This window comes from Lissotriton vulgaris, chromosome 4_1 (assembly GCF_964263255.1).
Source record: "Lissotriton vulgaris chromosome 4_1, aLisVul1.2, whole genome shotgun sequence".
Lineage (NCBI taxonomy): Eukaryota > Metazoa > Chordata > Amphibia > Caudata > Salamandridae > Lissotriton > Lissotriton vulgaris.
The window spans coordinates 1,277,508,323-1,277,580,411 of record NC_141691.1 but is presented as its reverse complement, the minus strand read 5'-3'; positions in this window follow the sequence as shown (position 1 = coordinate 1,277,580,411).

The window sequence follows — 72,089 nt, the reverse complement described above, 5'->3', positions numbered from 1 at the left end:
ATTTATCCTGATCAATAATTTTTTTCAGGGCCCCGCGATAAGGTACAGTTGCGGTGTGGTGCAAAAGCACACCCAATATCTAAATTTGCTAAATAAAACCACCTGGTCTACCCTCTCAAGGTCTAGATTGAATCTAAATAGTAGGCGAGGGGTGCTGGTTGGTAGAAACAGAGACCTAATGCAATTATTTTCACCATGGATCACTAATGTAGCATCTACTTCACCCCTCAATTCAGTTCCTATAAGGCCCCCTGCAATGCTGATGCCCTAAACATTTGCAACACCAGTGAGACACATCTACATGATCTTGCCTTATATTTTCTTGTCATTACCCCTGCTCAATGTTGTAAGAAAGGTCTACTTTTCTCAATCTGAAGGGTCCAGGCTAAGTTATCAGAAAGCCTTACACCAAGGTAGTCTAAATATATTGAACTCTTTCTATTCGAATTCCGTGTACCGACATCTTACCCCTGAAGGAGAGGTGGGGGCTTCATCAACATGAATTGTGACTTACCTGAATTAATATCAAGACCTCTATTCAAGCAGAAGGGGGAAAAAAGATCTAGCAGAACCTGGAGACCCATAGGGGTGCAGGAGATTAGCTAGGTGTCGTCTGTGATCATTACACCAGGATGATAATGCCAGCAGATTTCAAGAGCACCATGCTTACACTTTCTCACCAAGTCCAACACACCATTAATATAAGGGGTGAATAATGATGGGCAAGGGCAAAACCTTGACTTACCCCACAATTGTTTGGGATCCTGTTGGTAAGTTACTCCACACTGCCTATCTCACTTGCACATATGTTTCTGTATGCAAGACTATCAATGGTCTCTTTGGGAATCCCATTACATCCCAGCATCTTCCAAAGATGTTCCCTTGGCACTAGATGAAAGGAAGCCCTCATATCCGTACAACCTACACATAAGTGGTCCCTTTTTAGTTCATCATACTTCCAGCATATAGTCCTGAAGCTGAACACTTGATCTAGAGTACTGACTTTTTCTTTAAAGTACGCTTGGAAGTCTGTGAGCACATGATCATAATTTAGCCACTCCTGTAATCTATGTAGGACTTGTCTGCTAAACAAAACAAATTAGGGGGAGTTGTCAATGCGACTTATTGGTCTATGATTAGATGGTAAATTGCTTCCACCTTTTATGTGCAGCAGTACAATTATTGCACCCTTCCAGGATGGTGGAATCGCCTCCCCTTTTGCAATAGCATTGTTTAGCATGTTCAACAAGGGAACCCAGTTAGAGAACTGAGAGACATACAAATCACTGGTGATACAACCTGGCCCTGCAGCTTTTTCCTTCTTCCTTTGGAACAGAGCAAGCTTGGTCACTTCAAAGGTTATAAATTGGTGGTTTAATTGTAGTTTTATTTTCACCAAGAACCAAAGGACTATTCCCATCATCTTACACCATTTGAGCTAAGTCCTCCCTTGGTTCATAAACTGCTTTAAAATGTGCCTCCCAATCCTCTGGCTGAACATATGGATCTGGCTGTACCATTATCTCCCTGCTCCCATTGGACAATACTTTACAACACCCCTTTGTGTCCCATTTCTGTAGAACCTCTGCGATATCATAATACTGCGCTTCCTCTCCCCCTTTCTTACTGTGAGTATAATCCTCTGTTGAATGTAGGTTTCAGATTCCTATCAGACCTTCAACACCTATTGACAGCCTTTAACCCATAGGACAAAATGATATCAAAGATTTATTTTTTACACGTTCGGTCATCATCCTAAGGGCTCAGTAATTAGAGCAGGAACTCCCCATACTACATCCTCTTTCCAAGTGAGGGGTGAAAGAAGTTTCTGGGAAACATTCATTTCTCTAGTAAGCTGATATCTGGACAATGGTACTGAGAGCGTTGATTTTGGAAGTAATAGTACAAAAACAAGAATGGTTGGCTTTGGTAAGGAAAGGTTATATTTTGCAGTGTACAGCATGCACATGCATTTTGCAATTTGGTATTGTTAGTGTGAGTTGCAATATGCATATTGCACCTCCATGTCAGCTGCAAGGATAAAGAGTAATTTAAGGGCACTGGTCCTTCTTGTGACTCCAAATAGAATGCCAAATGGTTTGCAATCCTTCTTGCAGCTGCAAATCAGTGAAATGCTAGTGGCAGCCACCCTTAAATTTGAAGCTGGCCATTTATTCTGCTGTGTCTGTGCATATTTTCGGTACTGTAGCAAGCAGACAATGCTACAATGACCCACTGCTTGCCAAATCAGAATCACCTAACTAATCCAAGGTAAATATTCAACATTTCCAAGGGGAGATTTCCACCTATGTGTAGACTTACGTGTCTCTACCCCCTCAAATGAGGTGGCGGACCTCTTACAACAGAATTTGGTGAGCATAAATGCACTACTAGAAACCAGCTTCATTTGGTAGAGATCTCTGCCACAAGGCGGAAACATACCTTTGGGATAACACAGGCAAAAATATCACTAAACTGCACATTAATGTATCAAATTAAATGTTTGTAATTAATATTTGGTGAATGTGGTTAAAAGTTAGATGTTCAATTAATTAAAAAACTTTTTAAAATGTTTTTAGAGCTTGGAAATTTAATTTATATTTAAATTGTTTATTATTGTTTATTTAAAGAATAATAATTGTATCCTTTTCTTACATAAAAGTTTATAAGTATAGATAATTAAATTTTTTTAACTAATGTATGTCAAATTAATTTCATTTATTCAACATAAATTCTGTTGGGGTGTTAGTTTTGTGCCTTATTGTTTTATGTGGAAGTGAATTGCAGCAGAAGTGGTTGACCATGCGTGGTGCTTCACTTACTTTAAGGCTGTGCTGGAGTACATTTGAGCCTAGGTTGATATCTTTAAATCTATAGTAACTTTAGATGTGTATTGCAAATTTCAGTGTGTGATTTGTATTGAAATGCCTCTCCCAACCCCTTCTTAATGTTCCCTAAACACACTCTCACTTAATGCTAATTATTCCCCATTTTCTCACCACTCCCCCTGATCCATTTTATATTTACTACTAAAATGTATACACACTTGAATGGAGATCTCCAACACCATAAAGGAGATCTTTGCCCAGAAAAGGTAGGAGAGGCTGAGGAATAGCCTTCGGCAGTTGGTTTGTGAATTGCATTTTGTAGTTTATAAGTAGGGCTCACGAATTTATGGTGTTTAGTTTTATTTAAATTTCAATCCATATTTATTCATAATTAATGTTAGGCCATTTTATTGGTATTTACCACATTTATTTTATGCTCTGAGAATAAAAGGAGTCGTAAAATTGTATACTTCCACATTTATTTAACTGATATAGATGCACTCATACTTTGATGCCTGTCACAATTTAGAAAGAATTGAGCAGCCAAAAGTTACAAAACATTACACCGATAGGTAAATATTAGCATTATATACAAATATATGTTAAAATATGACTGTATTCAAGGGAGTTTGATCCTGTTTTCAACTCCCCATGATGTCTATCTGAATAGCAGTTGGTCTGGAATTCATGAAGGACAACAAGGAGAGTCACTTACAAGAAGCACCATTTTCTGTATTTTTTCACTTTTAAAAATAAATACATACAGGAAATAGATTGCTTTCAATCTGTATTTATCTGTAAAATGCATTAAAAACGGAAAACTGTAAGCCTTATTTATAAGTAATACTACTGATGTAGTGCTTTATATTCTACAAATACACTTCGAGAATCAGACCTCATATATCTATTACAAAGTGATACTTTATGTATCATTTTGACCTCTTCCCTTTATGGAACAGGTATCGAAATTCTCACATATTGTGAAAATGAATGCTAAGATGTTGCATTGATGTGCATTAGAGGCAATTATTCACAGCTTCTTCCTCTGTTCTTCCTCTGTTAATATTTATGAGGTGTGTTCCCACACTCCCTTTGCCCTGCTCCTGATTATTTCAATAAGCACAGGGCATAGACTATTCTTCGTGTAACATTGAACTTGGCACAATGGGGTCCATTATCTTACTTTTCAAATAAATACTGTGGCATTAAAGTCTTCACGAAGATCTGCCAACGGGTTAATGTTTTAACCTTGAAAAATATATGGTTTCTACATTACACCAGGCTGGGTTGTTATAATTGCAATGGGGATCAGTTCTCTCGTGCACCTTTCACAATTTGTGAATTAGTCGCAGATTGGGCATTGTTATGCTTTTGATGGAACAGGTTCTGATGACAACCTTTTACTGAGCCAGTTTCTGCAAAAGATTTAAGTTGAATTATGCTTACCAAATTGACAAAATCAACTTACTAACTACCTTTATTGTCATGTTTCTCACAATGTATTTTCATCTGAATTACACTGCTGTTATCCACTCTTCCTTCTTTTTTACTTGTTTCCATTCCAGATCTCTTAGTCTCCCACCATTAATTTGCTCATATTTTTCTTAACTGTTCCTCAATAAAGGTGTCTCCAATCTTGAGGTGGCCCCTTCAAATCTGCCTTTCTTTTTGTAACTTCTATTTGCTGTTTGTTTTTTCTTCTTTCTCTTCGTACTCCTTTTTTGGACCATGTTACCATGATCATAGGAACCCCCCAAACAAATTCTTACCCCTCCTCCCTAAGGCCTCTCCTCCATTGTGTTATTCTCTCATTTGCCCATTGTTCTTTCAAATATGTTGTTATTTATCTCTTTCCAACCTCATCATCTTTCTCTCTTTCCCCTGATTGACAAATTCTTCCCTCTACTTCTCGTGTGTTTTTCCTCTACTTTCCATGCTCTTTGCTCCCGCCTACCTTTTCTCATGCAGTTTACTGTCAGTGTAGAAATATATAAAACAAACACATTTTACAGTAAACCTTTTGCATGCGTCCCACAGACTTTCACCTATGGCATCTGAAAATATGAAACAGCAGCCTTTCTGCTTCTTTGAAATTCATTCATATTGCATCACCAATTTACTCAGATGGCTGAGAACAAGCAGGAACCCTGAGAGTTCATGCCTGACTGGTGCTTCTACTAAACATTGTACCTTACTCACCACAGTAAATCAGCTTTTGTCAACAACTGCTATCACTCTGGGTAAGTGCCTCCAATTCGAAGACACTCATTGGTTACCATCCTCCTAAAAACCTTCATTGAATCCTGCTGACCCAAACAACTGACAGCACATTTCTAGCTTCCCATGTATATTTAAAAAAATCACCTCCCATCTCAAATAACACGTAGAATCCAACCGCATTCTAGATGCCAATCAGTTTGGCTTCCACCCAAAACATGTGACAAAAATTGTCCTCTAGAAGGTTCGTAAGGAGTTCCTTCAAATGACAGATAAGAATTACTCTACATCCCGATTCCCTTTTTTTTTTAATAAACAATTAAAACAATAAAGGATAGGGACAAGGGAAATGCAGGGCAAAAAATAAAATTAATTAATATAGAACAATTGAAAGTAACATGCAGTAACATGCAGATTATATGAATTACTTAACATTGTAAGCATAACAATAAATGAAGATAACTGCTTCGCTGCGGCGGACATTCCGCCGCCGTGCAGTAAAAAATGACGCGAGCGCAGTTTGGCCGGCCGGCGGCCATCCTCCGCACACACCCACCGGGACGTCGACCAGCCGCCGGCCGTCTGACGCATGGAAAAGGTTAAAAAATATGGTAATAAACATTGGGTAATAGAGAACCAACTAATCATCCAAAAGTGGAGAAGCAAAGGGAGAAATTTAAGCTGGTTTCTGTACATCATCTGATACATTTTTAGAAGTGGCAATTGAAGAGGCAGTTTGAGATAAATAAGTTGTTATGGCATTGAAGATCCCTTTTGATTGCTAGAAATATGGGAGAGACATAGGCCCCCATTAGTATTGTGGGTGGATCGCCATTGCCGGTCCGGCGGTGGCCAGCGCCAGCCCGGCGGTGGCGATCCACCCACCAGTTACCCCGGTTTCACTCTTGTCACATTATGATGGTGAGGGGCTCCGTGGCGGACGGAAAGACCGTCCGCCGCTTTTCTGCCGGTCGGATTCCCAACCGGGCGGTAAAGGCCCTTAATATGGTGGTGGTGCCTTGCAGGCACAGCCATCCATATTAGTATGTGGCATTTACAATGCCTTTCCATGTCGGAGACTCCACCATGGAAAGGCATGTGGATTTTGCTACAGGGGGCCGTTGTGGGCCCCCAGGGGGGTGGGGGACTGCACTTGGGGGGTACCTATGGTAACCCACAAAACTGGCCTGGACAAGTTGGCAGGCACCATGCGGTGCCTGTCATGTTGTGCATGCTAATTCACACCATGCATTATTGACATTGCAGTGGGTGTTGCTTACAGCACTGCCCGCCGCAATGTTAATATTTGTGGAATGCAACCACCAGGGTGGCAGTCGCATCCCAATTGCCATGGCGGGACAAATTCCGCCCGTCATCATAATGGACCCTATAGTTAGTATCAACTCTGTGATGAAAACAAACAGCATTCCACCAGGATCTGAAAGTGACTTTATCGGCTTGTTTCCAATTTGAAGTTATTAAATGGAATGTAAAAGCTAACAGTAAGTCTAAAAGTTTAAAACTTGGTGGTGATTGAGATCAATGAGGAGATAGAGTACCTAAACATATATTTGTGAAAGAAAAGGGAATCTGAACCTTCAAAATTATCTCAATTTGGGACCAGACTGGTTGCCAAAATTGATGGATTGAAGGACACTCAAACAATATATGCTTCAACTCTGCTGTAGGGCAAGCACAGGACCAGCAAATAGGGGATATTTCTGATGAGAAGGATGTTAGGGACACTGGGGAAAATAGTAGTCGATGAGAAATTAAAAAAAGGGTTTGTGTGGTATGAGCAGCACAAGAGGTTTTGTGGAGTTTAGACCATATATATTATCTTTTGTAGTAATTGGCCATTCTTGTGATATATCCTTTTCCCATGCCAGTTCAGTCTTTAATTTTTGGTTGTCTGGGAAAAAATTAATGATTTGTAAATAGTGGCTGCTGAGGGTAAGTTTCTGTAAGTTACAGGAAGATCAGGAGTACTTGGTAAATTATGGAGAAACTGGACAAGAGAAGGATAAAGAACATTATATGGGGGTCTATAGGATGATGATAGAGAAAATTTAGATTGGAGATCAGAGAAAGTAAGGGGTTGGTAATCAGATATGAGTTGGGATATCTAACTTAATCCTCTAGCATGCCAAGTTTTCCAGTATATAGGATGATTATGAATCCATAATGATTTATTATGCCAAATATGATGTTGATGGGGGAACTAGCAGAAGGATATGATGAAGATAGTAGAGGAATCAAACGTTTACGAGAATGAAAGATGACAGGGGACTGCAATAAAGCAGAGTTGGCATTGAATAATAAGATCTCTTGAGAATCAAAAGCCACAATAAGAGAATATTCCATCTTTAACCAGAGAGGAGGAAATAAAGTAAGATCCGTAGATATCCACTAGCAGCTTGTTTTACTAAAAAAGCAGAGTGTTAAGTATTATAGTCAGGGAATCTAAGTCCTCCCCATAGGCCAATCATTATTTAAAGACGACAGGGCTATACGCAATGATTTACCTTTCCATAGGAATTTTATAAAAGTGGAATACATTTTCTTAAAATAATATTGAGGAATGTGGATAGGAATCATGGAAATAATATATAATGTGAGAGGGGAAAGCGTCATTTTAATTGAGTCTAACCAATCCCACCAAGATAGTAAAAGGGGATTCCAACGACTAATAGTATCATTACATTTTTTAATAATATACTCAAAGTTGAATTTAATGTTTCAGATATTAAAGGTGCGAACCACAAGCCCTTCTGACTAAAGAACGGTGATGGATTAAACCCAGATCTTTTGACTGGGTTTGAGTGTTTGATTGATTCAGATGCTCCGTCCATCACCACCCCCTTTTGTACCGCCTTTGGCCACCATAAGTGTGGCAGGGTATGCTCAGATGTGAGTCCCTTGCTCACTTTGCCACTGGATTCAAGCAAGCCGGGCTGAAGACGGCTGGAATGCCAGAAACCGGTCCTCGGAAGCGTGTTTCCGGTCCAGGGAAGACATGGCTTGGGAGTTCGGGCTGGACTGTTCCCATGAGGCACAGGGTCAGACTGATTTGCATATAGCCATGTCTGAACTGGGGTGGCAGAGTGGGCTAAAGAACGGTGATGGATTAAACCCAGATCTTTTGACTGGGTGTGAGTGTTTGATTGGTTCACATGCTCCATCCATCACCACCCCCTTTTGTGCCGCTTTTGGCCGCCATAAGTGTGGCAGGGTATGCTCAGACGTGAGTCCCTTGCTCACTTTGCTACTGGATTCAAGCAAGCCGGGCTGAAGATGGCTGGAATGCCAGAAACAGGTCCTCGGAAGCTTGTTTCCGGTCCAGGGAAGACATGGCTTGGCAGATCGGGCTGGACTGTTCCCATGAGGCACAGGGTCAGACTGATTTCCATATAGCCATGTCTGAACTGGGGTGGCAGAGTGGGCTAAAGAACGGTGATGGATTAAACCCAGATCTTTTGACTGGGTGTGAGTGTTTGATTGATTCAGATGCTCCGTCCATCACCACCCCCTTTTGTACCGCTTTTGGCCGCCATAAGTGTGGCAGGGTATGCTCAGACGTGAGTTCCTTGCTCACTTTGCCACTGGATTCAAGCAAGCCGGGCTGAAGACAGCTGGAATGCCAGAAACCAGTCCTCGGAAGCTTGTTTTCGGTCCAGGGAAGACATGGCTTGGCAGTTCGGGCTGGACTGTTCCCATGAGGCACAGGGTCAGACTGATTTGAATATAGCCATGTCTGGGCTGGAGTGGCAGAGTGGGCTAAAGAACGGTGATGGATTAAACCCAGATCTTTTGACTGGGTGTGAGGGTTTGATTGATTCAGATGCTCCGTCCATCACCACCCCCTTTTGTACCGCTTTTGGCCGCCATATGTGTGGCAGCGTATGCTCAGACGTGAGTCCCTTGCTCACTTTGCCACTGGATTCAAGCAAGCCGGGCTGAAGACGGCTGGAATGCCAGAAGCCGGTCCTCGGAAGCTTGTTTCCAGTCCAGGGAAGACATGGCTTTGCATTTCGGGCTGGACTGTTCCCATGAGGCACAGAGTCAGACTGATTTGCATATAGCCATGTCTGAACTATGGTGGCAGAGTGGGCTAAAGAACGGTGATGGATTAAACTCAGATCTTTTGACTGGGTGTGAGTGTTTGATTGATTCAGATGCTCCGTCCATCACCACCCCCATTTGTACCGCTTTTGACCACCATATGTGTGGCAGGGTATGCTCAGACATGAGTTCCTTGCTCACTTTGCCACTGGATTCAAGCAAGCCGGGCTGAAGACGACTGGAATGCCAGAAACCGGTCCTCGGAAGCTTGTTTCCGGTCCAGGAAAGACAAGGCTTGGCAGTTCGGGCTGGACGGTTCCCATGAGGCACAGGGTCAGACTGATTTGCATATAGCCATGTCTGAACTGGGGTGGCAAAGTGGGCTAAAGAACGGTGATGGATTAAACCCAGATAATTTGACTGGGTGTGAGTGTTTGATTGATTCAGATGCTCCGTCCATCACCACCCCCTTTTGTACCGCTTTTGGCCACCATAAGTGTGGCAGGGTATGCTCAGACGTGAGTCCCTTGCTCACTTTGCCACTGGATTCAAGCAAGCCGGGCTGAAGATGGCTGGAATGCCAGAAACCAGTCCTCGGAAGCTTGTTTCCAGTCCAGGGAAGACATGGCTTGGCAGTTGGGCTGGACTGTTCCCATTAGGCACAGGGTCAGACTGATCTGCATATAGCCATATCTGAACTGGGGTGGCAGAGTGGGCTAAAGAACGGTGATGGATTAAACCCACATCTTTTGACTGGGTGTGAGTGTTTGATTGATTCAGATGCTCCGTCCATCACCACCCCCTTTTGTACCGCATTTGGCCACCATAAGTGTGGCAGGGTATGCTCAGATGTGAGTCCCTTGCTCACTTTGCCACTGGATTTAAGCAAGCCGGGCTGAAGACGGCTGGAATGCCAGAAACCGGTCTTTGGAAGCTTGTTTCCGGTCCAGGGAAGACATGGCTTGGCAGATCGGGTTGGACTGTTCCCATTAGGCACAGGGTCAGACTGATCTGCATATAGCCATATCTGAACTGGGGTGGCAGAGTGGGCTAAAGAACGGTGATGGATTAAACCCAGATTTTTTGACTGGGTGTGAGTGTTTGATTGATTCAGATGCTCCGTCCATCACCACCTCCTTTTGTACCGCATTCTGCAGTTTGAGGCACAGTGTATTCTCATCTACTGCCTGCAATGTCTCTGTTTTTACCAGAAACTCTCATCACCAGCGACACTTTGTATTCTGGGAAAAGTCCATCAACACAAAAAGAGAACTTCTCAGTTTGCTTCAATATTCAGTGCCTGGTTGATAGAAAAGAGGTGTTTCAGACATCGTACAGATGGAAAAGAAAATTTGTATGAACATTTTTTTTACAAATCCTGTACAACAGTGTTTTTCATGCTTTGTTTTAAAAAAATTGAAAGTTTAAATGGGAAAGTGCAAATTTAGCGCGATTTGCACGCTCACTATAGAAGTCATTTACCAGTGTACACATCACATCGATTTGCACGCTTTTTTAAAAAAAAAGAGAGAGAATTTAAACCGAAAAGTGCAAATTATAGAGATTTTCACGCTTTTCTAAAGAGAGATATATAATTCAAATAGAAAAGTGCAAATTACAGCTATTTGCACACTTATTTTTTTCTTTCCCATTTTTTAAAATGATTTTTTTTCTCTTAACATCTAACCAAAATGCAGAGTGTTCAAGCACCAGCACCATTCTTACAAGAGCCAGGAGACCCACCTTTAGAGTGGAATTTATGGTTAAGATCTTTTAAAGCATATCTTAGAGCAATTGATGCACAAAAATTCAGACCAGAAAACCGCAAAAGGTTGATGTACTATCATTTGGGTGTAGAAGGACAGAATATTTATGATCATTTACCAGAACATGTCCCTGCAGAGAATGAAGAACTTGATGAATTTGAAACACCGATTGCGCAATTGGATAAATATTTTTCAAAAATTAAATACATGGTTGTACATAGGTACAACTTCTTTACAGGAACACAACAATCAAATGAAAGTATAGATACTTATGTAACCGTGCTAAATATGTTAGCTTCCAAGTGTGAATTTGATGATTTTACTGCAGAATTCATATGTGATCAATTGGTATTTAGATGCCACTCCAAGAAAATTCAAGAAAGGTTATTTTCATGTAAAAATTCTATGTTAGACAAAGCTATAGATTTAGCTAAAAGAATTAAAGTATCTTCTTTTCACACAAAATTGCGTGAAGAATCTTTAGCCACATCCATGATATCTGGTGCAGTAATTAATAAACCAACAACAAAAAATGTTCAAAGTAATGTTAAACCAAAAGCGTTCAATAGATCTAATTTTCCTTCTCAACAACTTGCTAAAGTGTTTTGTTTTAGGTGTGGTTCACCTTCACATGTTTCTTTGTTCAGATATTGTCCAGCATTGAGCCAACAATGTAAGAAGTGTGGGAAAATAGGTAATTTTTTGAAAATGTGTAGATCAGGCAAACCCACAAATGTTTGTTGTGTTATAAATGACTTGTGTAGTAACTTGATGAAGAAAATGTTGAAGAAAGTAGGTAACTTCTTCTAGGTGTAAGATGTGTTAACTCTAATGATGAAGATTTAGTAGTTGATCCAAATCTCAATGTTTCTATAGAAGGCCATACCATTCAACTTCTAGTTGATACTGGTGCACGTATAACCATCATTTCTCATGATATTTTCATGAAGTACTGGCATAGCAAAGTTCTACTTCCACCATACATTCTTACAGTAGCATTGGAAGGAAGTAGAGTAGATCTCATTGGTTTCTTCTGGGCTGACATTACAATTCTAAATGAATCATTAATGGAAAAGTATATGTTGCCAAAAGAGGAATTAATATATTAGGTCTATTTCATCAAGCTGAATTTGGCATTACAATCAGACCAGGTCTAGATTAACCTATTTCATTTGAGGTTCTGTCAGCGATAGCAAAAATGTATGGGATAGTAAATTCACTAAAGTGTTTCAAGATGAGCTAGGAAAAATCTCAGATTTTGTTTATCACATCAAAGTAAAAAATGATGTCCCGCCTGTTGAACATAAAATCTGAAGCATTCCATTGAGTCTAAGAGAAGACCTATCCGAAATGCTTAATGATATGTGCTCACAAGGCATTATTGAAAAAAAAGAAGGAACTTTGTGGTTATCTCCCATAGTTTTAGCAAAGAAGAAGAACAGACAACTACGCATGTGTGTTGACATGAGGAGTGTAAATTAAGCCATTTGGGTAGACAATTTTCCCCTTCCCATAATTGAAGACCTCATAACAAAAGTAGGTCAAGCCAGTTTGTTTAGCATATTAGATTTAAGAGCAGCTTATCACCAAGTCGAACTCGATCGGAGCTCTCGTCATTTGACAGCATTTGTAACTCCTGATCGAGTTTTTCAATTTTGTCGAATGCCTTTTGACATTGCCTCTACTGCGGCAGTTTTTCAAAGGCTCATGACAGACATGTTCATTGGTAAGGAACATGTTGTAATATTTCAAGATGACATCTTAATATTTGCTTCTACTGAAGATGAGCATGATCTTGCTATCAATGATCTTTTAGAGATCTTAGAAAAAAGGGGTTCTACACTACGAAAAGACAAATGTATATTCAAAACGAGAAAGATTGAATATCTTGGGCATGTATTTTCTGAGCAAGGTATAAAACCTAGACCTAGTCTAGTAAAAAGTATTGTAGATGCTCCTGCCCAACAAAATAAAGAACAATTGTTATCATTCTTAGGTCAATGTGAATTTTATGCAAAATTCATGCACAATTTTGTCACAATAACTGAGTTTTCTAACGTCTTGCTAAAAAAAGGTCAAAAATGGGTCTGGTCAGACTTGTGTCAAAGTACTTTTCACAAAGTAAAAAAATATATCTCTTCAGCACCAGCTTTACAATCATTTGTAAAGGGCAGAAATACCTTTATATCAGTGGATGCTTCTAAATATGGTTTAGGAGCAGTTTTGACTCAAATTAACATCACACATGAAACAACAGTAGGCTTTGCTTCTAGAACATTACATTCACCTGAACGCAAATACTCTGTTATAGAGAAATAACTTTTAGCATGTGTATAGAGTGTAGAGAAATTTAGAGCTTACTTATGAAGAAGACCTTTCACTTTGAGGACTGATCACCATCATTAAGTGGAAATTTTGTCAGGGAAGAAATTAAAACGCACCTCTGCCCATATAGCTAGACTCTCTGCAAGACTACTAGAATTTTCAATCTCTGTAGAATACATTCCAGGTGGGAAAAAATCCAGGGCAGATTGTCTGTATAGGCTTCCAATTGAAGATTGTAATGAGTATGATAGGGCGTCAGAAGTTGAAGAATGTTTTATTGCATATATTGGAGACTTCAGCATTTGTAAGGAAGAGAAAGAATGGGTACAAGAATTAAATAATGATATTATGTCAAAAGACGTTGTACAAATTGTACTTCAGGTTGGCCTAAAGAAAAAAGTTTATCTGACTTGTTTTATGCATTCTGGAAAGGATATCATTAATTATCATCAGAGAGAGGTAAACTAATGCGTGGTTATAAATTAATTCCTCCCACTTGTTTTCACAAACGCATAATTGAATTAGCACATTCTGGCCATTTATATTCTACTTCCATTAAAAGAAAAATTGGAGAAACTTTTTGGTGGCCAAAAATAGATCATGAAATAGACACTTATGTACATGGCTGTGTAAAGTGCAAGGTTATTGACAAGGTGTTGAAAACTGAAAGCATGGTTGAATCTCCTACTAATTGTCCAGGAACTGCATGGCAGCGTGTTGGAGTAGATTTTTTAGGGCCTTACCATATCCTTCCTAATCACATGAAATACTTTATTGTCATGATTGACTACTTGTCTAGATAGGTGGAGGTTAGGGGTGTTATGGAACCTACTACAAAAAATGTTATCAATTTATTTCAGTGTTTGCAAGGGAAGGTATTCCAGGTGAAATCTTAACAGACCATTTATATTTTTTACAAAAATGTAACATCAAACATGTTAAAACACCCTTATATAGCCTCCAAAGTAATAGAAAAGTAGAACGTTTTAACAGAATTCTAGTTGAATGTATTCAATCTACGTTAAGATGTAACATGAATGTTGAAAAAGCTTTGAAAGGGTTGATTTGGAGTTACACATCAACTCCTCATAGTATAACAACTAAAATGTCATTCGAACTTATGCGTGGCAGAAAAGCAACCACCGACTTATGTCCTTTTTGGATGATCAAACCTACTAACAGAGATATACATGTAAATGATTCATGGAGCATTGCAAAATCTAATTCTGATTTTTCTAGTGCCAAAAGAGTAAATATTGATATCAAGAAAACCAACAGATTGAAAATAGGTGACTGGGTGTGTGTCAAAAATCCCTGTCTTGTGGGGAAAGGCTTTTCAAAACTTTTCGTCTAGCACCTGATCCCAGTGTTTCTAATGATATCAAGGAACAAAATTCATGTAGTCAACCTGTTAAACAACCTGGTGAAGGAACTTCACATGGAACTTTGAGGAGGCGTGTTCATTCACACCAAGCAAGTGGCAAGACTTTATTTGTGATTACGTTTTTTTTCTTCTCCTTCTTCTTTTCGCCTTTGAGGGGAAGGATAGAGTATTGTGTTTGTAGTCCATATTGATAAACTATTCAATAGTGTAATGTATTCTAGTTATATGCTCTTTGTTTTATAATTCTTTTACTATATTGAGTTTGTTCATCATTTGGAAAAGGGGAGAAGATGTTGTGATATGGATGTGGAATATTGCTATGTCATGGAACCTCAATATCATTGAGATTCCAGGAGGGGCAGTTATCTCTGGGCCCCTGTTCGTACAGACATGCTGTTAAGCTTGTACTGCAAATAAATTATACTATTCACTGAAGACGTGTCAGATTTCACTTCAAGAATAGAGAAAAATACATAGAATGTGTAAGTGCTAGATCATTACAAAAAAATAAGTAAGACAAAAGTCAATGTATAACCAATACAGGAAAACATCTACACATGGCATAGCACAAATAATAATCATGCAGGTTTTGAAGTGTCCATGACAACAGCTCTATGTTGATGGAGGAATTTTTGTAATGCCGCTGGATCCTCAAAAGTTCTAGACTTTTCTTTGTGTGTGACTTTGAATATGCAAGGACGTAGGAAAACAAATCTGGCATTGATAGCGCGTAATTGGGTACGTAGATCAAGAATTTTTTTCCGATGGTCTGCCATAATTTTAGACACGGAACAAAAGGGGGTGGTGATGGACGGAGCATCTGAATCAATCAAACACTCACACCCAGTCAATAGATCTGGGTTTAATCCATCACCGTTCTTTAGCCCACTCTGCCACCCCAGTTCAGACATGGCTATATGCAAATCAGTCCGACCCTGTGCCTCATGGGAACAGTCCAGCCCGAACTGCCAAGCCATGTCTTCCCTGGACCGGAAACAAGCTTCCGAGGACCGGTTTCTGGCATTCCAGCCTTCCTCAGCTCGGCTTGCTTGAATCCAGTGGCAATGTGAGCAAGGGGCTCAAGTCTGAGCATACCCTGCCACACTTATGGCGGCCAAAGGTGGTACAAAAGGGGGTGGTGATGGACGGAGCATCTGAATCAATCAAACAGTCACACCCAGTCAAAAGATATGGGTTTAATCCATCACCGTTCTTTAGCCCACTCTGCCACCCCAGTTCAGACATGGCTATATGCAAATCAGTCTGACCCTGTGCCTCAGGGAAACAGTCCAGCCCGAACTGCCACGCCATGTCTTCCGTGGACCAGAAACAAGCTTCAGAAGACCAGTTTCAGGCATTCCAGCCGTCTTCAGCCCGGCATGCTTGAACCCAGTGGCAAAGTGAGCAAGGGACTCCCGTCTGAGCATACCCAGCCACACTTATGGCGGCCAAAGGCGGTACAAAAGGGGGTGGTGTAGGACGGAGCATCTGAATCAATCAAACAGTCACACCCAGTCAAAAGATCTGTGTTTAATCCATCACCGTTCTTTAGCCCACTCTGCCACCCCAGTTCAGACATGGCTATATGCAAATCAGTCTGACCCTGTGCCTCATGGGAACAGTCCAGCCCGAACTGCTAAGCCATGTCTTCCCTGGACCGGAAACAAGCTTCCGAGGACCGGTTTCTGGCATTCCAGCCGTCTTCAGCCCGGCTTGCTTGAATCCAGTGGCAAAGTGAGCAAGGGACTCACGTCTGAGCATACCCTGCCACAATTAAGGCGGCCAAAGGCGGTACAAAAGGGTGTGGTGATGGACGGAGCATCTGAATCAATCAAACACTCACACCCAGAGAAAAGATCTGGGTTTAATCCATCACCGTTCTTTAGCCCACTCTGCCACTTCAGTTCAGACATGACTATATGCAAATCAGTCTGACCCTGTGCCTCATGGGAACAGTCCAGCCCGAACTGCCAAGCCATGTCTTCCCTGTACCGGAAACAAGCTTCCGAGGACCGGTTTTAGGCATTCCAGCCGTCTTCAGCCCGGCTTGCTTGAATCCAGTTGCAAAGTGAGCAAGGGACTCACGTCTGAGCATACCTGGCCACAATTATGGCGGCCAAAGGCGGTACATAAGGGTGTGGAGATGGACGGAGCATCTGAATCAATCAAACACTCACACCGAGTCAAAAGATCTGGGTTTAATCCATCACCGTTCTGTAGCCCACTCTGCCACCCCAGTTCAGACATGCCTATATGCAAATCAGTCTTACCCTGTGCCTCATGGGAACAGTCCAGCCCGAAATGCCAAGCCATGTCTTCCCTGGACCGGAAACAAGCTTCCAAGGACCAGTTTCTGGCATTCCAGACGTCTTCAGCCCGGCTTGCTTGAATCCAGTGGCAAAGTGAGAAAGGGACTCACATCTGAGCATACCCTGCCACACTTATGGCGGCCAAAGGCGGTACAAAAGGGTGTGGTGATGGACGGAGCATCTGAATCAATCAAACACTCACACCCAGTGAAAAGATCTGGGTTTAATCCATCACCGTTCTTTAGCCCACTCTGCCACCCCAGTTCAGACATGACTATATGCAAATCAGTCTGACCCTGTGCCTCATGGGAACAGTCCAGCCCGAACTGCCAAGCCATGTCTTCCCTGTACCGGAAACAAGCTTCCGAGGACCGGTTTCAGGCATTCCTGCCGTCTTCAGCCCGGCTTGCTTGAATCTAGTCGCAAAGTGAGCAAGGGACTCACGTCTGAGCATACCCTGCCACACTTATGGTGGCCAAAGGCGGTACAAAAGGGGGTGGTGTAGGACGGAGCATCTGAATCAATCAAACACTCACACCCAGTCAAAAGATCTGGGTTTAATCCATCACCATTCTGTAGCCCACTCTGCCACCCCAGTTCAGACATGCCTATATGCAAATCAGTCTGACCCTGTGCCTCATGGGAACAGTCCAGCCCGAATTGCCAAGCCATGTCTTCCCTGGACCGGAAACAAGCATCCAAGGACCGGTTTCTGGCATTCCAGCAGTCTTCAGCCCGGCTTGCTTAAATCCAGTGGCAAAGTGAGCAAGGGACTCACGTCTGAGCATACCCTGCCACACTTATGGCGGCCAAAGGCGGTACAAAAAGGGGTGGTGATGGACGGAGCATCTGAATCAATCAAACACTCACACCCAGTCAAAAGATCTGGGTTTAATCCATCACCGTTCTTTAGCCCACTCTGCCACCCTAGTTCAGACATGGCTATATGGAAATCAGTCTGACCCTGTGCCTCATGGGAACAGTCCAGCCCGAAATGCCAAGCCATGTCTTCCCTGGACCAGAAACAAGCTTCCAAGGACCAGTTTCTGGCATTCCAGACGTCTTCAGCCCAAGTGAGCAAGGGACTCACATCTGAGCATACCCTGCCACAATTATGGCGGCCAAAGGCGGTACAAAAGGGAGGACCTGGCTTGGCAGTTCGGGCTAGACTGTTCCCATGGGGCACAGGGTCAAGACTGATTTGCATATGGCTGGGTTCAAACTGGAATGGCATGGTGAGCAAAAAAATGATGGATTTAGGCCCAGATCTCTGTACTGGGTTGAATGTATGACATTGTTCTGCATTCTGTCCATCACCTGTTGTTTTTCGCATTTGTCCCCCCGAGTGGGACGGGTATGCTCAGACGTGAGTCCCGTGCTCTCCATGCCACTGGAATCAAGCTATCCAGGCTGATGAGGGCTGAAAGCCCGAAACCGGTCCTTGGATGCTTGTTTCCAGTCCAGGGAGGACCTGGTTTGGCAGTTCGGGCTGGACTGTTCCCATGGGGCACAGGGTCAAGACTGATTTGCATATGACTGGGTTCAAACTGGAATGGCATGGTGAAAAAAAAACGATGGATTTAGGCCCAGATCTCTGTTCTGGGTTGAATGTATGACATTGTTCTGCATTCTGTCTATCACCTGTTGTTTTTTGCATTTGTCACCCCGAGTGAGACGGGTATGCTCAGACGTGAGCCCCATGCTCTCCATGCCACTGGAATCAAGCTATCCAGGCTGATGAGGGCTGAAAGCCTGAAACCGGTCCTTGAATGCTTGTTTCCAGTTGAGGGGAAGATGGCGGCCGTTCACTAGCGGTCGAAGCAGCTGAGCAGTGAGGACGCATTGTAGAGAGCTCCTGAAACGGAAGAGCTGGCTGAGATGTCGAAAGTTTAATCCTGCAAAGAAACGGCAGTAAACGCAAAAGCAAATTCAAGAAATGGTAGTATCACAATCGGTACTTTCAATCCTTTCCGCCCGTGGATCTGCTAATCGTTTGTTACGGGAGTTAGCCGGTGTGTGGATCTACCTTTCGCCCAGGTGGAGGCGGTGAGCCGCGCTTGGAGGGCGGGTCTGTCTCCGACATGCTAACCACGATCAGCGGAGCCTTAACGGTGCCTTGCACTTTAACGCAGAAAGGAAACAAAGTAACTCGCCGGAGACCAGCCGCCCCGTGTGGCGAAAATTTTCTGATATGGCCCCGAAAGCAAATGCCGCAAGCAAGGCTGCCCAGGGACGAAGGAAGGCACGCAAGGAGACACCGACTAAAGATTTATCTGAATTGGAGATAACGCGCACACCGCCAGTAGAAGAGCGCGATCTGAGGAAGCAACAGCAACAGACTGGCACTCGGACCCGAGCCGCGCCTAATCCAATAGCCAAAATGTTTGCAAAATCCGGTAAGGAGAAGGGGGTCGGGGGGGTGATATCAGTCATTAATACTCCTGGGAACGGAAATGACTTAAATTTATTAACTGCTGGAACTTTTAGAGGGTGTGACCCCAATATAGAAGATACAGAAATATTAGTAAATACAGTTGAACTCGACAAAATGAGAGAAAATGTAAAAACACCAGCAAAAGAATCTGCTGCAATGAAGGATCCACAAGAGGTGGAAAAAGATGAAGAGCAAGACAAAGGCATTCAAGCAGAGAATCAAAACAAAAAGAATAATGAAGACTTGCCCAATAGCAATATAGAGACTGAAGATGATGCCGGTGAAGGCAAAGAAAGTAAAGAAAATGCTTCAAGTGAAGCTTTTTTTTTAGCATCAGATGGACAGGAGTGGTCTGAGGAAGAAGACGAGATATGCTCTTCATATTTAGACTCAGAGAGTGATCCTGAGATAGATCAACCGGCTACTACCATGAAAGCACCTGGAGTAATGAACAATGATTTACAGACCGCACGCCGGGAATTAAATTGGGAACTACCCTCTGACAACCCTCAGAATGATAATTCGGATAATGAACACACACAAATATCATTACTTGAATCAATGCATCAAGAAATCATAGCCCACCGGGAAGAGACCCGTAGAGATAATCAAAAAGCACATTCTGCAATGAAAAAGATGCAAGGTGTAGTGCAGAAACTGCCAAAGGCATGCTCTAACACCAATGATAGAGTAGCAAATTGGAAGACCGTATAGAAGTGGCAGAATCCGAAGTGGCAGTGGCTATTTCCAATACAAAACTACAAAATGCACAATTAGTGGATATTCAATGGAAGCTCAAGGAGATGGAAAATCGACAACGTAGGAATAACCTACGAGTTCTGGGAATTCCGGAAGGAGCCGAAGGGTCAGATATAAGCGCTTATATGATTAAGATTTTTGGACAGGCATTCCCAGAATTAAACGACTGGAACTGGCCAAATGAAATTCAAAGAGTCCATCGTACACCGCAAAAATTAAGGAGAGGCGAGAAGGAAGGAGAATTCCCAAGAGCCATCCTGATTTACTTTGGGAACTTTGTATTAAGACAAGCCATATTTGACAAAGCTAGACCTAACGCTAAACGAACAGTGAAAGGAATCTCATTTTTTGTGAGACCAGACTTTTGCCACTCTACAGTGGAGAGACGCTGGCGGCTGAGAGGCATGATCAAACAATTCCAGGAACTAAACATGCAGGCATACTTAGTTAATCCAGCTCAATTAAAAGTCATTCATAATGGGAAGACTTTGTTTTTCTCTTCGGAGATTAAAGCAAAAGAATTCCTAGAGTCCACCGGAGCTACTAATTAGTAATGTTTTGAGGTTTAGTATCACTTGTCCTCATAGCTCACACTGCATTCCATCCTACACTCAGCTAGGACTGAGTGCCTCGCTTAGCCGGGAGGAGGGGGGGTCACATGAAGGGAGGGAGGATGGGGGAAGGTGCACTGGGTTGGTGGAGGGGGGGATTGGGGGGACGAGGGAAAAAACAGAAAATGGAAAGTGGTGTAGGATAAGACAAAATGTTTGGTTGCTATTAAGCAAAAAAGTTTGGAGCATAACTCATGATATTTTGGATCAAATGCATAAAGGAAAGCAAAAATGTTGGTTGTTGTTATTTAAAATAAGGACGGTTCGACGTGTTGGAACTTTAAATTTAGCAAATGGCAAACATTAAGATTTGTACTATAAACATGGGGGGCATGAATGATTGGAAAAAAAGACAGAGATTGGCCTATTTAGTAAAACATGAGAATATCAACATCTTTTTTAATGGCTTTGAACTAGTTGCCTGCTCAACCCAGACCTCTACAATTCGAGGAGCAGCAATCATGATTCGAACATCACTGGGGAAGGCAAAAAAAGTACTGGCTGATACAAACGGCAGATGGGTAATAGCAGAACTGGAACTGGGTGTTACACTCTGTGTAATTTATGGATCAAATCAAGATGACCCTGAAATATTTGACTTTTTTGAGACAGAGTTAGTTGGTTGGCCCACCCCATTAATAGTAACTGGCGACTTTAATATCTCGGCAGACTGGGGCACCCCAAAATCATATACAGGACGGAAACCTAAGGTTTATCGATCTGTTGATGCCTTTATGAATTCCCATGGGTTACAGGATATATGGTTAGCTAAACATCCACAAATTCCGGGGTATACATATTTCTCCAATCCAGCTCAGAAACATACAAAATTAGACTATGCCCTTATCTCCTCCTCAGAGATGTCAAAAGTTAATATCCTGAAACTCCCGAAGGTAATCTCGGACCATAATCTGTTAATAATAACATTTGAGGTGAACGGCTTGCAGAGAAAAAGAAATCCCTGGTCTTTTGAAAAAAAATTATTAATGGATAAAAGATTTACTGATCACCTCAAAAAATGGACAACAGAGTTCTTTGATATCAATAGATATAGCGCCCCACGGAACACAGTGTGGGATACAATTAAGGCTGCGCTAAGGGGGGAAACTATAAGTTATTCTGCAAGACTTAAGAAAATTGATCGAGAGCAAGTGGATAATTTAATGACGAAATTAGGGAGAGTAGAGGAGCAACATATGAGAGATATTTTATTAGGAAAAGATTGTGCAGAGAGCTTAACAGTTTTAACGGTAGTGAAAGCTGACCTACAGAAAGAAATAACACAGAAGGCAATCAGGGAATTCCAATCAACACGAGTCAAGAGATATGAGACAGGGGAGCAGGCAGGTAGGGCCTTAGCCCTGCGGTTAAGGCAAGCTAAAGCAAAATCTACTATCACTCATATTGAAGAAGAAGGCATAGATTATACGGAAGAAAAGGATATACGCAGGGTCTTTGAAAACTTTTATCAAAGGCTGTATGAATATGAAAAACCTGGAAGTATTGAAGGAGAAAAAATATGCGATAGAGGCTCTAAATTAGACAGAATTTGTAAAGAGGATCTAGATAGGGACATCACAATGAACGAGATCCTTACCGCACTTCGAGGATTAGCCTCAGGGAAGGCCTCGGGATCAGATGGCATACCCTTGGAAGTATTTAAAAAAATAGAGGATGAGGTTTCTCCTCTATTATTGGACTTGTTTAATGGGATTTTTACTTAGGTCAGGTTCCTCAGTCTTGGAAAGAAACAACCATTAAATTTTTCATAAAAAAGGGAAACCGGTGAGCAATCCGGGCTCTTACCGACCTATAACTTTAATAAATTCAGATATTAAATTATACTCCAAAATATTAGCTAATCGGTTGAGTGGGATCATTGGTGGTCTTTTGTCCCCGTGGCAGCACGGTTTTGTCCCCGGTCGTGGAACGACGGATCATGTAATCAGAGCTATTAGTTTATTCGATGCTACTGCTGCAGCGGGGGGAGAGATGGCAATGATCCTGCTAGACGCGGAGAAAGCTTTTGACTGTGTCACGTGGAGCTTTCTCTGGGAAATATTGGAAGGTAGAGGTTTTGGCCCTAAAATTATTGAAGCCCTTCGGGCAATGTATGTGGATCCAAGAGCTAGAGTGATGGTTAATGGCGAGAAATCCGGGATAATAAACATTAAGAGAGGGACACATCAAGGATGCCCCTACTCCCCGATTCTTTTTGCCCTGTATATTGACCCCCTTATTCAGGAGATTTTAGCAAGTCCAAGAATTCAACCAGTTGTCTATAATGGATACGCTAATAAAATCTTGGCGTTTGCCGATGACTTAGCCGTGATCACTACTAACCCACAGCAGGCACTACCTATTCTGATCCAGTTGGCAAAAAATGTTGGTTTAGAATCTGGATATTTGCTAAATGATACAAAAACCCATATTGTTTGCTCTAAAAATATAATCAGGACTGACTATAGATTTGTAGATTCAGCAACTTACCTTGGAGTTCAGATCAATGCCTCAGTGGATAAAATTGTCGAAGAGAATTATATCCCCTTGATAAATGCTATTGATAAAGAATTAAGGCGAATTGATGTACTTCACTTATCTCTGATAGGGAGGGTTAATGCTCTCAAAATGTTAATGTTTCCTCGTGTATTATATCTATTTAGAGCAATCCCATTATTAATAGATGAAAAAATCCTGAAAAGTTTGGAATCCACATTTATAAGGTTCATATGGCAGTATGGGAAGATAAGGCGATCCACCAATCTTATGTCTCTCCCGCAAGAAAGGGGGGGTATGGCTTTACCGAATTTATGACTATATCATTGGTCATGCCTTTTGCTTCAAATGCACATCTTAGTCCAGTCAAAAATAGAGACAAGAAATGGACCCTTACTAGAAGATAATCCAACTCCAATCTTTAGAATGCTTATGGGTGATAGAGCCCCGGGATTATTTCGAAGGGAATTCGAACGGAGATTCTATAAAAATACACGATTAAAGGTTCTGTTAAGCCTATGGCAGACATGCAATACAGTTTTACATTTTTTTTCATGTTTCTAGAATTAACCCCCACTTATTGCTATGTAACTCTAGTATCTTCTGTCAGCTGAAAGGTGATAGGAATCTTATGATATGGGACAGAATGGGAATAACCACTCTGGGAGACATAATTGAAGAAGATAAGATCTTGGAATTTGAGGTACTTCAGAGTAGATTTGGTATCCCTAGAAGTCATTGGCTTCTATATGGCCAATTAGCCCGAACCATACAATCTTTAAGACCTAGTGCTTATTCCTCTCAAGAATCTCCAATGATTAAGCTTTTGGAAAGGGACAGAAATAAAATTAAGACTGTTTACAAATGTTTATCGGAAGATGTCCCTGATGATTTGGAAAAGATGGAAACCAATTGGTCCTCTAAATTAAATGATCCAGAGGTAGATCTAGATCTAGCTCTGATTATGAATAAACGAGTATTAAGAGCATCTAATCTACGAGCACAGCACTATAAAACAATCTTTAATTTTTATTTGCACCCCATAGAAATTATTTGCCTGGGGTTTGATTAAAAATGATAATTGTCCTCGTTGCAATGAGAATCAAGCAGATTTAATGCATATGTTTTTTCCTGTAAATGTCTTGAGCTTATTAAAAAAGAGATGGGGAGGTTTTGGGAAGGCCTGACCGGTCTTAACATTTTATTAACCCCGACATTGATGATTACTGGTATTGATGCAAACCTGCAAATGGGGAAGGACGAAAAGGCCTTGTTGTTCATTTTTGTGGCAGTATTTCGTTTTTTGATTTCAGCAGGATGGAAGGATGCAAACCCCCCTTCTTTTCAGATGTGGCTCACTAGATTGTTGGGGATACATAATATTTAAATGTGCTTATATGAATCTAAAGGTATTAGTAAACGTGCTATGGGAGAACGGATATGGACCCCGGTAACAAATTGGAGGACAAATAGGATTTAGTTAATTTAATAATGAGTTAATGCTTATATTGATTTATAATTGTTGAATGAAATATGTGCAGTTATGCTTGTATAGGTATATCATGAAGTTTACTCTCTTTTGTTGTTTTCTTTTTTGTCTATCCTGCTACACAAATTCCAATAAAAAAATAAAAAAATAAAAATGCTTGTTTCCAGTCCAGGGAGGACCTGGCTTGGCAGTTCGGGCTGGACTATTCCCATGGGGCACAGGGTCAAGACTGATTTGCATATGGCTGGGTTCACACTGGAATGGCATGGTGAGCAAAAAAATTATGGATTTAGGCCCAGATCTCTGTACTGCGTTGAATGTATGACATTGTTCTGCATTCTGTCCATCACCTATTGTTTTTTGCATTTGTCACCCCGAGTGAGACGGGTATGCTCAGACGTGAGTACCATGCTCTCCATGCCACTGGAATCAAGCTATCCAGGCTGATGAGGGCTGAAAGCCCGAAACCGGTCCTTGGATGCTTGTTTCCAGTCCAGGGAGGACCCGGCTTGGCAGTTCGGGCTGGACTGTTTCCATGGGGCACAGGGTCAAGACTGATTTGCATATGGCTGGGTTCAAACTGGAATGGCATGGTGAGCAAAAAAACTATGGATTTAGGCCCAGATCTCTGTACTGGGTTGAATGTTGACATTGTTCTGCATTCTGTCCATCACCTGTTGTTTTTTGCATTTGTCACCCCGAGTGAGATGGGTATGCTCAGACGTGAGTCCCGTGCTCTCCATGCCACTGGAATCAAGCTATCCAGGCTGATGAGGGCTGAAAGCCTGAAACCGGTCCTTGGATGCTTGTTTCCAGTCCAGGGAGGACCTGGCTTGTCAGTTCGGGCTGGACTGTTCCCATGGGGCACAGGGTCAAGACTGATTTGCATATGGCTGGGTTCAAACTGGAATTGCATGGTGAGCAAAAAAACTATGGTTTTAGGCCCAGATCTCTGTACTGGGTTGAATGTATGACATTGTTCTGCATTCTGTCCATCACCTGTTGTTTTTTTGCATTTTTTTTATAATTTTAGACACATCCCGAGAGAAAAAGAGGTGTTGGCCTTCCCAAACAATTTGTTTGTTAGACTTGACAGCCGACAAGCCTTGTAGAAGGTCAGTATATTGTAGGAATAACATAATGACACCACAAGGCTTTATAAAAATGTGAGGACCAAGTCTGTGGGCTTTTTCAATGTTAAGATGAGTGGTAGCAGGTAAGTTTAAGAGAGGAAGCAGAAACGACTGAAAAAAGATAGTTGGTTTGGAGCCCCCAATATTTTCAGGGAGACCATAAATTCTGAGGTTCTTCCTGCTTTTTTAATTTTTTAAGTCCTTAGCCTGTTTTTTAAGCATAGATATTTCAGACTCTTGAGAAGAAATACGAGAGCATGAAACTTGAAGAGACTCTGTTCTTTGTTCCACAATAAGCACTTGTGAATCTAATGAAGACCATTTGTCATTCAAAAATTGTAGAAACTTGTGATTTTCTTCTATGAAAGGTTTTAAAGCACAGACTTCCTCAAGGACTAAATCCATGGAGTTTGAAGAAAAATTTACTGGTGAAGGAGGATCTTTTTTCGGCCGTTTGGTAGAAATCGCAGGTAATTTGCTTGAAAGTTGAGTTTTTGCAATGGTGCCTGATGAATGCTCAGGTTTCTGAGGAGAAGTATCTTCCATTTCGTGAAGTTGGAGTCTGAACACGCAGAAACTTTGGAAGAAGCAGTAAGTTTAAGGTTTCTCAGTCTCCCGATATATAGGGACGTTGGAGTTTAGTGAGAAAAAATTGAACTAAACTCTTATGGACTGACTCTCTAATTTGCGTAGCTTACTGCAGGAAAATGCAGCAAAGAGAAGAGTCAAAATAAAGAAGGAGGCTTAAGCTTAATGATTTATGATGTATAGAAATATTTCAAAACACTGCAATAAAGTTCCACAGCATTTAGAGATTAAAAGACCTCCTCAAAATGCCAACACAAGTTGCCAAATGAAGACAAGTGTTAATTAAAGAAAAAATTACTTCCTGGAGCATGTTGAATATAACACAAAATGGCTGCTATTTCGAAGGAGGCAGATTATAACTTTCACATGTCAAAAGAGAAAAGTTAAAGGAGTTAAGTCCGGGAAAATGAGAAAAAGGACTTGGACATCAGACCAAAACAAACAGTAGCTATGTGTTAAGTGCAAAAAATTTTTGCATAGTAAGACCTCCAAGTAAAACGGAGCTCGTGATGAGGAAAGCTCAAAATGGCGGCTGTTTTACAGAGAAAATGGGTCGCATCGTCAAAATACCCGAAAAACTATGAAAAACGTCATTTGAAGAGTAGAAAATCTCACAGCTGTGATGTAGAGCAGGAAACCTACATCATTTGAACAAAACACAGATAAATCACTCCCAAAGAGAAGTTACGTCGGGAACTGTGGCACTCAGCTCTGCAGCTACATGGCCATCTTGTTTGGCGCCTTGGCCATGCCCCCTGATTCCCTTTAAACAGTCTGCTGCCTTCAGTACAGTGGACCACAGTATCCTTCTGCACATTCTTTTGTAAGTAGCCTACGTCACAGACCACAGAACTCAAACAACCTTTTCATATTCAGGAAACCTCAAAAAATGTCTCCTACCCCTGCACTCATCCTTCCTCCACAAGCACTTTTTCTAGTGTGCAGTGCGATCTATATAAATATTTTACATGAAATAAATAAATAAAATCTGGTGGGACAACCACATATTATTATGTATGCTTTTGCCCTTTTTCAGGTTTCTGCAGCGATATAGAATTAGCTTGTGAGGCCTATCAAGTATTTGACACAATTTAGATTGCCAGGAAAAAGAAATTCCAGTCATAAGCTATGGTGCAGCGATATAGGACTGATTCAAGTCAAGAGTTGATTGTTGCTCAAAAGTCAATGTATTCAATGGAAGCCTGGGAAACGTACCAGGAGCACATATGAATAGTCTTTTGATTTCACTGGGGTATGAATCAGGGATTAGTAGCATTGAACATGGCCCTTGGTGAAGCTTATAATCGAAGACCAACTCCAAGATGTGTGCTTATGAATGTCTTTTTCCCCCATGTCAAGACAGGTGTTCTATCATTGGGAATGCAAGAACTATTGAAATGCCCTCAATCATAATTGTGGCAAATATCCCATTATTCGAGTATCTATTCTGAAATGTAGGCTTTATGTACAGGGCTCAACATTCTCTTACATTATGCAGTGTTGAGTGTTACTATAGGAGCATGATGGGGTAACCAAAGTTGATCTTTCCTTGTAAAGCCTCGAAAAAAGAAACAGATTTGTACAAACGTGATTGTGAGCAATATCTTTACAAGGAATAATGGACCACTAGTTGGGAGCCCAGAATTATGCAGTCATTTGGCGACAGTGTACATCCATAAAAGATTCACTGTTGGAACTTCAATGTCTGTGTCCCGGTATAAAACAAATATAGGTTTATAGTGTAACCCTATACTAAATAACTGAAAAATTTGAGACTTAGAAATGTAATTGCAACTTTCATAGATACTTGCTTGATGCAATTTTAACTAGTCCGTTTTAAATGCATTTGTGGAGCTAGGTTTTCAGGAACAAAGGTTTTGAGACAGTTTCGTCTTAACCTAGTTACATATGACCACTGGCCATTTTACCTTTTTTTTCAATATTGGGAGAGGCTGTGGCTTAACTGCTAGGGTGAAAATGACAAAAAACAATTTGATGGACAGAATGTAGATCAATGTCTTACATTCACCCCAGTACAAGGATCTGGGCCTAAATCCATCGTTTTTTGCACTCCACACCACCCTGGGTCAGATAATGGCTTTATGCAAATCAGCTCTGACCCTGTGCCCCATGGGAACAGTCCAGTCCGAACTACAACAGCCATATCTTTCCCAGACCGGAATCAAGCATCCGAGGACCGGACCGGTTTCGAGGTAACACCTCTCATCAGCCCGGCTAGCTTGACTCCAGTGGTGTGGAGGCTCTGGGACCCACGTCTGAGCTACCCCAGTACACTCAGGGAGAAAATGACAAAAAACTATTTGATGGACAGAATGTAGATCAATGTCTTACATTCACCCCAGTACAAGGATCTGGGCCTAAATCCATCGTTTTTTGCACTCCACACCACCCTGGGTCAGATAATGGCTTTATGCAAATCAGCTCTGACCCTGTGCCCCATGGGAACGGTCCAGTCCGAACTACAACAGCCATATCTTTCCCAGACCGGAATCAAGCATCCGAGGACCGGACCGGTTTCGAGGTAACACCTCTCATCAGCCCGGCTAGCTTGACTCCAGTGGTGTGGAGGCTCTGGGACCCACGTCTGAGCTACCCCAGTACACTCAGGGAGAAAATGACAAAAAACAATTTGATGGACAGAATGTAGATCAATGTCTTACATTCACCCCAGTACAAGGATCTGGGCCTAAATCCATCGTTTTTTGCACTCCACACCACCCTGGGTCAGATAATGGCTTTATGCAAATCAGCTCTGACCCTGTGCCCCATGGGAACAGTCCAGTCCGAACTACAACAGCCATATCTTTCCCAGACCGGAATCAAGCATCCGAGGACCGGACCGGTTTCGAGGTAACACCTCTCATCAGCCCGGCTAGCTTGACTCCAGTGGTGTGGAGGCTCTGGGACCCACGTCTGAGCTACCCCAGTACACTCAGGGAGAAAATGACAAAAAACAATTTGATGGACAGAATGTAGATCAATGTCTTACATTCACCCCAGTACAAGGATCTGGGCCTAAATCCATCGTTTTTTGCACTCCACACCACCCTGGGTCAGATAATGGCTTTATGCAAATCAGCTCTGACCCTGTGCCCCTTGGGAACAGTCCAGTCCGAACTACAACAGCCATATCTTTCCCAGACCGGAATCAAGCATCCGAGGAACGGACCGGTTTCGAGGTAACACCTCTCATCAGCCCGGCTAGCTTGACTCCAGTGGTGTGGAGGCTCTGGGACCCACGTCTGAGCTACCCCAGGACACTCAGGGAGAAAATGACAAAAAACAATTTGATGGACAGAATGTAGATCAATGTCTTACATTCACCCCAGTACAAGGATCTGGGCCTAAATCCATTGTTTTTTGCACTCCACACCACCCTGGGTCAGATAATGGCTTTATGCAAATCAGCTCTGACCCTGTGCCCCATGGGAACAGTCCAGTCCGAACTACAACAGCCATATCTTTCCCAGACCGGAATCAAGCATCCGAGCTGATGAGAGGTGTTACCTCGAAACCGGTCCGGTCCTCGGATGCTTGATTCCGTTCTGGGAAGGACATGGCTTTTGTAGTTCGGACTGGACTGTTCCCATGGGGCAACAGGGTCAGAGCTGATTTGCATATCGCCATTGTCTAACCCAGGGTGGTGTGGAGTGCAAAAAAACGATGGATTTGGGCCCAGAACGTTTGACTGGGGGAGTGTGTGACATTGATCCACATTCAGTCCATCACTTGTTGTTTTTGCAATTGCCGCCCTAAGTGCGCTGGGGATGCCCAGACGTGGGTCCCAGGCACTCCACACCACTGGAGTCAAGCTAGCCGGGCTGATGAGAGGTGTTACCTCGAAACCGGTCCGGTCCTCGGATGCTTGATTCCGTTCTGGGAAGGACATGGCTTTTGTAGTTCGGACTGGACTGTTCCCATGGGGCAACAGGGTCAGAGCTGATTTGCATATCGCCATTGTCTAACCCAGGGTGGTGTGGAGTGCAAAAAAACGATGGATTTGGGCCCAGATCTTTTGACTGGGGGAGTGTGTGACATTGATCCACATTCAGTCCATCACTTGTTGTTTTTGCAATTGCCGCCCTAAGTGCGCTGGGGATGCCCAGACGTGGGTCCCAGGCACTCCACACCACTGGAGACAAGCTAGCCGGGCTGATGAGAGGTGTTACCTCGAAACCGGTTCGGTCCTCGGATGCTTGATTCCGTTCTGGGAAGGACATGGCTTTTGTAGTTCGGACTGGACTGTTCCCATGGGGCAACAGGGTCAGAGTTGATTTGCATATCGCCATTGTCTAACCCAGGGTGGTGTGGAGTGCAAAAAAACGATGGATTTGGGCCCAGATCTTTTGACTGGGGGAGTGTGTGACATTGATCCACATTCAGTCCATCACTTGTTGTTTTTGCAATTGCCGCCCTAAGTGCGCTGGGGATGCCCAGACGTGGGTCCCAGGCACTCCACACCACTGGAGTCAAGCTAGCCGGGCTGATGAGAGGTGTTACCTCGAAACCGGTCCGGTCCTCGGATGCTTGATTCCGTTCTGGGAAGGACATGGCTTTTGTAGTTCGGACTGGACTGTTCCCATGGGGCAACAGGGTCAGAGCTGATTTGCATATCGCCATTGTCTAACCCAGGGTGGTGTGGAGTGCAAAAAAACGATGGATTTGGGCCCAGATCTTTTGACTGGGGGAGTGTGTGACATTGATCCACAGTCAGTCCATCACTTGTTGTTTTTGCAATTGCCGCCCTAAGTGCGCTGGGGATGCCCAGACGTGGGTCCCAGGCACTCCACACCACTGGAGTCAAGCTAGCCGGGCTGATGAGAGGGGTTACCTCGAAACCGGTCCGGTCCTCGGATGCTTGATTCCGTTCTGGGAAGGACATGGCTTTTGTAGTTCGGACTGGACTGTTCCCATGGGGCAACAGGGTCAGAGCGGATTTGCATATCGCCATTGTCTAACCCAGGGTGGTGTGGAGTGCAAAAAAACGATGGATTTGGGCCCAGATCTTTTGACTGGGGGAGTGTGTGACATTGATCCACATTCAGTCCATCACTTGTTGTTTTTGCAATTGCCGCCCTAAGTGCGCTGGGGATGCCCAGACGTGGGTCCCAGGCACTCCACACCACTGGAGTCAAGCTAGCCGGGCTGATGAGAGGTGTTACCTCGAAACCGGTCCGGTCCTCGGATGCTTGATTCCGTTCTGGGAAGGACATGGCTTTTGTAGTTCGGACTGGACTGTTCCCATGGGGCAACAGGGTCAGAGCTGATTTGCATATCGCCATTGTCTAACCCAGGGTGGTGTGGAGTGCAAAAAAACGATGGATTTGGGCCCAGATCTTTTGACTGGGGGAGTGTGTGACATTGATCCACAGTCAGTCCATCACTTGTTGTTTTTGCAATTGCCGCCCTAAGTGCGCTGGGGATGCCCAGACGTGGGTCCCAGGCACTCCACACCACTGGAGTCAAGCTAGCCGGGCTGATGAGAGGGGTTACCTCGAAACCGGTCCGGTCCTCGGATGCTTGATTCCGTTCTGGGAAGGACATGGCTTTTGTAGTTCGGACTGGACTGTTCCCATGGGGCAACAGGGTCAGAGCGGATTTGCATATCGCCATTGTCTAACCCAGGGTGGTGTGGAGTGCAAAAAAACGATGGATTTGGGCCCAGATCTTTTGACTGGGGGAGTGTGTGACATTGATCCACATTCAGTCCATCACTTGTTGTTTTTGCAATTGCCGCCCTAAGTGCGCTGGGGATGCCCAGACGTGGGTCCCAGGCACTCCACACCACTGGAGTCAAGCTAGCCGGGCTGATGAGAGGTGTTACCTCGAAACCGGTCCGGTCCTCGGATGCTTGATTCCGTTCTGGGAAGGACATGGCTTTTGTAGTTCGGACTGGACTGTTCCCATGGGGCAACAGGGTCAGAGCTGATTTGCATATCGCCATTGTCTAACCCAGGGTGGTGTGGAGTGCAAAAAAACGATGGATTTGGGCCCAGATCTTTTGACTGGGGGAGTGTGTGACATTGATCCACATTCAGTCCATCACTTGTTGTTTTTGCAATTAACTGCTAGGGTGGCTGACTTTGAAGCTGGGGAACCAGGTTCTAGTCTGGCGGGAGGCTCAAAAATTCAGTGATTCTGGAAAAATCACGAAATATCCCTGTGCCTAAAAAAATGATGTGTCTGTCTGTAATGTGACTGGTGCTCATATAAAGCTCTCTGATACCTTCACGTCGAGTTCGCAGTATATAAAACTGCACAAAATATTCAATGTAAAGGCAATTATATATGGATAAACTCTGAGATAATTTTTCCAGGGGCATGAGTATGATTCTTAACTTTGTGCCATAGTAACCTAATAGATAAAAAAAAACATTTTAGTATCATCGATTGCATATAACTTATCTTTAGTTATATGTTTCTATGATGGATACTGTTGTGTGACTAAAGGTTTAGCAAAGAACAAGAACTAATTATACTCTCGCGTCAACAATATCATCAGGCCCGAGCCAGAATGATAAGCGTAGACATTTGGTCTAAACTTAGACCAAACATCTAAGTTCATGACCTGGGAATACACAAAGAGCAATTACAAGTACTATATTTATGTCCGCCCTCGGGCTGCATCTCCACTCCGAGTGCGGACATGCTGCTCTACATCCTATTTCTGAGGAGTTGCCCTAGAGTGGTTTTGTGTGTCTTCAGTACCAAGGAGGAACAAACGTCGATGTAAAGAGTGGTGCAACATATATTTCCTGTATTTTTGTGCCGTGGAGGAGTGTGTATCAGGTCACGGAGAGGTGCAACGCGATCAAGGGTGTGAGGTTCAAACCAGGAAGGGAACGATCCGTGGTCTCATGGAGACAGTGCGCGACCAGTGTGAATCAACAGGAGCTGTGGTGGGGATTGGTTGTAGTGTGATTTTCACTGATGTGCATATTTTGCTCAACGAGGCCGTCAGTGATGCGCATACTATTGAGGAAAAACTAGTCAGCAGATTGGAGCACTTGGGAATGGTGCAGAGCAGGTGCTACTTTAAGCTTCAATGATACACACATCTCTGTGATGACTGCATATTATTGTCACCGTGAATGTGAGAACTGTTGACTACGGGTCTCACAGGGAGAGGCATCTATTCTAAATACTGGAGCAGTGTAGCCTGTGTAATCAGCAGTTTTTACATGTTTTAAGTACTAATTTACCACTATTAGGTGGGTTAACTTTCTCTTTCTTTCACCATGTGTAATGTATGTTGGAATCCGCCACCACCATTTTCTAAGGGGCCCAATCAACCTAGTACGAGGTGGTAAGTAGTTGAGAGATTATAAGAACTATTTGTTGGCTATTTATGAGGATGTATTTAATCCACAAATGAAAAAAACTGTACTTTTATATCTAATGGGCACAGATGCAGAGGATATTAGGGTGTGTCTCTTGAAGAGGCTGCATTGGCAATTAAAAATGTACAAAAGTTACCATTGTCTAAAGGGAAAACGTATAAGCCAAATGTACCTAATGTTTCAATCAATAGTTCACAGTGTACCCATTGTGGTTCACGGTCACACTTGTTTCAGTTGAAAATGTTTGCTGCTAGAGGTAAAGAATGTTTTAAATGTAAAAGGTGGGTCATTTTAGTGTAATGTGCCAGAGTGCGAGCAAGAGAGTGCCTAGTGTACTAGAAAATAGTGTGGAAAATGTTGTGGAGGATGAAACAGTTATTGAGAATACAGTGGATTGTGTGAAAGGACAAGAAAAAACTCAGGAGGGAAACATTGTTTGAAATATGGATGCAGTTTGTAGCACCATACGAACAAATAAGGTTGACAATGAGCCATATGTATCACCATTGTGTGTAATCAATTTTGATGGGGAAAATGTTGAGGTTATGGCAGATTCTGGATCTCCATAAACGATAATTTCTGATTCTTTTTTAACAAAAATAGGGAAAACAACATTTTGGAATCAAATGATGTATGAGTGTATAGTTTTGGGGGAAGGAAATTAACATGTTAGGGTATTTGATCCCTGAAATATCTTCCAAATAAAAAACCATTATTGGTAATGTTTATGTTGCTGGTTATGGTTTACATGTTCTTGGCTGGAGACATCAAGGAAAATCCAATATCATTCTAAAACCCAACGCAAAAGTATGGTGTGCAAGGCAGAAAAAGGTACAATGGTATAAAGTGTTAATGAGGGTGACAGTAAAGACTTGGACAGTATTCTTAACAAATATAAGAATCTGTTAAGAAAAGAACCAGGGAAAGTGAGAGGGTTTTCCCATAATATTCAATTGAAGAAAGAATCCACTACTAACTAAACACAAACTGGGATGTTCCACTACAAGTGAGACAATAGAAATTTACTCTTACAAGTAAGTGTGCCTCTCACTTTAATATTGTTATTGAAAGGTGCCATGAAATGAGTAATGTTGACCCTATGTTGGCTCACCTATCATTAATTACATTTCACAAATCTTTCAATGGGAGTAAGCCAAGTTGCATTTTTTCTCTCCTAATAGCTCTTCTCTCAAGTTGATCTCTCTTTAATTTTTGATTTTTGGTGTACAAGGTTGTGAGAGAGGTCCCTTCTCACTAGCTGGGGCACAACTTTAGCAATAACAATTTGCTTTTTCCAAATTGAAATCCAATGTAAAACTCAAAATAAATCTTGTTCACTAGTCATTGAAACTTGATTCTTTTCATGAATTCTTTATTCTTGAAATATTAACTTGATCATTGCAGTAAATGACAAATCAATTCCAAATGCCTTCAATCATATTGAATCCCCAACCCAATGCATTTCGGGTCGATGTCCCGACCCTTCGTCAGGGGTACTGTTTCAAATTTTCTACAAAGCAAAAGCACATGAGTAAGGACACTAAAGTCTCCAAAAACTGTTGGCACTAACTGAAAATGCCCACAGTGTACCACAAAAAGTGACTGATCAACATGAAAAGAAAAGAAAACACATGATGCCGCACTTCAGTGTTATGTTACAAGTCTAAAATGTGCGTTCTCCACAAACGTGCTCGAGGTTGAAAGAAAGGGTGAAATTATGTGCTAAATAGAAGCTGAAAAAATGTGCCGCCGTTGTGAATTAAATGGTGTGACCGTTCAGAAACAGAATTCCAATAAGCTGGCATGCATTAAAAAAGCACCCTGTAAAACAACATCGGTGTTTGAAACAGGGAAGCTCAGACTCCCAAATTAAAACATGCGCCGAAGTTAGCGGTAACACAGAGTTCAACATAAAAGTCTTAGAAAAGTTTACCGAACTTAAGCAAACGAAAAACACCTCATTCCGGCTCACCAATTGGGCAGCGGTTGTTTTCTCGGAAAGTATACGGAAGTGTAAATGCCAGGAAATTATGTGTATATATATATACTTAAGCATTATGTAAATGCTTAAAACGGTAGGAACGCACAATGAACTCTGGTGGTTAAAATACTGAAGAAAATGTTGCATGCAAAAAAAAAAAGGTGATTCAATCCAATAATACAGCGTGTTAACAATGCAAAGTCACAATAAACGCACATAGATAATGAAACGTTGTATCTACTGCTATCTGGATATTATAATCTATACAAGAAAAAGGTTATGTATGTCGGAAATGGAAAACTGATGCAAGCGTCACAGTTACATGATGTGCAAAAACTGCACTTGGCGTAAGATGACTCTATACACTAACTATGCTAAACATAAAGGGAAAACTGAGGAAAAAGACAGCTAGTCAGAGAACACTACAAACGAAAAATGAACATAAAAGCTCAATATTATCCCCAGAAGTCAGTCTGGCTGGACTCTGTGCAAATGTAAAAAGGCAATAAATGTGTAGGAATAACTGTGCATGAAAAAAGAAAACCTCATATAATGCGCCACTGTGGTACTAATAATAAAGAATGTATACACAAACGCAATAAACATTAAAACAATGTAATTAATGACCACATCCTGGTAATCATTAATAGAGCAAAAGAAACGCAAAGTCCTTCAAGAAGTCAGTCTGGGGTCACAAAAAGCAACTGTACTCAAGTCTGTCATTTAACCCTAATGGTTGCATCAACTGTAATTTTTTAGTCTAGAAGAATTCAGCCTTGGCCAACATTTTCTATGGTTCAGTTCCAGCTTTCGGTCTCACTTCTTCCAAAATGGTGAACTGCAGTTGTGTGATGTTGTGTCTTGCTTCAAGCCATTGCATGGCTACTATGGTTTTGGATGATTTGGTACAGATGTTACTTTTATGCTCTCCAACACGTATTTTAACATTTCTTTCAGTTCTGCCCACATATATTTTGCCACATGGGCATTTGAGAGGGTAGATAACATTCATAGAATAACAGGTACTGGAATGGCGTAATTTGATTTTAGTACCTCTTGTAGGGTGGGTAAACATGTTGCCAACTATCACATTGTTACAGTGTATGCAATTTTGACATTTTTGCATCCCCTTGTGGACAATTTTATCTGATTCTTTAGTTTGTTTGATGGCCAATAACTCTTTGAGATTATGGGAACGTTACATGGCAAAGATGGGCCATTGCGGAAACAGTGGTTTGAAATCAGGCTCTGTTTGGATGATCTTTCAATGTTTCATGATGATGGATTTTATAGCCTTAGCCTGAATAGAATGTTTAGCACACATATAATAGAGTAAGACTTTTGGGTACCCTCCTTTGAAGCAAAGATTCTTGTGAAAGCTTAGCCACTTGTCTATTGGCTGTGTCAGTTATGGTTTTTGGGTAGCTTGTTGATGGTACTTTTTTGCAAATTTTTCTACAGTGGATTTCGCCAAGGCTGGGTCTGAAGTTATTAATTTGAGTCTAACGAATTGGGAAAATGGAAGATGCTGCTTGAGCGTGTCTTGATGGAAACTCTTATAGTGCAGTGCATTGTTCCTATCTGAGGTTTTAGTAAACACACTTGTTTCAATTTTTCCAGTGCTGATCTGAATCATGACATTGAGGAAAGCAATTTAATGGCGATCTATTTGGTACGTGAACTTGATGTGATCATGTGTTTGGTTGAGTTTATTAATGTTCTGTTGTAATTTCATGACGTCCCCATTCCAAATGATGAGAATGTCATCTATATAACCTCTGTATAGAACTAGATCTCGATTCCATTCTTGGTTGGTCAAAACCTGTTCAGGTTCCAGTTTGGCCATAAATATATTGGCGTATAAAGGGGCTCCCACAAAGCCCATAGAAGTTCCATGGTTTTGAGCATAGTATTCTCCCTTCCACTCGAAATAACTGTGATACAATGCGTATTCCAAGAGTTCCATCAATAACACTTTCTCAGCTCCAAAGTCTTCTTGTGATCATTTTTCCAGTGCTGATCTGAATCATGACATTGAGGAAAGCAATTTAATGGCGATCTATTTGGTACGTGAACTTGATGTGATCATGTGTTTGGTTGAGTTTATTAATGTTCTGTTGTAATTTCATGACGTCCCCATTCAAAATGGTGAGAATGTCATCTATATAACCTCTGTATAGAACTAGATCTCGATTCCATTCTTGGTTGGTCAAAACCTGTTCAGGTTCCAGTTTGGCCATAAATATATTGGCGTATGAAGGGGCTCCCACAAAGCCCATTGAAGTTCCATGGTTTTGAGCATAGTATTCTCCCTTCCACTCGAAATAACTGTGATACAATGCGTATTCCAAGAGTTCCATCAGTAACACTTTCTCGACTCCAAAGTCTTCTTGTGATAACAATATCTATTCAGTGGCCTTCAGTGGTCTGCATGTGGGATCGAAGTGTATAATGCTGTTACATCAATGGTGCAAAGGTGCCACTTCTGTATATCCGAGGTGTCCAAATCATTGAGTAGGTTCAGCAAGGCTGTGAAATCTTTTAGATAGGACTGCCAGTTTTGCACTGGGGAATCAAAAGAGGTATTGACCTAAAAAGATATAGACATTTAGGAAGGACTATCATTTTCAAGATGTTGCAACTCCCATAAAGAGACAGGTGTAAGTGATCCAGTCTTTCAAGCTTAGTGTGAAGAGAATCAATTATAGGAAGATAATTTAAGTCTGAGATCTGATCCACCTCGGGAGAAATTTTCACCCCCAGATACGTGGAAGCTTTAACGACAGGAGCCGATGAGGGAGACATACCGGCTGACTGAATAACTTTAGTTTATGCTATATTAAGCTTATAGCCAGATATAGCTCCAAATTGCCAAGCTAAAATCTCTAAGGCTGAAAAAGAAGAATCAACATCATCCGTTAAAACGACGATGTCATTGGCATAGGCCAATGCCTTACAATCCATTCCCTGAACCGTAACTAGAGAAATGTAATGAATGTAATGATACTTGTAAAGCGCACTGTTACCCCATCTCGGGGTGTCCTGGCGCTGAAGACCGCTGGGGAACCCATCCTGGCTTTCCCTGTGAGATGGTCCCTTCTGGGTATCTCCAAGGTGAAACCAGGCATCCCCGGCGTCTGTGGGGGGCCGTTGTAGAGATGAGGCAAGCTTAATGCCCAGAGTTGCCGAGTGTGATCCCTGGTTAGAGTAGGCACCGAGGCGAGAATTATCGAGTCCGTTGACCCTGGTCCACGACCCTGCCGCGTCGGGAATTGAACCCTGGTCCCGGGCCGTTCTCTGCTTCCGGGTCTGCCGCCTCTAACCAGTGAGCCACACCACTCCACTATCCTGGCAATTTTCAATCATACTCAGAAAGGGCTCAATGAATAAAGCGAATAGCAGAGGGGAGCAAGGGCAACCTTGCCTGGTCCCTCTGCTTATACAGAAGTACTCTGATTCTTTCCCTGATATACGAATATCTGCCATTGGGGAGAGATACAACGCTTGAAGGGCATGAATAAAACCATCAGTAAAGCCCTTCCAGCGCAGCACTGCCTACAGGAACCCACAGGAGACTCTGTCGAACGCCTTTTCGGCGTCCAACAGGATCAACCCGAGGTGAGAACCCGTGACCTGCGCCCAGTCAGGCAGCGCTACCACGCGTCGGACATGGTCATTTGTATCCCGGCCAGGAAGAAACCCATGTTGCCGAATAGAAACAAGAGGAACTATAACTTGCACCAGTCTAAACGCTAAAATCCTTGAATATATTTTACTATCAGTGTTGATAAGTGTTATTGGCCTATATGAGGCAGGATTCAGCTCGTCCTTTCCTTTCTTCTTAAATAGAACAATAGTAGCACGTCTGCAGGAATCTGGGATATCGCCAGCTTGAGCCGCCCTAAACATGGTAAGCACATCTTGTCTCAATATTGACAGGAAGGTGTTATAAAACTCTAGGTGAATAAGATTGGGGCCAGCGGCCTTACCATTGGCCAAGGATTTGATAGCATTTTCAACTTCTTCAAGACTAATAGGTGCCAGTAGGGCCTCGTTTTGTTCTGCTGTTACCGTAAGAGTATCTATGGCAGATAAAAATTAATCTAGACGGGCCTGATTTTGGATAATGCTAGGCTCCTCAGTATATAAACTGGAATAAAAAGACATCCATGACACCGCTTGGAGACTCCTGAAGAGAGCCCGGCTGATCAATCACCTGGACAATACGGTTTGGCATAGCCCTTTGTTGTAATCTTTTCGTCAGGACCCTTCCTGAATTTTCCCCAAATTCATACATTGAAGTACAGAACTGAGTATATTTAGCTGCGAGGTCCTGATAAAGTGGTTCAAGCAGATTAGATTTTAATATGGCGACCGCCTTTTGGCTCTGCATCAACGGCTGGCCCAATCGGATGTTAGCACTTAATTCAAGCTCTGCAGATCTTAACTCATCCAGCCTGTTTTTAGTCTGCTGCTGAGCAAGCTTCCATCGATGTGATGCAAAGCTTTTTGTTTCTCCACGTAGGGCAGCTTTAAATGTATCCCAGACCACACAGTCTCGGGCCGTCCCCCTATTAATATACATAAACTTAGAGATCCAAGAGGCCATATGTTCCTGATACTGCTGGTCTAAAGTCAACTTCCTCTCGAATGTCCATGACCTAGCCAATTTAATAGGACGATCCCATGAAAAATCAGCAATTATAGGATTATGGTCGGATAAAGTCCTTGGAGCAACCTCAATTTTGACAGTACCAGCACAATAATCAGACAGTAAGGTATAATCGAGGTGAACCATTTTACTATGTGGGATAGAATAGAATGTATGTCCCTCCTTGTCATGGTGATGATAATGCCATACATCAATCAATCTGTGTTCTACCGCTAGTGTCTGCAAAGCTTTAAACACTCGAGGCTTCCGGCCAACTTATCTATGGTGAGTTGTCAAATTGATTTGACTAAGTAGGTTAATGTTAAAATCACCACAGAACACCAGCGGGTGCAGCCAGGTTGCTAGCTCTACATTCAAATCCCTAAATACCTCAGGGTCATCCAGGTTGGGGCCATATATGGAGCTGATTGAGAAAGGGCGACTATTAACCAAAAATTCCGCAATCACTCACCTTCCTACACTATACTCTTTAACTCTTTTACAAAAGCCAATCTTAAGTAAGATGACAACACCCCTGATTGTGGAGGTCTGACGAGAACAGGCCACTAAGTCAAACCCCGGAAATCTCAAAAGACCCCGGTTACTCCATGAAATATGGGTCTCCTGCAAACACATTAAGTCAACCTGCATTGTTTGAAGGATTTTGCAAAAGATCCTACGTTTCTTCCCATCATTTAAACAACAGATATTCCAGGTACAGAGGCGAAGTCTATCCCACATCATTTAGAAATATTATGAGCCAGCACAGACCAGTATTAGACATACAGGTATTATTCAGCTTTATAGCACCGAAAACAAAAAGTCTTATAGTTTTTGCAGGATATGACATGTTTCCGCCACTCAAACATGATTCTGACAACAAATGAAACCTCCTGAACCCCCCCACCACCACCACCAAAACACCCCCCAACACCCAACCCCTGCCCACCCATGAAGTCACCCCCACCTTACCCCCCTCACCCCCCTTGTAGGGCAGCAAGACGATGGTCCTTATGATGGGTTAGGTTGGTGAAACCCCCGTTCTCCTGGATCCAGTACCCCCCCCCAAATTACAAACTTCACAACAACCCGGTTTTCGAAAAAGATAAGCAATAACACACTTCTCAGAACCAAGCATTATTTGGGTTGCCTTATATCTGTATATATTACTAAGACAGGTCCAATCCCAGTTTAATAGAACATCTTTAACAATTCTCACTATCTAGAGCCCAAAAATTCATTAGCAAGGATTTCAGATGCAAAATATTTCGTTTGGCCTTTAAAAATCACTTTTAACTTGGAAGGGAAAAGGAGATAGGCCTGAGCACCCTTTGCCCGAAACTTCGCAATCAGCTGGCGAAGATGCCATCTTCGTTCGACGGTCGCTGGGCAAAAATCAGGCCGTGCAAAAAACTGGGACCCTTTCCCCATCCGTTTCTTGTCAGGTCTGGCCAGGTCATATATTTTCTCCCGGGCAAGAAAATTGTTAAAACAAAACAAAATTGCATGTGGAAAGTTATTTTTTGCACCTGATGAACCTGAAGACTGGCGCTTCTTGAATGGAAACCGATGTGCGCGCTGTATTTCTAAATTCCAGTCCAATTGTGTAACATCCGGGAAAGCCTCACTAAATAGGTCAACTATAAATTGTCGAACGTTCTCGGCTTCTTTATCTTCTTCCATACCAAGAATTCTTAAGTTGTTTCTTCTTGTGCGATTTTCTAAGTCCATGAGTTTTCACAGGATATCCTCACGTTGCTCCTTAATCTCAGTTGTCAAGCCCTTCTGGGCAACGACTGTATCCTCAAGGGCAGAAATCCGCTCCTCAGCTTCACCGATCCTAGAAGCAATATCAGTACTGGTTTTCCCCACCCTTCGTAGAGAATTTTGCATTCTGCGGCAAGCCCCTTGTGTGCGTACATTTTCCTGCCTTGTTTCTTCCCTATGCATCACGATAGTTTGATAGATTGTAGTAAGAGTCATTTCATCAGGAACATCCATTGCAGTCGATACGAGGTTGCCAGATTTACCTTCGTTGTTTAGAATAGATTGGTCTAAAGAAATAAGTTGTAAGCCAGCATCACTTGAGATTGCAGAAGGAGCTTTCGATCTAAGAACTTTACGAACTGTGTTGGAGGTCCCGGCTACACCCTCGTCCTTAGATGCCTCACTAAGGCGCCAATCCCCTGATTCACTATCGTAATCAGACCATTCTAACTTTACATCCTCATCTACAGATGAGTGGTCTGACATAGAGTAGAATTAATCAGTGGCCTCAGTACTCTCAGTCTCCCTGATATCCACAGCGAGTGCTATAGATGAATCAATGAGGTTAGTACCCTGCAAAAGAACAGCAGTTGGCTGAAAACTCATCTGGACTACATCACCCAGCATGCCTTGAGAGGGAGGAGTGACAACAATACCGGAGCCATCAGAAGATACTTGTAAAGATGGAGCCCCCAAAGGCATTTCAGCTCTGACAAGATCATCACTATCCGATAAAATATCAGCTGGGCCTGGTGATGGTAATAACTGACTTATAGGAGGATCAGAATGAACAGCTGATTTTACAATATCATTGCTGTTAAGACCCAACACAGTTTTTCCCTTTAAGTCAAGTGTTCCTTGCGGAGAATGTAATACCGGTGTCATTTGTGGTGTCAAGATAGTAGGAGCGACTGCCACCTCCTTACCGGCGATAATTTTTGCTCCTTTTGGGGAGTCCTGTGGCTTCTCCACACTTTTGAGACTTCCAGAGATACCGAGAGCTTTCTCCTTGGGGGTTCGGCGATTGAATAAATCAGGTACTGTCTGACCTTTCCGTGATGTTAAGGCAGATACCGGCGCTTGTTTTAATGTAGTCAGTTTTTCGTTACCCCCACCAGAGGGAGCCTGTTGATCTCTCCCCTCTGGGTCAGGAGCATTTCTTGTGGAGCTGCGGGTTTCGATACAGCCGCGGCTCCTTTCACAGGTGGCTTCGGAGGCATATTCACGGGTGGTGATGACCTACAGTAACCCGCCCACGGACTGCTCTAGTAGCTGCAGCAGGATGAAGACAGAGTTGATTGGTGGCGGGATCAAGCAGGACGACGCCAAATAGAGAGCAACTTGGCGGTAAGACCCGCACAAACAAATTCTATCCGGAATGAAAGCGCCATACAAAGAGGGTTCGATTTGCTTATAGATGCCGGGGTAGGGACCACCAGAGGGAGAGGGAAGGTCCAGGAGAATGCAGCAACAGCCTAGTTGGCCGAGATCACGGCCGCCATCTTGCGCCCAGTACAGACTAATCCTTTTAAGATGATTCCTGACGTTCATATAAGATGTTATTAATTAGGCTGATTTTTTAAGTCTGTACAAAGGTATAGTTGAATGATGCTGCATAATTTCAGATAGTTGGTTGAAGTCGCAGCAGAAATGTATAATTTGAAAGATGTTCATCTAAGATGTAGTTAATTAGGCTTCTTTTTTTATTGTCTATTCAAAGGTGTAGTTGAATGATACTACATAATTTTAGATAGTTTGGTAAAGATGCAGCACAACTGTGCAGTTTGAAAGATGATCATATAAGGTGTTATTAATTAGGTTTCTTTTTTTATTTGTTCAAAGGTAAAGTTAAATGATGCCACATATTTTTAGATAGAATGGTGAAATAAGTTGCTGTTAATTAGGCTCTTTTTTCTAGTCTGAACAAAGGTATAGTTGAATGATGCCACATAATTTTAGATACAAAGGTGAAGATGTAGAATAAAAGTGTGGTTTTAAAAATGCTCATAAATGGTGTTGTTAATTAGCCTTCTTTTTTAAGTCTGTTGAGAGGTATAGTTTAATGATGTTGCACATTTGTAGATAGAATGATGAAGATGTAGCTCAAAAGTAAACCACTACATATTACCGTTGCAGGCATGTTATACTTATGTACTTAACTAGATGAAACGTAATGACTCGTCCCTGACTTCATATTGCATTTATAGAGTTATCTGTATGCCTAGTGAACTATTGAGAGGCTGCCTGACTGATTGCTGGACTGCAAAGTTAGTGGCTGGGTGATTTTAAAACTACATGAGTAATGATTGACTGATTCCATATTCTCCAATCACCCAGTTAGTATGCAAGCACTCACAAAATCAGTCCACCACTACCCAAGCGCTTATTAAATCACCCAGGCACTACCTAGGCACACTCCCAATCACCCCAGCACTACCCATGTACTCATGCAATAACCAAAGCATTAACCATGCACTTATGCAATCACACATGCTGTACCCATGCAATTCTGCAATCATCCAGTTAGCATCCAGGCACTCATGAAATCACTCCACCACTATTCAAGGACTTTTGAAATCACCCAGGCACATCCCATGCACTCTTCCAATTACTAAAGCACTACCCATGTGCTCATGCAATAACCCAAGCATTACCCATGCACTTATGCAATCACACATGCAGTACCCACCCAATTCTGCAATAACCCATTTAGTATCCAAGCACTCATGAAATCACTCCTCCACTACCGAAGCACTTATGAAAACACGGAGGCACTACCCATGCACTCTCCCAATCACCCAAGCACTACCCATGTACTCATGGAATAACCCAAGCATTACCCATGAACGGATGCATTCACACATGCAATACTCATTCAATTCTCCAATCACTAAGTTTATAAGCAAACACTCATGAAATCACTCAGCAACTACACAAGCAGTGATGAAATCACCCAGGAACTACCCATGCATTCTCCCAATCACTCGAGCGCTACCTTTGCAGTCATTAATTCACCCATGCCCTTCTGTTGCATTTGTCTACTTCTCTAGACAGTACTCAATGATTCATTGATCCCTTCAGGTGTTATTTATACACTTAACCATGCAGTCAAAGTGTATGTATGCACTCAGGGAATTAGCTAGCCACTATCTAACTTGTCCTGCAAACATTCCAGTGACTACCCTTGCTCTTAATCACCCCAGCACTATCTACGGAGTTTGGGAATCACTCAGGCAGATGTAGTATATGTCTTAGTTGCTAGGTTTTCCTATATTTCAGAAAATGTGTTTATATATTTCTTTTACATATCATGATGATTTGGGAAGGTAGACCCATATTTATGTGTGCTTTTAGCAATATGGGGACAATTATAGTTGAGTCATGTAATGGTGTGCAGGTTTATATTTGGCTAGGCCCAACTGTCATGTACTTATAACAACACCAAAGTACTCGCCATGCAGTCTTACAATGATGCAGGCCCAACATATGCAGTGCTGTAATCACTCAGTCTTTGGTCTTGCAGAGAAGCCATTATTTAGACACTATCTGTGTACCTATGCAATCATCAAATTATAATGCGTGCAGTAATATATTCACCCAGGCACTACTGTTGCACTCCTTCAATCACAGAAGTATTATCTTTGTACTCTTGTAATCATTCAGACACTACTTATGCTATTATGAAATTATCCTGTCACTACTTTTGAAGTCTTTAAGTTAGTCAGGCTCTACATCAGTAGTGTTGCAATTATAAAAGAAGTAACTATTCACTTACAAAATCTCCCTTTCACTAACCATGCACTGCTCCAATCACCCATCCAGTACCATGTACTTATTCAATTACTCTGCCAATACCCAAGAACGTATACATTCAACAATGCACTAGCCTTGCAGTACTCTAATCATCCAGTTAGTACCCATGTAGTAATGCAATGACCCAGGCAGTAAACATCCACTGCTACAATCACCTGTGCACTACCCTTGCAGTCCTCTGATCACCTAGACACTACTCATTCACTCCTTCAATTACCCAGGTACTACCCATGCAGTCCAGCAATCACCCTGTCACTACCCATTGTAAAAGGGTGCAAAGACAACCAGTGACCAAAGACCCTTTAGTGTTGCCCGGCGGTGTCGCCTCAATGACCCACCAATATTAATCAATGAAGAAGCAGGCGCTGGAGACTGAAAGGCAGGAAACGAGGGTTTATTCTCTCCGGAGGAGAACACATCAATTCGGACAGCAAGTATCGTCACGAGGTGCTCTAACCGCATCTCTGAGGCCTGGCCTCTTATACACAGGTTTATGATCTTTATTGCACGTAACACATTCTTGCAACACTTTGATATGTGAAAGAACATCCTCGGAATCTCCCCTTCAGGCCCGTTCCCACATACATTTACAGTTGAATTCCCCACCCCGGTCACAACAGGTGATGATTATCGCGCAGCTGGACATTCCGCCTATTCACGGAATGTGTGGAGTTTGATCGGATCTCATAGAGTGGGGGGCTTTGATCGGCTCGAGGGTCTTTTGATGGGGAGGGGAGGTTTCCTACTGTACGGGGTAATAAACAGTATCCGCAGGGCCAGGTGGTGGCTTGGGAACAAGGAAGACAGACGGGCACACAGGAAAAGGGGGTTTGCATCAAAGGGCCCGAGACCATGAAAAGGAATGAAGGGAGGTGTTGCGCTGGGAACAGGATGGGATTCTGAGGCAGATCTGCGCTGAAGAGGGGTTTATGACCCAAGGCATGTGAGAGCGAGGGGGTTGTCAGCGTGCGGGGGATGCCTGTGAGGTTAAGAGAGAGTGAGACGCGCTGGCTATCAGCGAGGGACAGGGAGGCCATGGTGCTTAAAATGGCTGCCGCTTATGCGCAAGGTATGTGAGGGCGGGGGTGACTAGTACATGGGGGCGCTGGCAAGGGTGAAGAACCGGGTTGGGGGTCAGGGACGTGCAGAGAGCGGTTCTGATCAAAAACAGCTAAAATGGTGGGGGCGTATGACAAAAAGCTTGGCATCGGAAAAAAGGCAAGATGGCGCAGACGATGTTCACCAAACCGTAACGATTTTCCACAGTCCTCCCTTTAACATTTCCAAGACATCTTGCTGGCCTATTTCCTATCTATCTCTACTGCGGTGGTCATAAGTAAGGGGATGGAGACCTAGGCAAAGGAACTGTACATAAATATCACATTATAAACATCACATTTGAAAATCTTGTCATCTAGTAGGCGGGTTCATCGTTAAGCTTGTTGCAGAAAAAGTCATAGTAATGCAATATCAGACTAGAATTATGTAGCGAAGGCGTTGGGTACAGATCATAGATGCTTATAGTCATTCGGAATAGGAACTGGTAAGTTATCATATAAGTAAGTCCTTTTTGTACTCGGTGGGAGCATAGTCAAATTCAATGGTGGTTGGGAGAGAAATGAGATATAATAAAAATAATAGTCAGAGTTCTCAGTGTCTTATGGTCATGGACCAGCATTAGTGAGTTCTCAGCATTCTTTGTCGTCTTCTGTTGGCACTGTTAAGCACCTGTATTACAATTCGTTCTGTCAACAGGAATGTTCATGTGGATTGAGTCATTGGAGGTCTGCGGGCGGGAGTACATCTTTGTTTTGTTTCGCCAGACCTCATGGGAGAAATGCGTTATGGTTTCGGAGCACATGCATTTTCTTCCATAACTCAGAGCATAGTTATTAGGAGGCAGAAAAGGATTGCGATGAAAAGTGCAATTGTCTTTGAGTTGTGGAGTCTGTTTGTTTCTTGGGTCTCTGTGGTGGGTATTTCCTGTTGCTTCCATCATCTTCGAGGCGCTCAGCAGCGGGTAGAACCACATACTTCGTTCATCTTCTCTTTGGAGCGACCCTTGGTGGAGTTTAGGTCACCGTTCTGAGATTAACATAGTTCGTGGTCTACTTAGTCGGAGCTCCCTCCCTTTAGACGCAGGAAATACCCTTCTCTGGATGGTTCAGTAGGATTTAGAGGATTTTGAAAGTTCAGGTGGAAGGGGGTGAGTGTGAGTAGTCCTTATGGTAGGTCGGAGGAGGAGGGGATGGAGCAGGGCCAAGTCGGGAACAGATCAGGGGGACGGAAATTTTTTGACAGGCGGGTCCATAACCAGGTTCAGAGAGCAGGGACTTTTCGGCACACGTCGATCATAGAGCAGGGGCCTCAGGTCAGCCCTTTCCTTTAGTTTTGTCGGAAACAGTGCCTCGTCCTGCAACTCCTTACTGTTGTGGTCTCGCCTTGGCCTCCGTCGCTGAGGTTCCACGATCTGCAGTCAGGCCGCGTGCTCCCACATCCGGTCTCTTTCTCCTCCGACAGTGGTACCCTTAAATGAGTTTGAAAAGACAGTCTTTAGAGATTTTGCAGAGGAAGGTAATTACATAAATCTATTTCTCTCCCATCACCAAGCAACTGGGGTAAACATCCGCTACATTGAGGTTTGCAGCCAACGTATAAACAATTGATGATGGGTTTGCTGGATTCCCAACAACTTCCCTTTGTGGCTATTTCTTTGGCGTTTTGTTGGTTATTACATTCATTTGTCGTGGTACGAGGTCTGATACCCATTCATTGCATTCGTTTATTACAGTCATGTCAGTTCTCCTGGTAGAGACCCATTTCCCTAGTACGAGTCTTGCAAGGCTAGACCGGTCTTCAGGGCTTTGTATTTTACGGAAAAGTGCAACGTGCTATTCACCATAGTCTGATAGGCATCCTTCTGAGGAATGAACATAGGCTAAACGATTCTCCATTACATCAATGCGTCCTATCTTTTAGCTAAACATCTTATTTTCAACAAGCTTTACTGCAACAAGTTCTTTCATTTTTCGATCTAATTTTAACTTTGTAAACATCATTCTAATTTCTACATCGTTTCTTACAACCTGGCTACTTCATTAAAAACTCGGGGGGCTTGCGATAACCATTAAACTCATCCTTGGGGTGAGTGGGGTCTTATGGAAAACAACTAGGAACACAGCGAATTGGAGCAAGGGACATTTTTCAAATTCTCATCTGGGGCAGCCGATACAAAACTGATGGTGTCCTGGGAAGGCGGGTATGTCTCGATCGCTTTTACTGATTGGGGCATTGAGACAATTTGGGACGGGGAAGGTCGCGTTACCAGAGACATTTTATCATAGAAGCCACTGACAAGTAGTCCCTCATTACGGGTCAGATTAGGGAACCGTAGTCGTCTTACCTATCCCTTTCTTTTCGGCCAATCTAGTTTTCATCAATATTTAGCAGAAAAGGAGAGGTATTAACATGGCATCAATGCAATTTTATTAAAAACGAATTTTGTGCAAATACTTGTGGTATTTGGAGCCAATTGGGTGGTACACCAGGTTCGCCAATTAGGTGCCAGTCGTTAGGGAAAGACAGAGAGAGAGAGAGAGAGAGAAAGATAGAGAGATAGAGAGAGAGAGAGAGAGAGAGAGAGAGAGAGAGAGAGAGATGTGCAACGATAGGCTAAATGATACACATGTGTCCTGGAGAGTGACTGTGTACTATTTAGGCTATTCAGTGCATTACCCAATATGAGACGTTTTGGGTCTGTGTTAGGATGTAGAAAGCATGCAGTTTTGGGACGGAAGAGCGTTAGGTCGGGTACAAAAAGGACGTGCAATGAGTTGGGCGCCTTTTGGTGTCATCTTGCAGCGTTAGTCCGCTTCATGTATCGGACGTGACGTGGCTCCAGATCTTTTACGATACCCTAATCATGATTCCGATGTAACCTGCAGAGGGAGAAAAAGAGGGAAAGGGAGGGGGAACAACATTCGAGCATATCAAATGTACGGGCACGAAAGTCCTTTACTTACCACATACTCGTCTTATCCCCTCAGGATATAATCCCTGGGGTCTCGGTTTCCGAAGTCAAAGGGGGTGGGCAGTGTGGTAAGGGTGGCGAGCGATAGGTTGTTCATGGGGGAGACGGTCCGAGCGCGGTATTTTAGATCGTGTGTAGGGAAACGCTAAGAAGAAACCAGGGGCGCCTAGCGCAAGGTATTTGGTTTTTGGAGGTGTATCTAGCTATCGGGACCCTTAAATCATCCTCAATGCTGTGATGTTCTAAGGCATATCAGTTCTTCGGCCGACCCTGTTCCTTAGCACCTTCGAGTATCATACCTTTATAACATTCTGTCATTCGTACCGCTTCACTTTACCCGTTCTCAGAAGTCAAGGTCCTTCTTCCTGCGTTAGTTCCTGAGCCTAGTCGCACATTTGGAGGCAGCGTATCATACCTTAGATTCAATCATCCATCCGGGGCCGACCAACCATTTTCTAATAACCTTAAGAAGAGAGCAAAACGGTTGTGCACAGAAAAGCCCTCCCACCAACTCCCACATTTACAAAAGTATGTGATACCCATTCATAGTTTGGAAAACCTTTATTTGCATAATCGTTCAGTACGTAAAATGTGAGAGTGCAATCATATTTTGGCCGGACATGGCGACGGTGGAAGCACGTACAGTAGGGGGGGGGGGTTATTTTGCAGCATAAGAACATGTTAAAAAAGGCCTAATTAATTATTTGCAAGTAACTAAAAACGTCTTATTAAGTGATGAGGGATCAGGGGCATTTCAGTTCATAAATGGAAACACAGTCAAGCTCATTGTAATCACATTTCCTAGATGTATACCGTGGGCGTGCATCATAAGCGACGTTATGTACCAGTTACAATAAATATCAAAATAAATCGTTCATTGAAATCAACATTTTGACGGGACCCCTTTCAAATGTTCGCCAAGTGAACCCTCCTCCCTTTTTCGTCAAGTGTGCAAAGGTTCACATACATATCTTAGTACATCAAGTCTCATTAGCTAAAGAACACCACGAGGTGTCCGTTAGTTCCTATTGATACCGGTGCCATTTTGGGCGAGGCCGGTTTAGTCCGGAAGTAGCATCAGGGGCAAAATGTCTCAGACTATTGGCGGTTGGACCAGAGTCCCTTTCGGCAGTTCAAAAACCTGTGCTAACAGAGGGGCTGGTGGTGTGGACCGTCAATCAAAAAGGGGAGGGAGGTAGAATCTTTCTTACCGGGTCACGTTGATGTTCTGCCGGAACTTACTCGAGTTCGTTAGCCCATAATGTTCCTGGGTGGTTCAGACTGAAGCTGGCGCTGACACGAGAGCACCACCATCTTGTGGCTGTGTAGTGGTTATTTTATTAGTGATTAATGCAGCTGTTCCCCTCCGGAAGCCTGTAGGGGCCGAGGGCTCCCGGGACTTTGGTAGAATCTTCAAAGCTGTGGGGATGTTGTCGAAGGTGGGGGCTTGTGCCCAGGTGGGCAAGTGCCCGAGTTGCAATTCCGGACAAAGTTACTCCAGCGGCCTAGACCCGCCTTCCAGAGGGCCCAGACGCCATTTTGAGACCCTGCAGCCGCCGCCCTTCGTCGTGTCTTTCAGGAGTGGAAGAAACTTCTTGTGGCGACAAAGACAGAACACCATGCTGTTGGAGCAGGACATTTGGTTCGGGGCGCCAGGGTGCAGCTGTGGAGCCTCCACCTGGGGAGGTGAGGGAGGCTCGTTCGCGCCGCCTCCCTCTCCCAGCGCATCCCACGCCGTCCCTTCGAATCAGGGGTGCACATGATGACCACCCTACACCCCTGACTCCGACTCTTGGGGGACCATTGTATGTTCGGTGCTGCGCAAGTATATGCCCGTTGGACACTGCACGTTCTGTGCTGCGGAACTATGCCTGCCGGACATTGCATGTTCTGTGCTGCGCAAATATGGGTCCATCGCCCGGCTGGAGGACTTCGGCACCGGGCCAGGGCTGGGAGACCTCCTACCTGTGGAGGTGGGAGAGGCTCGTCCGCGTCGCCTCTCCCTCCCAGCCCACCCTGCATCAGTTCGATGGAGGAATTTGTGATGGCCGGACCAGGAGATACGAGGGAGGGGGTCACCTGCATCCGCCCCCTCCCTACTCGTGGCCCGGGGGACGTCACCCCAGGAAGGAGAGTATGGGAAGACCATTTCATGTCGGCCCATGGAGCCTCCTGTACCTTCTCGTCGGCGATTTCTTTTGGTCTATGGCTGATGGCTGGCCCCGCCCCACACGTGCTGTGTGTTTCACCTTCCGGATGGGCGGGACCGTTGACTTGTTACATTTTGAGAACTTCCGGAGTGAGCGTAGTATGTTTTGTATTGTTCCTATTAGTACAGTTTACTTTAAAGAATGTTTTACTAGTTTTTCTATTTATCGTTGGTTGTGTGTTATCTTTATCGTAATTAAATCCTAAATTATATAACAGATGCTTGGCTTCCTTGAGTCCTTTTTCTAACGGGGGTTGTCTACGCAGGCCTGTAATTGCTTTTGTTTTTCAGAGTGGGGGGGGGGGGCAACAGGGAGCAATCAGTCCCAGAACTCAAACATGTCGTTGAAATTGGTCTGACGAAATCTGTGCCATCGAGCATAATCAAACGTGGTGGTTCTATCCGTCCTGTCCGTGTTAGTCTGATTTGTTTTTATCTCGCGCCTTTTCCCTTTCTGCCGGCCTGTTATTTCTGTCGACCCTCCGCTCTTACCTATGTTCTGTAGCGTCGGGCATTGGGCTTTCCAGTGCCCGAGACATTTACAAAAAGCACATTGGTTTTGCCTTAAATCTGTTCGTCCTGTGCATAGTGTCGGGGGATTACTTTTGGGTCGTTGTGTCTCGGGGTTGTCCTGTCGGCACATCCCTTTACACCGTTCTCTTTTTGTGTCTAATCCTCGGAACTGTGTCGTCGCTGGCCCTTCCTTTTGCCTACCAGACGTTTGGAGGGTTGTCTGTCGCGTTTCTTTACCTACTCTGACTTCGTCTCTTTCCTTTCGTTGCGAAGCTTCTTTGCTCCACATACCGAGACTGTCAAGCATAATAGGCGTTGTCTTATTACTACGAAGAGCTATTTCTACTGTTTCTATTTTGTCAAGATCGAAGGATCCTATCAATGGCCACTGTTTCTCTTGGTTTGCTTTGGTATACTTGTGCCATAGCTTACTATAGGCTATGGTAATTAATCCATACTTTGTGAACATGTCTTTATTAGGGGTGCCTTCCAGCAGAGCTAGATGGTCCACCTCTAATAAACGGTCCGGGCTGAACCAGCTATCCATCAGTGGGGAGAAGACAGGCATGACGGGTCACAACGGGGACAATAGTCAGCACTACCTATCTTATCACTGTGTGCAAAGACTAGACAGAATATTTCTATTCTACGTTGTTTGCAGGCAGTGAATACCTCAAGAACCAATATCGGGCAATCAGTGTTTGGTCAATAAATAAAAAATAAAAAATGGTCAATGGGGAGAATAAGTAGGCCCGCAAAGGTCTGCGTCACCTACCCTTTCACTATCTGCAAAGAGGGGACCTATTCTTTCCTGTTTGCAGACAGAGAATCTCCAGAAAAATGATCCGTAACAGTTAATCAATGGGGAGGGGCAATTGATCAGTGGGGGAGAAAGATAGGCACGACGGGTGCGTTACCTATCCTTCACTGTTTGCGAAGAGAGAGCCGGTTGTTTCTCCGTTTGCCGACAGCGAAACTCCAAATAAATTAACAAAAAGTAATACTAGTATTTTTTTCATCAATCATCAATCATTTCGCAATTCGTCGTGTTTACAGGACCTTACCCGGACCGCATGGACAGTTTCTTGTCTTCGGAATCCAGCGCCCGATCGTCCTCTTCTCTTCGTACTCCTCGTGGCACTCCTGATGGTTCCCAGTCAGGACCGTAGATCACTCGAGAGAGGTCCGTTCGGAACCAGTGAAGTTCGGATGATCGGCTGTCAGACGAGGGTCTATCGGACAGGGTACCTTCCGATCGTTGCAGTCGTTCACTCTGTCGTCAGGACCTCTCCCACTGGATCCACGAGTCGCTGATGGGCCCCACGCTTGGGACGCCAATTGTAAAAGGGTGCAAAGACAACCAGTGACCAAAGACCCTTTAGTGTTGCCCGGCGGTGTCGCCTCAATGACCCACCAATATTAATCAATGAAGAAGCAGGCGCTGGAGACTGAAAGGCAGGAAACGAGGGTTTATTCTCTCCGGAGGAGAACACATCAATTCGGACAGCAAGTATCGTCACGAGGTGCTCTAACCGCATCTCTGAGGCCTGGCCTCTTATACACAGGTTTATGATCTTTATTGCACGTAACACATTCTTGCAACACTTTGATATGTGAAAGAACATCCTCGGAATCTCCCCTTCAGGCCCGTTCCCACATACATTTACAGTTGAATTCCCCACCCCGGTCACAACAGGTGATGATTATCGCGCAGCTGGACATTCCGCCGATTCACGGAATGTGTGGAGTTTGATCGGATCTCATAGAGTGGGGGGCTTTGATCGGCTCGAGGGTCTTTTGATGGGGAGGGGAGGTTTCCTACTGTACGGGGTAATAAACAGTATCCGCAGGGCCAGGTGGTGGCTTGGGAACAAGGAAGACAGACGGGCACACAGGAAAAAGGGGTTTGCATCAAAGGGCCCGAGACCATGAAAAGGAATGAAGGGAGGTGTCGCGCTGGGAACAGGATGGGATTCTGAGGCAGATCTGCGCTGAAGAGGGGTTTATGACCCAAGGCATGTGAGAGCGAGGGGGTTGTCAGCGTGCGGGGGATGCCTGTGAGGTTAAGAGAGAGTGAGATGCGCTGGCTATCAGCGAGGGACAGGGAGGCCATGGTGCTTAAATTGGCTGCCGCTTATGCGCAAGGTATGTGAGGGCGGGGGTGACTAGTACATGGGGGCGCTGGCGAGGGTGAAGAACCGGGTTGGGGGTCAGGGACGTGCAGAGAGCGGTTCTGATCAAAAACAGCTAAAATGGTGGGGGCGTATGACAAAAAGTGTGGCATCGGAAAAAAGGCAAGATGGCGCAGACGATGTTCACCAAACCGTAACGATTTTCCACACCATGCACTCCTCCAATCACCCGCCCAGTACCATGTACTTATCCCATCACTCCGCCAATACCCAAGCAGTTATAAACTCACCATGCACTCTCCTTGTAGTATTCCCATCACCCAGTCAGTACCCATGTACTCATGCAATGACCCAGGTAGTAACCATCCAGTGCTACAATCACCTGTGCACTATCCATGCAATCCTCTAATCACCTAGACACTACTCATTCACTCCTTCAATTACCCAGGTAGTACCCATGCTTTCCAGCAATCACCCTGTCACTACCCATGCACTCCTCCAATCACGCAGCCAGTACCATATACTTATCCAATGAGACCCCAGATATGCAATCACTTATAAATTCAACATGCACTGTCCTTGGAGTATTCTAATCATCCAGTCAGTACCCATGTACTCATGCAATGACCCAAGCACTAACACTTGCACTGCTACTATCCCCTGTGCACTACCTATGCAGTACTCTAACCACCTGGACACTACTCATTCACTGCTACAATAACCCATTCAGTACCCATGCAGTCCATCAATCACCCTGTCACTACCCATGCACTCGTCCAATCACCCAGCCTATACCACGTACTTATGCAATCACTAAGCCAATACCCAAGCAGTTATAAATTCACCATGCACTCTCCTTGCAGTACTCTAATCATCCAGTCAGTACCCATGTACTCATGCAACTACTCAGGCACTAGCCATCCAGTGCTACAATCACCTGTGCACTATACATGCAGTCCTCTAATCACCTAGACACTACTCATTCACTCTTTCAGTTACCCAGATAGTACCCATGCACTCGAGTAATCACCCTGTCACTACCCATGCGCTCCTATCACCCAGCTAGGACCATGTACGTATCCAATCACTCCGCCAATTCCCAAGCAGTTATAAATTCACCATGCACTCTCCTTGCAGTACTCTAATCATCCAGTCATGTGTAATTGTGAATATATTCCAAAAACCATATATGCACTTGGTTGTAGATCTATACTACTATTATAAAGGAAGAACTTTGAACCTTTGAGGCGGGTAAACTCGGGAACCACAGCGCTAATCCACCCACCCGATACATCGTTGTAATTGTCAGGGTGTGCAGATGGACATAGGCTATATAAATAAAAAAATAAAAAGTTATTTAAAAAATTTAAGAGAAAAAAATGTAGTCCCATGGAAGTAGCGCCGGCCGCGACGTGCGTGCTGACATCAGAAGTGCGGAGAGAAGCGGCGTCCAGGAGCGCGAGGAGGAGCGGCGGACATGAGCGTGGGGAGGAGCGGCGGACAGGCGGAGAGGAGCGGTGAGGAGCGGCGGACAGGCTGGGAGGAGCGGAGAGGAGCGGCGGACAGGCGGGGAGGAGCGGCGACGAGCAGCAGACTGGTGAACTCAGGAGTGCGGGGAGGTGCGGCGGATGAGGTAAGGCTCCAGGGGACCCACGGACAATGTTGGGGCGGGCGGGGGCGTTGAAGCCAAGGTCGGGATGGGCTGGCACTCCGTGGGACTCACGGACAATGTCGGGGCGGGTGGGCGGGGGCCCTGAAGCCTGATTGCTCCCGTACAAGGTCGGGACGGGCTGCTAGTTTTAAATAAAAGGTGTTTCTTTAGTAATAAGTTAGTATCATTCTATATAATTATTTTAATAAAATTGAATTCATTTTGAATAGTCTTTTTTTCAGATATTCTTCATTGTTATTAACAAAAACTTACAATGACAAAAAAACGGAAAAGCGAAAACAAGAAAAGAAACAATGCTATTTAAAGAAAAGATAACAGCAGGAATTAAATGAACTACACCATGTGGAAAAAAAGAAAAAGCCTTGCAGTAAGAGAACAAAAGAATTCATTAAAAGACTTTCAAGGACTAGAAAGGATTTTGACAATGTAGAAAATAGAAAGAATACCTCTAGAACAAAGAAGAATTAAATGAAAAAATAATGGCAAATGATGTTCTAATAAAACAATCTATGCTAAAAGAAGGATGAATCAATTTTATGCTATAAGGAAACGTATGTTTAAAAGTAGAGTACTACAAAATTTATTGAAAGCTGTCAAGAAATATAAAAGAAGAACTGCCTTTTATAAAAAAAAACAGATTGAATCTATAGTTGAAATGGCTTTTGAAATAAAAAGAAAATTGTTCATTTTAGTTTTAAACAGAATGCGAACATTAGATAAACCAATGCATTCTATGAAGAACAAAAGTAAAAAGAAACTAAGTAACCGAGCTAACTTTTGTAAAATTTTTGGGGTGTTAATGGGAGCACACTTTAAGTTAAGAGCCTTTTTTTAAAGAAGAGAGCTATTTTCAAAACAATAAATTAGTTCACGCAGTTGATACCAATGGTCGTGTTTATGAAGTGAAGAATGGTTGTGCAATTGAAAATGAAAAGATGGTTCCTAGAAATGTAGAAGAAGTGATAACTAAAGACGTTCTATGGAGACATACTAAAGCCCCAGTGTATACTTGGGATTGTAGTATTATTTGTAGTACACAACAGGAGTGTATTGATATTTTACCAAATTTGTTCCAAGAATATACTAAATAAAGTATTAAACAAAAGATTAGTGAGAATAAATACGGGCGTGCAAGGTAATTCTCTTGCTTATCTTTCTAGAAAAGTGTGTAAAAGTGTTTTTTTCATCATTTGAGAATGTTATCAGTACATCACTCTGCAATGCGGAAGTTAGTAAGAAGATTGTACTATGTAAAAAGTCCTGCAATAATTTTAAGTGACTTAAACACTGCTCTTTTGCATGGGTCAGTATCAGATATAAAAAAGTTTGTGATGATACAGAGTTTCGTTTCTTTTGTCCTGAACAAGTGTAGGTGTTGAAGAAGAGGTGGAAGATAGTAGTACTGAGACGTTTGAAGAAGAAATTACAAAGTTTTAAGGTAATCTGTTGTGAACGACCAAACTATGGAGTCCATTAGGATGTAGGGCGGATTGCCAACGCCCGCATGGCAGTGGCGATCTGCCTTACATCCTTCCCCACATGCCACCCATTTCCCCCTGCCATATTAGAATGGCGGGTAGGTACCGCGGCAGACGGGAACACCGTTCACTGCTTTTATGCCCGGTCTATGGTGGCGGTGTCTGCTAGACACCGCCATCCATATCAGTGTGCAGGGGGGAGGCAGCCTTTCCGTGGCGGTGTTGCAGCCACGGAAAGGCATGTGGAGTTTGAAGTTGGGTGCCCATTGTGGGCCCCAAGGATATTGGGGGGGGTGGGTGGCACATGGGTTGTGACTATGGTACCCCCTGCATGTGCATGCACAACATGGAAGGCACCGCTCGGTGCCTGCCACGTTGGGCATGCGTATGCACAACGTGCATTTTTGGCATTGCGGTGGGTAATGCTGAAAGCACCGCCCACCGCAATGTTAAAAATGCCGGATGCGCCACCAGTGTGGTGGGCGCATTCTAATCACCCCCACGGGACCACGGCACTTATGGCGGGCGGTCCCTTTTTACGTAATTTGTCCGCCCGCCATCCTAATGATGCCCTATGTTTGTATTTGTTGTCGATGTACTCACTATAGAAATCAAACTAGGAATGTTGATCTATATTTAAAATGTGAAAAAGAAAACAATGATAAGTGGAAGGAATTTGAAGCTTATTTTTTGGTTTAAGATTGCTTTGAGTTGGGTAATGATCAGCGTATTTGTAAATATTATTATACCAAATTAAAGGGGAAGAAAATGTCAGCTAGAGCTGTAAATAATAACTTAGAGTTGGTAGCTATTCCTCCAGAACTTCGTAGCTTTATAGATGTATGAGTCCATTCTGATTCAATCTGTGCACCCATTTCAGGCTATTGTTCGTATGGAGACTAAAACAGATAAGTTGCCTCCCACAGATTTACAAAGAAGATTAAAAGGAAGAGTTGTGTATTTACCTTTACATTTTAAGAAAAATATTGAAACTTTTGGTGTAGAGTAAGAGGAAACTGAACCTGTAGGTTTTCTAGTTAATGGTGTTCCTAAGAAGAGTCAGAAAATATGGCAAGAATTAGTAGATGTCAGCAAAGTGCAAAAGGCTGCGTTATATCTCATTAAAAAAAAGGAATTACAAAAATGTGTATGTGGAAAAAAAAGAAATAGTTTTAGGAGATGATAGCGAAAGTTCAAATGGCCAAAATGAAAAAGTGGACATCTCCAAAAGTGAAGAAATTTATGAACATTATAGTGTATATCCTTTACATTCAAAGGAAGTGATTGGAAATACTATTGAATTATTCCAAATGAAGGAAGCGAAGGGAACTCCCATGAGTAATCAGGAAAAAGATTGGAAGCTCGTTTTCTACAGCTCTTCCTCACTGGAAAAGGTGGACGATATGATGAATGACCAGTACAGATTCCAGCATCAGAATATCGTACAGCAGGATTGTACTCAGAAGATCCAATATTTCAACAGTGTATTCCATAGATATTTTATCTTTTGTTTGTAAGTGACTTGTCTAGACTTTCATATGCAGTGAACCACATATTAAAAACAGAAATTCATCTTCAACATGTTTCTGTAAAGGAATTCATGGACAAAGTACAACAGAGAGAGGATCATTTAGAATCTGAATTGATTAGTTTGATGGCGTGTCAACGTGGTACTAATGAGTATTGGTTTCATCTTAAATGTATGTTAAGGAACTTAGGAACCCCTACATGGTTTGTTACGCTAGACTGTGCTGAATACGCATGGAACGATTTACTTGAATTTCTTCGAGAAGCAAATTCAAATATTAAAAACATTCAATTCAATACAGCTGGAGAACTGTGTTCCTTGGATGCCGTAAATGTAAAAGATATTTTAATCATAGGTTTCAAGCTATGGTGTCTTTTATCTGCAATACAGATAACCCACCTTTTGGGGAAGTTATTGATTTCTTTTGGAGAAAGGAGTACCAATCTAGAGGTACTCTTCATATATATATGCTTTTAGGGATCAAGGATGAACCCAAATTTGGAATTGATTTGGATAAGACAGTTTTATCTTTCATTGAAGACTATGTTACATGTGGTATTCCAAAAACAGGAGAAGAAAATACCTTAACACAACCCGTTTTACGGTTTCAAACTCATCAATGTGGCAGATACTGTCAATGGAAATACAAGTCAAAAGAAAAGGTTTATACAAAATGTTGTTTTCGATTTCCACATCCAGTTATTTCTACAGGAAGAGTCAACAGTTTCATGTGAGCAGTGAGGCATACTATAACTCAAAAATCTCTCAAAAATACTTACAATTTAAAAAAAAGTGAACATTCAAAGTATATTAATTATTACAATCGAGTGATTTTGTCAATGTGGAATGCAAATATGGATATCCAGTATGTTGCAGAAAATTCCATTGCTGTTGCTCGTTATGTTACGTTATACATAACAAACTCTGAAAAGACGGAGTTGAAAGAAATTTCACAAAAGAAGACTCTTTAGTAACAAATTGTACAGCTTTAGTTTGAAAATGCTGTCCCATTGAGAGATTGAATCCTATGAATGTTCGGATTGGTTGACCTCTGCAAGTTTATATTCAAAGTCAAGAGGAATGATTTGGGTTAGTCTAGGTCTTGTTGCAACATGAAATTGAGTATTGAAATCTGTACAATAAATTGAATATTTAGCATTAAATGAACCAGAAAGAATGGATTCTGTTAAAACAAACATGTTGGATACGTACTATCCTAAAAGAAGTCCCTATCTTGAAAACAAATTTCTCTAATGAAGTACTGCAATATTACAGCTTTAAGATAAATATTACAGAGAACATAAATGAAGAAAAATATGAAGTCATTGGCTGTGATGGATGTTTGGTGAAACATACCAAAGGAAATCTCACTAATCGCAGGAAACTCAGTTGCGGAACACTAGATACAAGGGAATTTTACTATTTAGCACTTTTGCAAATGTTCAAGCCTTGGCATACTGAAATGGAATTACTTGGAGATTTTCAGTGCTATGAAGATTGTTTTAATGCATGTATAGATAGCATTGAATACACCTTTTTTCCAAATTATCTACAAATGTTTAATGAAGAAATTGAATAATAAGCTACTATTGCACCTGAGATTGCTAGAGACAGTTCTCAAGATAGTCAAAGTTCTGTTCCACTGAGTCAAGATCCACAAGGAGAACCAATTATTAAAAATGAAGCAGCAGGGGGGAGGAGCCAAGATGGCGGCGGAGACGGACGTGTAGTCGCCCGGCTCCCCGAGCCTGTAACTTATGCACTATTATCCTGATTTCCAGCCTGCTGTATCGTTTGTGCGGAGGGACGAGGGAAGCGCGCTGCTGCCGGGGATGCTTCTCCGGTGTCCCTGCCTGCCCGCTGAGTGGTGTTCCTGGAGTGTTCGCCTGCTGATCGGAGCCGAGCTCCGGGTCCGGAACCCGTCTGGCTGCGCACGGCCGGATACGGCCGGAGCTCCTGTTGCCTGCCTCACGTTTGGTGTGCCTGCCATCCTCTGCTGACCCGCGATTTGCTGAAGCCCCTGATCTGATTCCCTCGGTGCAACTGCGGCACGACCGATTGAGGGTCCGCACCGCTAACCCTGCTTCGAGTGACGCCGAGGTGAGCCGCGCTGTACTCTTCCTTGTCGGCGCGGTACTGGCCGCTGCGGCTCGCCTTTGGGACTTCTCCTGCTTGGGCTTGCACGAGGGGGACTTCTGTTGCTTACCGAGCGCACTTGGGGAGCCCTGATCCTGCTGAGAGGTTATACCCTCACTCCCTATTGCGAAACTCGTTTGTGTGGCCGGTGCACCCCGCATTGTAACATGGCGGCCATCCCCCCTGCATTATCGGTGGGCTCCACATCGACCCCTGACTGGGTCGCCCTACATTGTCCCAGAAGGCGCATGGAATACCCGGGTGGACTCCGGGCTGTGGATATCGTGGACCGCCCGCCTGTATACACCCTGGCCTCCATTGTTGCGGCGCTTGCAGAACTGAGGGCGGAATGGCGTGAGTGTTCTCGCGCACTCGGCGCAAAGTTGGAGGTAACCGCTCTCGGCTCGGAGGGTGCATCGTCGGCCGGCTCACTTTGCCGTGTCGACCGCCCCCCCCTGGTACTGCAATGGAGACATTGTTGCAGCGTGACTGTGAATCGGAGCAGCTTTCTCACAGTGAATATCCTACGGAACTGTTGCTAGCTCCTAGCGTTGATGATACATTGTTTCCCATCCTGACGCAGCCTTCATCTTCAGGCATTGTTTCACTATCCTTGTTCACGGCGCTGCTGACGATGCCACTATCTTCCATCACTGACTATGTTGTGTACGGGGTGACTCCGATTCAGTGGTTTATGCAACATCAGGCGGACCTGGTAGTGACTCTCCTTTGTATCGCTACTATTGTGTTTGACCCTAGGTATCCATCTTGTGTTTTGGGACCTTCTTCTTGCCGAGGGCGGCCATCTTACTCCTTTGTTCTGGCTGGGGCGGGTCCCTTTCCGGGGCCGGGCTCAGGGGGACGTTTGAAATCTGGTCAGGGCTAGGAAAGTCCTTATTCCTATGGAACGTGAATGCTGGGCGGGCGGGGACCCGGGGGGAGACGCTTCTTCAACGTGTACTGCACTGTCCTATGATGTCCCTCCCTCCTCTATATCGTGCATGAAGTCCTGATTCTGATGTTATGTTGAGGATGGGGGGTACTTTAAGGCCGTTAAGTTCGGGAGACATACACCTGGGTCCTCACCGGGCATCGTAGACTTTCTGACATGGGCTGACCAGTATTTTTGCAATGCTGATTGTTTATTATGCTGCTTTATCCCATTTATAATAGTATTTGCTATGCTCTGGGTTTTTACCCCACCGATGGGGTTGCGCGTTCGGTGCTGACCCGGAGACCTGGGTGTGACTGACTTCGTTCCTATCCTTGGTTCTATGTCTCCCGCATTTGTTATTGGACATGGTGTGGAGGGTGTGTATGGCTGGGGACTCCGGGTGACTTGATATCGAATGGGCTCCTCCCCACCTTCTTTTTTCTGGGAGTTTAGACTAGTTCATTCTTTTCTCATTCCCTATAATACAAGTGTTAAGATTTTCTTTCTTTCTCTTCTCATTTTTCTTTCTTCTTCTGTCTTGTCTATATTTCGGGTTCTTTAAAGGGCGACAGCACTCTGCTGGGGGGGGTAGGCCGTAGCCTCCGCATTGGTGTAGGGTGGGGGGCAAGATTTTAGGTTTCCTTATTAGTTCTATGGGCCTTATTTTTTTCTGTTCTCTGCGCTTTCTTAATCTGGTTCGATTCTGGGTGTGAGATCGGGGTGGGCAGGGAGGGAGTGGCGCTGACTGGGGTGCGTAAATGCTGGAAGATGATCTTGCTGTTATTTTGCACCACCAAACTGCCCGATGCGGTAACTTCCGTTGTTGTTTCCAGCTATGACGCCGCTTGCTCATGTTGTGAAGTTATTGTGCGGACCCGAATCTCCTAAGTTCTTGTTCTTCACTGATTTATCTTATGAAGGAAAACACATAAAAAACTTTAAAATTAACCTTCAATTCTCCTTTTCCCCGGCGACAGGATTCTCTCCAGTGTAACGCTCATTGATTGTCGATATTTCACCTGTAGCAGCTGGGGAACTGTATTGCTTGCACCTGTGCTGACTAAGTATCGTGGCCGGCCTGAGGGTTGTAGGCCCGTATTTGTTCTTTCATTCATGCACAATAAAGGTTTTAAAAAAAAAAAAAAAATGAAGCAGCAATAGCCGTGAGTGAAGTAGAAACAGCAATACATTAAGCTCAACAGGATATTATGGAGATGGGAAACTTGAAAGAACAACTAAATATTGAACAGAAAGAAATATATCAGCAAGTTACAGAACAGATAGACCATGGTTTACTTCATGAAAATAAAGAATTCGACTGCACATCATTTAAACCTATTCAAATGTATATCAGGGGTCAAGCTTGTACAGGGAAACATTTCTTAATTAAAGTTGTGACCTGTTATCTGCAGAAAACCACTGAATCACATGCATCTTGTGTTGTAACCGCTCCAACTGGGTTAGCGGTACAAAAGGGGGTGGTTATGGAAGGAGCATCTGAACCAATCAAACACTCACACCCAGTCAACAGATCTGGGTTTAATCCATCACCGTTCTTTAGCCCACTCTGCCACCCCAGTTCAGACATGGCCATATGCAAATCAGTCTGACCCTGTGTTGAATCCAGTGGCAAAGTGAGCAAGGGACTCACGTCTGAGCATACCCTGCCAACTTATGGCGAACAAAGCGGTACAAAAGGGGGTGGTGATGGACGGAGTTGAATCCAGTGGCAAAGTGAGCAAGGGACTCACGTCTGAGCATACCCTGCCAACTTATGGCGAACAAAGCGGTATAAAAGGGGGTGGTGATCAACGGAGGTTAGCAGCACACAACATTGAAGGGATTACATTACATTTTACTGATGCTACCCGTTGATCATGAAAACAAGTTGGAATATCACAAGCTATCTGGAGAAGCTTGTCATGAAGTTTCAAGAGTACTAAAGAAAATGAAACTTCTGATAATTGATGAGGTGAGCATGGTCTCAAACTTAATGCATGCCTTTGTACATTTAAGAATGTATCAAACAGATTATGATGTGTTATTTGGTGGAAAACATGTGATTGTTTTCGGTGATCTACTGCAACTTACTCCTGTAAAAGGGGAAACAATTTTTATAACACCTGTGCATGAAGACACAGGAAATCTTTGGAAGTATTGGAAATGTCAACATTTGTTCATATTTTGAGTACAAAGAACTTATTAAAAATATGTGACAGTCAAGTGATGAAGATTATGGAAGCATTCTTCAAGATATAAGAATTGGTGTATTGACAGAACATGGTAAAGAAGCTTTGCAAAGTCGGCTACTTACAAATTTGTTTCCAAATGAAAATGCTGCTCCGGAAATAATATACAAAAAAATTGGAAAGAAGAAATCTGTAATGTGCCTAATGCCAACACTGCAAGAGTGTTCTACATTCAATCAGGAACTTCTGAAGTTGGAAAAACAACACATAATTAAAATGGAAGCCATTGATAAAATAGAACATAAAGGAATTACTATTGTTTTGTCTGAAAAATTCAAAACAAAATTGGATTCTTTGGAAAAATCTATTTTTAAGACTGCTGGTTTCGAAAATAATTTATATGTATGTGAAAACTGCCGGGTAATTTTACGGCGTAATTTGGATGTGGAAAAAGGTTTAGTAAATGGAGCAATGAGGAAAGTTGTAGATTTAGTGAATTATCCAAATAGAGATGGAATTGAATTTTTGAAGATTAAATTTGATCAGATAGTAGAGGTAAAACAGATTGTACCTTGTGCTGTTCAATTTTTGCTTGTTAAAGACTTGTATGTTCGTAGAAAACAGTTTCTTCTTTCTTTAGCATATGCAGTGACCATTCATTAATCTCAAGGTTTAGGTGTAGAAAGTGCTTTGGTAACATTGGAAACGGCTGCAGGTGGGGTGGGGTCCCCCGAGCCATAATTGGTGCAGGACGGTGGCCACACAGCCCCATCCCCCCAAAAATTAAAATGAATAAACGGCTGGCACTTCACCAGAGGTATGCCCCCTTTCTCCACAGCTCTGTAAATGCATCTCCTGGTGCACTGCTGGTTGGGCGATTAGGTCCCTTTCGCTGCAGAGGGTCCTTGGGGACCAACAAGTGCTTGTGTTACCTCTTGTAAGTCTCGCACAGTGAGATTGCTGAGAGGTTTCAGAAGCCACATGGCCCCTTTCTCCACCAATCTGCAAATGCGCCTGCTGGCACACTGCTGGTGGAGGAATAAAGTCCCCTTGGGGGCCAACAAGCCCTCGTGTTACCTCCAGTAAGTCCCACAGAGGTTGATTGCTCAGAAGGCTTCTTCTTTCTCCCTCCACCACTCTGCAAAAACACCTCCTGGCATATTTCTGTTTGGAGGATGAAGTCCCCTTGGATGCTGAGGGTCCTTGGGGCCAACAAGCATTCATGTTACCTCTAGAAATTTCCACAGGGCATGATTGCTGATAAGACTTCAGGGGCCATGCCCCCTTTCTCTCCCCTTTCGCAAACGTGCCTCCTACCGTAGTGCTGCTTGGGAGATGAAGTCTATTTAGATTCCGAGAGGTTCTTTGGGGAAAACAAGCCCTCCTGTTACTTCCAGTAAGTCTCACAGAGCATGATTGCTGAGAGAACTGAGGAGGCCCTGCTCCCATTCTCCACCACTCTGCAAATACAACTACTAGTAAAAAAAATAGAAATTCACTTAAAAAAACAAAGGTTACAAGAAAGGTATTAAAATAGAGTTTGAAAAACCCTAGAAATTAACTTAAACATCAAAGGTTCCAGGTATGTTATAGTAAGAAATTTTAATTAAAAAAACCCTAGAAAATCACTGAAAAAAAGGTTACATGGAAGTTATAGTTAGGCTCAGATGTCACTAGTACAAAACAAGTGAACTTCTGCAGTTATAGTTACCTGAGCCAACTAAAATGTACGCCCTCGCAATGCACTGCTTATGACCTCACATATTACATCACTCATGGTATGTTTAGTGACATCACAGATGACATCTCAAATGACATAACTGATGACATCATCCAGTGATTGTGAGTGTTTTTTTTAAAGTTACTATGTGTTAAACATGTATATTAAGGTAACTTACTGTACAAGTGCCTCTATGGGTAAGTGAGTGGATGTGTAGAAGAGTGACTGGGTATATATGAGAATGTATACATGAGATATATAATATAATATAATATAATATCTTATAACACAATATAATATAATATAATATAGTATAATACATTACAATACAATACAATAAAATACAATACAATACAATACAATACAATACAATATAATATAATATAATATAATATAATATAATATAATAATATGCAATACAACATAATATAGTATAATGTGACATATATTACCTACTGGTATTCACCAGTAGGTGGTTATAGTTAGGAAATAGTTTCCATAAAAAAGTGTTTTTTGTTTTGCCAAAAATTTGTGTCATTTGAACACGCTTCTTGAACTTATAGAAACTAGTACAGCTCATTAAGTTCAGCTACTGTGTGGAAAGTTTTGGGATGATTTGTCAAGTGTGGGCTGAGATGCCTTTTCCCCATGCAATTCCTTTTAGGGATTTTAGACCCAACTACAGCCCAAATCACTTAGGAGAATTACACCAAATTTGGTGCAGAGGTAGCTATTGGTGCAGAAAGCGACCTTTTTATGATTTGGTGTAAATCCGTGCTGTAATTTTTGAGATATTAAAGGAAAACACATTTGTCTATCTAGAGGTGCAGATCCTTTGCTAATTCAATTCTGCACTTCTCAAAATCGCATGCCAATAGCGATTCAGTGAGTGAGTGGCGGCAATCTGAGCAGAAAGATGTGGCTGCCATTTTATACTTTTAGGATCATTTAGGGGAAGGTGAAACTTCTAAAAAGTAATTGAAGGGGACAGGATAGAAGTATTCTGACCTGAAGAGGGCCCAAATGTTTTTCTCCACTAGCGAGTATTTTCAAATCTGCTGTGAGGCACAATGCGGGTGTGGGCAGTTACCTCCACTCCACCAGCAGATTTTGCAGAGTTTTTAGCACTTCACACTTCACTTGGAGTTCAAGTTTTGCACCCACTGTGGAGTAGAGTTTACTGGCACCTTCCCCAAAATACACATTTTTCCTGACCCTATTATGTGACCTCCTCAGGAGAGGCTCTTCCTGTGCACCGTTTGACATGCACACTAGTTGCTCTCCTCACAGTTCTTGCCGTCCTTGCTGCTGTTAGCTGACTTCCAGAGTGAGAGCGGGAGCTGACAGTGGAGGCTTCCTCTCAGCATCAGCTGCATACAGCAGGATGGCAGGTGAGGCTGGAGTTTGGTGGGCTGTATCACCATAGATACCCACCATGTGAAGGCAAGGTGACCATCCTGCTGGGATTTGGAGGGAATGTACTGTGTTAACTTGAGGGCGGGGGATGGTTTGCAACACGCACTATTTGCACATAAGCAGCATCTGCTTCTATCTGTACTCGTATCAAGGCCTGGGGTTTTTCTAAAATGCTGAATTGTGCCCAACTTCTCCCAGTCATGCATTCAGTCAGAGACCAACTCAGACACTCACACACTCACACACTCAATCATAGACTCGCTTACATACTCTCACACACTCACAAACCTACTCAGAAACTCATGCACCCAGTCAATGATATTCTCACACACCTACTCGGAGACTCACTCAAACACTCAAGATCCCATTCACATACACACTTAGATACTCATTTACTCACTCACAGACCCACTCAGACACTCACATACCCACTTACAGACCCATTCAGGTACTCACACACCCACTAATAAACTCACTTAAACACTCAAACATCCACTAACAGACCCTTTCAGACACTCAAGAATACATTGACAGACCCAATCAGACACATATGCAGCCACTCATAGACCCAATCAGAACCATATGTACCTTCTCAGAGATCCACTTAGACACTGATGCACCCACTCAGAGACCTGCTCAGATAGTGACACATCTACTCAAACAGTGATGCACCCACTCAGACACTCACATACCCACTCACAGGCCCAGTCAGCCAATTATGCACCCAGTCACAGACCTTCTCAGACACTCATGAACCCATTCACAGACCTACACAGACACATGCATCCCCGCACAGATACTCTCAGACACTCATGCATTCAAGCAGACACCAACTCAGACACCCACATACCCAGTCATAGACCCATTTATATACTCCAATACTCACTCATAAACCTAATCAAAAAATAAAACACCCAGTCACAGACCCCTTTCAGACACACACACACCTACTCATAGACCCACCCAAACACTCAAACTTCCATTCACAGACACACTTAGACACTCACTTAACCATTCACAGACCCAATATGGCACTTACTTATCCACTCACAGACCCTTTCAAACCTTCAAGAACACACTCACTAACTCAACCAGGCACTTATGCAGCCACTCACAGGTGCATTCTTAGACTTAACAAGACACATACCAACCTATTCAGAAATCCAATTAGATACTCATGCACCTACTCAGAGGCCCACTCAGATAGTGATGCACCTATTCAGTTAGTGAAATACCTACTCAGACAGTAATACACCCACTCACACACCTACTTATATACGCACACACCGACCATAGACCTAGTCAGACAATCATGCACCCATTGACAGACCCTTTCAGACACCCATGCACCCACTCACTAGCCCACTTAGATACAGTCACCCACTCACATACCTTCTCAAATACTCACATCCCAATCACAGATCCATTCAGATACTCATGCATCATCGCAGATTTACTCATGCACTCACTCAAATACCCACTCAGATACTCATGAACCAGCACACAGAACTACTCATATGCTGCCATACCCACTCAAACAATTATACACCCACTCACAGACTTACTCACATACTCTCACATCTAGTTACAAACCCGATCAGACACTGTCAAATCTACTCACAAACCTATTCAGATACATATGCACCCACTCACTGACCTATGTATACACTGATGCACCCACTAACAGACCTATTCAGAAACTCAAGCACCCACTCACAGACCCACTCAGATACTCATGCACCCACTCCTAGATATACTCATAATCTCAAAGACCCATGCAAACACTCATGTACCTACTCCGACATTCACACACCTACTCACAGATACCCAAACATTCATGTACCCATCCACACACCCTCTCAGATATAAATCCAATCACAGACCCAGTCAGGCACTTGTGCAGCCACTCATAGAACCACTCAGAGACACATGCACCCATTTACAGACCCACTCAGGTACTCATGCACTCACTCACATACCCACTCAGATTCTCAAGTACCCACTCACACATCCTATAACAGACCCACTCAGACACTGACACATCTACTCACAGACCTATTCATGCACTCATGCACCCACTCTTAGACATACTCATAGTCTCACAGACCCACTCAGGCACTCATGTACCTAATCACTGACCCACTCACACATTCAATTACCTACTCACAGACCTTCTCAAACCTTCACACACCCACTCAGATATACACCCATTCACAGACTCAGACATGTATTTATGTAGCTACTCACAGGCCTACTCAGATACTCACACACTTACTAATAGACCCAATCAGACACTTACGCACATATTCAGGCACTCAAGCAACTATTCACAGACCCACTCAGACACTTAGGCACCCACTTACTGACCCACTCAGACACTCACACATCCACTCACAGACCCACTCAGACATTCATGGATCCACTTATAATCTCACTCAGTCACTCACACACCAAATCAAAGATTCACTCAGATACTCATGTTCCCACTCAAAAACCCACACAGACTCAAATGCACCCACTCACATACCAAATCACTCACATACCCAGACACAAACCCACTCATACACTGATGCTCCTAGTCACAGGCACTCATATACCCACTTAAAGTCCTTCTAAGGGACTCAATTTGATCAAAGCAGAGACTCATGCATGCACTTACAGACCCACTCAAATACTCATTCACCCACTCAAAGATCCACTCAGATAGTCACACACCAACTCCCAGATACATTCAGATACCCTATACCTTCTCACAGACCCGCTTAGTAACTCAGGCACCCAATCATAGACCCACTCAAGTGCTCACGTACAAAATTACAGACCTACTCACACACTCACTCACTCACAGACCCACTTGACGACTCATGTACCTAGACCCTGGCCTATTCAGATGATGTCACACCCACTCGTAGATGCTCTTATATACACAGTCTCAGACCAACTCCTTTTTTTTTTTTTTTTTTAATATTTTTATTGAAAAACAAAAAAGTGTTTTTTTGGCGCACATAATACAGAACACACAGTACGAAAAACAACGAATGCATATAATAAATCAAATAAGACAGGAATTTCTAGCGATGAAGACAGCATAATACTAAACATACACTTCAAATCATGAAGAAGAAAAAAGGTGGAAATAAGACCAGTAATCACATTAATAATACATCAAGGAACATTGACATTTAACCTTTCCTTCCATCTGTGTACCGGTTCCCAGATTTTCCTTCCCCATCTTTTAATCCTTTTACCTTTTTTCCTGAATATACCTTTTTCAAGGTTAAAAGTCCCTAGTAGTAAAGCAATCCACTGCTGTAATCCCGGGGGAAGGGGGTCCAGCCAGACTCTAGCGATCAGCAACCTGAAAACTGCCATCGCTACAAATATGAATTCGCTGTGTTCCCCTTCACAGTCCCGAACTCCCAACATAATTACTGTTGGCGTTAAATTCACATTTAAGGCAAGTGTACGGGCCAAAAAAACCTCAATGTCCTTTAATAGGGGCCTTAATTTAGGACAAGTCGCAAAGATATGTACACTATCTGCAGCAGTAGCGTTACAACGCCAACAATTAATCCCTGTAGTTGCGCCCCACTGCGCTATGCGATCTGGAGTATGGTAAAGTTGATACAGCGTTTTGTAGTGCTGCGATTGTAATGGGGCAGAATAAAATGCTGAACCTCCTAACTCCAAAGACTTCATGAAAAACTCGCTCGAAGTCCCTAATTTCCCCTCCCATTTATTACCAAATCTAACAATATCGTCCTTCTTCGTCTCAGCCAACTGGGCATAGAAATACCTAATGGAGCAGACCCCACTTTGTGCTATAGCTTCCATGATGTTATTTTTATTAAATCCACCTGCCCCACCTTTTTTCTTAGAGAGGAAACTCCTAGTCTGTAAATACTTGAAGAAGCTATGTCTTTCTATATTAAATTTGGCCATCAGATCTGAAAATTGAAGTATGTTACCGTCTGAGTTTAACATATCTCCTATATTTTTAATGCCTTTGCTGTTCCAATCTGCCATAATGGTATCCGCAAAAATTAAAGGTGGTAAAGACTTATTCATATATAAATTAGTATATCTATTAAATCTCCCTAGTCCGAGATTTTTTGCTACTGCAGACCATACAATATAGGCTGCGGCCACAGTCTTAAA